At 41.8% G+C, this 72,089-nt stretch overlaps 1 protein-coding gene across 1 annotated transcript; it reads left to right on the top strand.

Annotated features, from left to right (window-relative positions):
* Window positions 1–43,498: 43,498 nt before the first annotated feature.
* Window positions 43,499–61,691, top strand: LOC118402021 (histamine H3 receptor-like). Its single transcript, XM_035799835.2, has 3 exons — window positions 43,499–44,154; window positions 44,822–44,988; window positions 59,707–61,691. Exons 1-3 carry the CDS (start codon window positions 43,908–43,910, stop codon window positions 60,493–60,495), a joined length of 1,203 nt encoding a protein of 400 aa, XP_035655728.1. The 5' UTR covers window positions 43,499–43,907; the 3' UTR covers window positions 60,496–61,691.
* Window positions 61,692–72,089: the final 10,398 nt, after the last annotated feature.

The raw sequence follows: 72,089 nt of genomic DNA, 5'->3' as shown, positions 1-72,089 counted from the left end.
TTATTGTGGTTTTGCCTACACCTAGTGACCTGCTTTTTAAATTCTATGTACAAAAAATATCCAATTTAATTTGGAATAGCAAGCGAGACAAATTTAAAAGGGCCTATTTATATAACGAAGATGAATTAGGAGGGCAGAAATGATAAAATATTAAAACATTAGACCTCTCACTAAAGGCATCAGTCATACAAAAGTTATACCTAAATCTGAAACAGTTCTCTAGTAAATTAGTAAAAATGTCTCACCCTATGTTCAAGAATGGTCTTTTTCTCTTTATTCAGATTACAACTGCTCACTTTCGGTTATTTGAAAATGTAAAAATCTCCACGGTATTGTTATTTTTTATCAAACCTTAGAAAGTTGGTTGCAATTTCAGTTTAATCCATCTGAAAAGACAGAACAAACAATACAACAATTATTGTGGTTAAACTTAAATATACTTATTTTTCGATAAATGTATATGAAAAAGGTATAATCTTTGTAAATGACATCATAAATAGGGCTGATGGAGTTATGTTACACATGCACCTAACACAGACACATGGAAATGTCTGCTCTGACCCAAAATTACAACCAACTAATTGCAGCATTACCACAAAAGTTGAAAGGGGAAAAAGTCAGGAACTGCATTAAAGACCAAAAATGGTTAAAGAAAATTGTGATAAATAAAAATATATAACTGTTTCATTTAAGGACAAAAAATGACAGCTGTGCCTTATAAATTGAAAAATAGTTTGGAGGAGATTTTCAATGTACCAATTCCATGGGACACGCAATGAAACTGGCAGATTAATTAAATAGTACCCACAAAACACCAGTCGCACCGTCAACAGTGAAGAAGCGACCCTGGGATGCTGGCCTTTTAGGCAGAGTTGCAAAGAAAAAGCCAGACTGGCCCAAAAATATATAAGATTAAGATGGGCAAAAGAACACAGACACTGGACAAAGGAACTCTGCCTAGAAGGCCAGCATCCCGGAGTCGCCTCTTTACTGTTGACGTTGAGACTGGTGTTTTGTGGGTACTATTTAATGAAGCTGCCAGTTGAGGACTTGTGAGGCGTCTGTTTCTCAAACTAGACACTCTAATGTACTTGTCCTCTTGCTCAGTTGTGCACCGAGGCCCCCCACTCCTCTTTCTATTCTGGTTAGAGCCAGTTTGCGCTGTTCTGTCTAGGGAGTAGCACACAGTGTTGTATGAGATCTTCAGTTTCTTGGCAATTTCTAACATGGAATAGCCTTCATTTTCTCAGAACAAGAACAGACTGACGAGTTTCAGAAGAAAGCTTTGTTTCTGGCCATTTTGAGCCTCAACTCAACTCAACTAGTCTAAAGATGGCCAGTTTTATTGCTTCTTCAATCAGGACAACAGTTTTCAGCTGTGATAACATAATTTCAAAAGGGTTTTCTAGCGATCAATTAGTCTTTTAAAATTATAAACTTGGATTAGCTAACACAACCTGCCATTGGAACACAGGAGTGATGGTTGCTGATAATGGGCCACTGTACGCCTATGTAGATATTCCATTAAAAAATCTGCCGTTTCCAGCTACAATTGTCATTTACAACATTAAGTTAACAATGTCTACACTGTATTACTGATCAATTTTTTTGTTATTTTATCACTGGACAAAAAAATAGTTTTTCTTTCAAAAACAAGGACATTTCTGAATGAGCCCAAACTTTTGAACGGTAGTGTATATGTATACATATATATTACCCCAAAAATATATGAGGGATTGGAAATGATGCAGACAATTACATTGATGGAAGCAACAATCTATCCGCAATATTAAAGCTGATCCACTCACTGAAATGTCTTTTCATTAATGGAAAAGTTTGCTGACAACACAAGGGCGGTATGTCTGATTACCAACAGTGAAGTGACATGCTATAGGGTGGAGGTCAGACGACTGACATTGTGGTGCCAGGACAACAACCTCTCCCTCAATGTCAGCAAAACCAAATGTCCATCAACATCGACGGGGCCACAGTGGAGTAGGTCAAGAGCTTCAAGTTCAGTGATGTCCACATCACTGAGGACTTAAAATGGTCCTCTCTCACCTGAAAAGTTGTGAAGAAGGCACGACAATGCCTCTTCTCCCTCAGGTGACTGAAACATTTTGGCATGGCCCGTCAGATCCTCACAAACTTTTACAGATGCACCATTGAGAGCATCCTGACTGGTTGTATCACCATCTGGTATGGCAACTGCATTGCCAGCAACAGGAAGGCCCTACAGACAGTGGTGCGGACTGCCCAGCGCATCAATGGGGCGAGTTCCCAGCCATCCAGGATGTACATGCCAGGCGGTATCTGAGAAAGTGCTGAAAAAATGGCAAAGACTTCAACAACCCAAGTCATGGACTAGTCGCCATGCTCCTGTCCGGCAGGCAGTACCGGTGCATCAAGGCTCACTAAACAGACTCCTGCATTATTATCTATTATGATCTACAGTACCAGTCAAAAGTTTGGACACACCTACTCATTCAAGGGTTTTTCTACATTGTTCATTCAAGACTATTTTCTACATTGTTGAATTCAAGACTATTTTCTACATTGTTGAATATTAGTGAAGACATAAAAAATATGAAATAACACATGTGGAATCATGTAGTAACCAAAAAAGTATTCAAAAAAATCTAAATATATTTTCTATTTGAGATTGTTCAAAGTAGCCACCCTTTGCCTTGATGACGGCTTTGCACACTCTTGACATGTCCTCAACCAGCTTCATAAGGAATGCTTTTACAACAGTCTTGAATGAGTCTTGCGTATGCTGGGCACTTGCTGGCAGCTTTTCCTTCACTCTGCGGTCCAACTCATCCCAAACCATCTCAATTAGGTTGAGGTCGGGTGATTGTGGAGGCCGGGTCATCTGATGCAGCACTCCATCACTCTCCTTCTTGTCAAATAGCCTCTACACAGCCTGGAGGTGTGTTGGGTCATTGTCCTGTTGAAAAAACAAATGATAGTCGAAACTAAGAGCAAACCAGATGCGATGGCATATCGCTGCAGAATGCTGTGGTAGCTGTGCTTGTTAAGTGTGCCTTGAATTATAAATAAATCAGAGACAGTGTCACCAGCAAAGCACACCCACACCATCACAACTCTTCCTCCATGTTTCATGGTGGGAACCACAGATGCAGAGATCATCCATTCACCTACTCTGCATCTCACAAAGACACGGCGGTTGGAACCAAAAATCTAAAATTTGGACACATCAGACCACCGGCCTAATGTCCATTAGTGCTTGATGTTTTTTACGACTGCACTTGAAGAAACATTCGAAAGTCCTGATTGATTGACCTGCATGTCTTAAAGTAATGATGGTCTGCCATTTCTGTTTGCTTATTTGAGCTGTTCTTGCCATAATATGGACTTGGTCTTTTACCAAATAGGGATATGTTCTGTATACCACCACTACCTTGTCAAAACACCACTGATTGGCTCAAACACATTAAGAAGGAAAGACATTCCACCAATTAACTTTTAACAAGGCACGCCTGTTAATTGAAATGCATTCCAGGTGACTACCTCATGAATCTGGTTGAGAGAATGCCAAGAGTGTGCAAAGCTGCCTAAAGGCAAAGGGTCGCTACTTTGAAGAATCTCAAATATATTTCGATTTGTTGTAATAGAGGCGAGAAGGATCGGAGGACCAATATGCGGCACACATTAACTGAACACTCCATACAAAACAATAAACGCAACAAACCAAAAACAGTACCGTGTGGTGTAAAACACAGACACGGAAACAATCACCCACAAACAGGCTACCTAAGTATGATTCTCAATCAGAGACAACTAATGACACCTGCCTCTGATTGAGAATCATACTAGGCCGAACACAGAAAACCAACCTAGAAACACAAAACATAGAATGCCCACCCAACTCATGTCCTGACCAATTCAAACAAACAAATATCACAAATACTAGGGTCAAAACGTGACAGTACCCCCGTCCCAAGGTGCGGACTCCGGCCGCAAAACCTGAATCTATAGGGGAGGGTCTGGGTGGGCATCTGTCCGTGGTGGCGGCTCTGGCGCTGGACGTGGACCCCACTCCACCATAGTCTTAGTCCGCCTCTGTGGTCTCCTAGGAACGGCGACCCTGACATGGGAACCCTAAACAACAGGCCCACCGGACTGAGGGACACCTCTGGATTTAAGGGGTAGCTCAAGACTGATAGGTAGCTCAGGACTAAGGGGTAGCTCAGGACTGAGGGGTAGCTCAGGACTGAGGGGTAGCTCAGGACTGAGGGGTAACTCAGGACTGAAAGGCAGCTCAGGCTGGTTGACGGCTCTGACAGCTCCTGGCTGGCTGATGGCTCTGGCAGCTCCTGGCTGGCTGACGGCGCTGGCAGCTCCTGACTGGCGGGCGGCTCTGGCAGCTCCTGACTGACGGGCGGCTCAGTAGGCGCTGGGCATACGGGCGGCTCAGATGACGCTGGGCAGACGGGCGGCTCAGGCTGCGCTGGGCAGACGGGCAGCTCAGGCGGCGCTGGGCAGACTGGAGACTCTGGCAGCGCTGGAGAGGAGGAAGGCTCTGGCAGCGCTGGACTGAGGAGCTCTGGCGCCTCTGGACTGAGGGGCTCTGGCGGCTCTGGACAGGTGAGAGACCGTGACAGCGCTGGAGAGGAGGAAGGCTCTGGCAGCGCTGGACAGAGGGGCTCTGGCGCCTCTGGACTGAGGGGCGGAAACTCTGGTAGCGCCGGACAGGTGGGAGCACCTGCATTGATGGGACAGAGAGACAGCCTGGTGCGGGGTGCCGGCACTGGTGGTACCGGGCTGGGGACACGCACCTCAGGGCGAATGCCTTGCATACTATGCCAAATCAACAGCTCTCCCTCTTCACTCTCCTCCAATTCTATTAACAACTCCTCGAGTGTCTCCTCATCTCCCATCCGTTCACTCTCCTCCATTCTGTCCAATAACTCCTCGACCCTCTCAGACTCAGCCCTCAGGTTCGCTGACAGCTCTGATTCCATCCATGGCTCCTTACGGTAAACAGGGGGAGTTGGCTCAGGTCTGACTCCTGACTCTACCACACTCTCCCTGTTCCCCCCCCCCCGAAGACATTTTTGAGGCTGTCTCTCGGGTTTCCTACTGCGCCGCCGTGCTCGTTTTGCCAACCTCATTCTCCTGTAGCCCTCCTCACACTGCTTCAGCAAATCCCAGGCGGGCTCCGGCACTCTCCCTGGGTCGACCGCCCACCTGTCTATCTCTTCCCAAGTTGTATAGTCCAGATAATGCTGCCTCTCCTGCTGCTGCTGCTGCTTTTGCTGCTGCTGCCGCTTCCTCTGCTGCTACTGCTGCTTCTCCTTCTGCTGCTGCTGTTTCTCCTGCTGCTGCTGCCGCTGTCTGTTACCACGCCGCTTGGTCCTTGGTTGGTGGGTGATTCTGTAATGGTTTTCCACCTTCTTCGTCTGTAGAGGAGAGGCGAGAAGGATCGGAGGACCAATATGCGGCGTGGTAAGTGTCCATGGTTGTTTATTTAAACACATAAACAGAACACTCCATACAAAACAATAAACGTAACGTGACTAACCGAAACCGAAAACAGTACCGTGTGGTGTAAAACACAGACACGGAAACAATCACCCACAAACAAACAGTGAAACCCAGGCTACCTAAGTATGATTCTCAATCAGAAACAACTAACGACACCTGCCTCTGATTGAGAACCATACTAGGCGGAACACAGAAAACCAACGTAGAAACACAAAACATAGAATGCCCACCCAACTCACGTCCTGACCAATTCAAACAAACAAATAACACAAATACTAGGGTCAGAACGTGACATTTGTTTAACACTTTTTTGGTTACTACATGATTCTATATGTGTTATTTCATAGTTTTGATGTCTTCACTATTATTCTCCAATGTAGAAAATAGTAAAAATAAAGAAAAATCCTTGAATGAGTAGGTGTGTCCAAACTTTTGACTTGTACTGTATGTTAGTATCTATATTATTATTATCATTGCATTGTTGGGAAAGAGCTCTCAAGGGGGACAATTTCACTGTACTGTTTTACACCTGTTGTATCCTGTACACATGGTAAATAAACTTGAAACTTGTCCCGAACCCTTTACAGTGTTTTAGGTGCCAAACTTATGGTCATGTTGCAGCAGTGTGTAGGAGGGAGATTCCTAGATGTGAGATGTGTGCAGGAGGGCATGATGCAAAGGAATGTGTAGTATTGGTGGAAAATGTTGTGAGTGTGAACTGTACGGTTACCCATGTTGCTGGAGATCAGAAGTGTCCGGTGAGATGAAGGTAGGTCGAAGTTGCCAGGTTCAGAGTTGTACAGGTGTCCTATGCTGAGGCAGTGAAAAGAGTAGTGGTCCTCTAGTCCTCTAGATGGGTCCAGGGCAAGGGATTCGAAAAGGTTCCCTGTGAGAAGGCCGAGGCCAATAGAGTAATAGGAATAACATGTTATTCAGTAAGGTTGGCTTCTTAGCCATGATTATCAACTGTAAAGCAGAAATGGAAGCCAGATAGGGCCAAAGTAGTGGAATAGTGGTGAGGTTTTAATGGGTGTAGGGTTAGTTGGTACAGTAGGGCATTTTTTCTTCTCTTTTCCCCATACTTTTCCCCCACCCCTTTTTGTGTCACAAAGTGTAATTAAGTCACACTCCAGAACAGTAGGTGAACACACAACGCACACAGTACTGTAGGTTTGAGCCATAGTACCATAGAAGAAGATTGAAAAAGAAGGCTGCGAATTTGACCTGCTTTTTAAATAAATATCTATAATTCTTGAAAAACGATATCCTTTAAAAGCACTGAAGCACACAGAGTAAGGCCAGCTCTGTCACAGTACCCCCAAAAACACACCACCACCGCATGCATTAGTCAAACCATGTTCATCAAACCAGGCCTGGTCAGGGAGCAGAGTGATGCTGAGCTCGTTCCCACTAATTAGCCTGGCAATTATTGTAAGCTGTCACAGTTATTTAGCATCAGTCTGGACCGTGTGTGCTACGGAACATAATCCTCCTCAAATTACAAGATAATGGAGCCAGAAAGAGGCCACCGCTTCTAAGGGAACCTGGAGAATCCTCTAGTCTACAGGGACCTTTTAGGGAGAGAGGAAGGAAGAGGGGGCTATTATGCTGAAATCTGCTAAATGTGTTTTCACAGTAATGTTAATTCTACTTATTTTTTCTTTACATTTTAGTCATTTAGCACTTATCCAGAGTGACTTACAGGAGCATTTAGGGTTCAGTACCTTGCTCAATGGAACATTGACAGATTTTTTTATTTAGTCAGCTCTGGGATTCGAACCAGCGATGTTTTGGTTACTGTCTTAACGCCCTTTAATGTTAGTAATAGGTAAATCCATTTGAATTCAATCACTTTTTGACAGCATCCCTTTTGATTTGAACCAAACCTTCCATGTCCATGGCAGAAGTGGTCAGAAAGTGACGTTTTGAAAGTGAATGCCAAAACATTCGGGAGATAGAGGTGCTTGAAAATTCGTAAACTCCACAATACCATGAGACATCCATGTCTTCATCACTGGAAAAGATAAACAGTTCAGTTTGAAATGATTTCAAAGCTTACAAATAGGGTTGTCAAACTATAAAAAAATGTTTACTGTGTAGGATTGATGGTCAAATTTAAAACAACATATTTTCTCATTCAAGTCAATATTCTCTGATGACCATTTGAAAGTGAAAATATGTTTATCAGCCAAAACATGACACCCACCCTGTATTCAAGAGCATGTTGTGTCTCAACCAATGGTGTGCACACAATTTTATTTATTTATTTCACCTTCATTTAACCAGGTAGGCAATTTGAGAACAGGTTCTCATTTACAAGTGCGACCTGGCCAAGATAAAGCACAGCAGATTGACACATACAACCACACAGAGTTACACATGGAATAAACAAACATGCAGTCAATAATACAGTAGAGAGAGAAAAAAAGGTCTATATACAGTGTGTGCAAATGAGGTAAGATAAGGGAGGTAAGGCAATAAATAGGCCATGGTGGCGAAGTAATTACAATATAGCAATTAACCACTGGAATGGTAGATGTGCAGAAGAAGACTGACCAAGTAGAGATACTGGGGTGCAAAGGAGCAAGATAAATAAATAAATACAGTATGAGATGAGATGAGGTAGTTTGATGGGCTATGTACAGGTGCAGTGATCTGTGAGCTTCTCTGACAGCTGGTGCTTAAAGCTAGTGGGGGAGATATGAGTCTCTAACTTCAGTGATTTTTGCAGTTCGTTCCAGTCATTGGCCCACATTTTGTTGTGTTACATAGTCTGGATTCAAAATGTATTAAATAGATTTTTTCTCACCCATCAACACACAATACCTTATAATGACAAAGGGAAAACATGTTTTTAGAAATGTTTGCACATTTATTGAAAATGAAATACACATACATAATACATATATATAATTTACATAACGATTCACACCCCTGAGTCAATACATGTTAAATCACCTTTGGCAGCAATTACATTTTTTTGTATTTCTGGGTAAGTCTCGAAGAGCTTTGCACACTTGAATTGTACAATATTTGCCCTTGATTCTTTTCAAAATTCTTTAAGCTCTGTCAAATTACTTGTTGACCATTTTTAAGACTTGCCATGGATTTTCAAGCAGACAAGTAAAAACTCTGCCTCTCAGGAACATTCATTGTCTTCTTAGTAAGCAACTCCAATGTATATTTGGCCTTGTGTTTTTGGTTGTTGTCCTGCTGAAAGGTGGATTCATCTCCCAGTGTCTGGTTGAAAGCATACTAAACATCGATTTTCTTTAGGATTTTGCCTGTGCTTAGCTCCGTTCCATTTATTTTTTATCCTGAAAAACTCCCCAGTCCTTAACGATTGCAAGTACACCCATAACATGATGCAGCCACCACTATGTTTGAAAATATGGAGAGTGGTACTCAGAGATATGTTGTATTGGATTTGCCCCAAACATAACACTTTGTATTCAGGACAAAAGTTAATTGCTTTGCCACAATTTTGCAGTATTACTTTAGTGCTGAGGAGTATTTATTTCTGTAATGAAGCTCTTTTGTGGGGAAAAACTCATTCTGATTGGCTAGGCCTGGCACCCCAGCGGCTGGGTCTGGCTGCCATGTGCGTGGGCCTATTCATGGCTCCACTCATGCCCAGTCATGTGAAATCCATAGATTAGGACCTAATACATTTATTTAAATTTACTGATTTTTTTAATATGAACTGTAACTCTCAGTAAAATCTTTGAAATTGTTGCATGTTGCGTTTATATTTACTATGTTCAGTATATTTAGGCTTGCAATAACAAAGGGTTTGAATACTTATTGACTCAAGACATATTAGCTTTTAGTTTTAATGAATCTGTAAAACTTTCGAAAAACATTATTCCACTTTGACATTATTCTCTTGAATGTTTTGGCATTCTTGTCCAAAAAGTCACTTTCTGAGCACTTCTACATTGGGCAAATATGTATGGAAGGTTTCGTTCAAATCAAAAGGGTAGCTGTCAAGAAGTGAATGAATAATAATGGATTTAAATATTCCAACACTTACCTTTTATTATGAAGAGATATATAATGTATTGCATTGATTGAAAACCAACACAATATACGAGTGAATGATTTATGATATGTCAAGTTAAATAATATTTTATTTTTGAATCGTCAATTTAAAGTGTTTTTAGAAGATGCAAATTGAGGTGTTTCCAAGGCAACTATTTCAAAGCCAATGTGAGTGCCTGATCTGTACTAATGAGCAGGACACTCAAAACATCTAAGGAAAGAAACAGCCATGGGCAAGATGTGCATACAACTATACAATTTTGCCAAACCACTGCTACTGCTATACTATTAAATAGTAGAAAATAACTTCTACACAGTTGCTAAATGTATTTTGATGATAACAAATCTTCACCCAACAGCAAAAAACACTTTCCTCTTGTTTACTTCCTCTTGCTTACTTCCTGATCTGAGGCAGGAGACCTGTGAAACCTTATATAGCAGACAGACAAGATACACAGATACAGAGTTTGACAGACAAACAGATACAGAGAGAGAGAGAGATGAAGTCATTAGAGATCAATAATCCCTCTGCATGTCTCCTGATCATGTCACTGATACCTACCTTGATCACAGCAAACTGCTTAGCCACATGTTGTTCCTTTCTGCTGGATGTGCAAAACAAAGGATCAGGTCTGAATTGGAATCATACAGTGAAGATTTTACTGTTTGGTACCAGATTTCCTGAATGTCACATGGTTGTCTGGTGGACAATGGCTTGTTTGCAGGAACCTAAGAAGCATAGAAATAGAATGACTATTAAAGCTTGGAACTTTTAATCCTGGAAATTTGACTGGTAAACACATGGGATATTTTAATAATAAGTAGGCTATTATTACTAACGCATAATTCCAGGTGAACAAAAAAAGTGTGCTGCATCAGATGACCTGGCCTCCACAATCATCCGAGCTCAACCTAATTGAGATGTTTTGGGATGAGCTGGACCGCAGAGTGAAGGAAAAGCAGCCAACAATTGCTCAGCACATATGGGAACTCCTCAAAGACTGTTGGAAAAGCATTCCAGGTGAAGCTGGTTGAGAGAATGCCAAGAATGTGCAAAGTTGTCATCACGGCAAAGGATGGCTACTTTGAAGAATCTCAAATATAAAATACATTTAGATTTGTTTAACACTTTTTTTGGTTACTTCATGATTCCATATGTGTTATTTCATATTTTTGATGTCTTCACTATTATTCTACAATGTAGAAAATAGTAAACATAAAGAAAAACCTTTGAATGTGTCCTGTAGGTGTCCAAACTTTTGACTGGTACTGTATGTTGCTATATCTTTCTGTCCTTTCTGTCCTCATAGTTTTGCTCACTAGGGACGTGACGTTGAATTTAATTTCATTCTACTTAAAAGAGCATTTGGATCAGGAAGTTCAGTCTATCACCTGAAGCATGCCAAGAATCATGTAAACACTTGCCCTCGCTCGGCAAGTATGTGTGTGGCATGCATGTATTTTCATGTTGTGCACATGCTTCAGGTGATAGAAATCTGAACGCACTACCAGCACTTTGAAAAGTTTATTTTAATACTGTGGATATATTGTCTCACATTCCTACATGCAAAAAGACCAACCGCATGGACAACCGATAAAGTAAGTTAATTAAAATATAATTTCATTCAACATTCTGGCTTGTAGAGCATACGAGAGGACATTTTCCCAAACAAATGAGGTACCACAGTCTATTTGTCACGAACTGGAGAATATTTTTAAACGTGACTGCCTTATCCAGAGTAGCCTACTCTCTCTGTTCTGTGACAGCTGGAGCTGGTAATCCTTTCACCCTCTTCCATGCCATTGCTGTTAGCTAGCTATCTACTTAGCTACAAATTAAATGTTAGTTTGTGTTTTTAATTTACACTGATAAATACATCAAGATAGCTAACGAGCTAATATGAAGTTAGCTATTTAATTCACTTAGCTATCTATATAGTAAGTAGCTAAAGTTAGCCAGCTAATAATCCATTGTTTTTACTTTTATTTTTTACTTACTTGAATAGGTTCTCCCACTGCCTCCGTTTTCTGGGTCCTTATTAAGATTAAATAAAGTACAATATTTTCTATGGTAGCAAAACGCAGCCAGCCATGTGAACAATTGGAGGACACAAGACAACAAAGTTCCACCAGACTGGTCTTCCATCATGCCACCTGGTGTGGTTGTTCGGTGATTTGTGATGCAACTGCAACCCCTCTACTGTGTTGTAATAATGTCCATGGTAATATGGTGGGCTCTTCATTTTGGGAAACATTTCTGCTATAAATAATAGTTCAAATAACAATGACCTATTTCAGGATTTTGAGGAGGAAATCAATAAACTGTTAGATACATTTGTGAATGGCAAACTGATTCTTGGAGAGGATTGGAATTTGATTGGGGATCCTTAATGGGAATGCTTGCCTCCACAAGCTACAAAAATGAATAATCTTTCCCTCTGGGATTTGTTGATTTTGAATATGGCGCTTTAGAAACCCTATCAAAAGAGCCATTTACGTGCTGTTGTAAAGATATGTCCAAGCATTCAAGATTCAATTTTTGGTTAATATCCAGAGTGTTGAAGAAACAAGTTGTAAATGTCTCTATTGAAACTTCTGTTTTCACAGAGTATGAAGCCATTATCCTTACAATCAACCTCATAGCATCTACAGATGGTCGAAAAAATTTAAGTTACTGGAAGTTTAACAGAACACTTCTGGCTGATAAACAGTTCAAGAGTGCAGCTAAATCCATGCTGGAATAAGGCAAATTTACTGAAGTCATATGATATATACTGGGAATTCATGAAGTACAAGATCAGAAGGTTGGCTATTAAATGAGGAAAGTAGGTTGCTTAGATCAAAAGACTTAAGGAGAATATAATCAAAGACATTGTTACCATCTTTGGACAATAGAACTCGAGTCATCAAGACAAGAACAAATTATTAAAACTGGAATTGGAGTTGGATAGTATATATGAGGTCAAAGCAAAAGGAGCCTTCGTGAGATCAAGAAGAAAGTGGATGGAAGAATGAGAGAACCCCAAATATTTTTTTTTACTTGGAAAGCTTAACCCTTCAGCTGTTTTAAGAGTCAAAAAATGACCCGCCACTATGTTTAACAGCAGAGAAAACCTCCTAAGTTATATTTTTTTACTTAAAATTTGATGACCTTTCCTAGAATGACCCCAACATTAGAAAAAGTGAAACATTGCCTTTGTTCATATTTCCATGAAAGCTGTACACCACCAGGGAACAAATATTGTCTTAGGGTCATTTTTGACCCGGCAGTTATAAATTCATTTACACACCCCAAAAACCACAAAGACACACACACACAATGAGAAATTGAGATTGTGTGCTACTGATTGAACTTCGACAAAACTAAAACTTTATTGTGCATGTGCAGCATCTCCCCTCCACGACCTCACACATGACTCAAGTTTACAGACAAAATGTTTAAAATCTGACAAAATACTCAAGTTTCAGACAGACAAAAGTGATTTAGAAAAGGTATCTGACAAAATAAACATGAGCTGAAAGAGGGACATTTTTGTCAAAGAACAGCAAAAACATGTTAGGGTTGAACATTTTGAAAGCATTGTTAACTACTGGGGAATGCTGTCATAGGCTATAAAGGTGCTGCAGATGACAGTCCCCGCAGTTCTCTCTTTGCTGAAGCCATGAGTGGTCTGGACTCCACCGTAGTCGCACCTACGGAAACTCCAATACACCTGCCTGAACACTCCTCTGACCACCCTCGAAGAGCCCCCTGTTTCTATGAAATCACAAGGTTGTGATGAGCTAGCCACGGAATTCCCAGCACCACTGGAAACGCAGGTGAATCAGTAAGGAATAGACTAATCTGTTCCTTATGACCCCCCTGCGTCACCATGTCCAGTGGCACCGTGGCCTCCCTGACCATCCCCACCTCTCATCGCTACGGCAATCATTTCACAGGGCGTGTTTCTTCACAAAACTGGACCTGAAGAGTGCGTATAACCTGGTGCATATCTGGGGAGGAGATGAGTGGAAAACCGCATTTAGTACTACATCTGGCCATTATGAGTACCTCGTCATGCCATATGGGTTGAAGAATGCTCCAGCCGTCTAGACTAAATTCCCGAGAGCTGCTCGGACAGGGAGTGGTAGTGTACATCGATGAAATCCTGATCTATTCTTCCACACACGCCACGCACGTGTCTCTGGTGCGTATAAGGTACTTGGGCGACTGCTGGAGCATGAACTGTATGTCAAGGCTGAGAAATGTGTGTTCTCCAAACAAGCCATTTCCTTCCTGGGTTATCGCATTTCCACCTCCGGGGTGGTGATGGAGTGTGACTGCGTTACAGCCGTGCGTAATTGGCCGACTCCGACCACGGTAAAAGAGGTGCAGCGTTTTTTAGGGTTTGCCAATTACTACCGGAGGTTTATCCGGGGTTTTGGTCAGGTGGCTGCTCCCATTACCTCACTGCTGAAGGGAGGACCGGCGCGCTTGCGTTGGTCAGCAGAGGCGGGCAGAGCTTTCAGTCGCCTGAGGGAGCTGTTCACCAATGTGTCAGTGTTGGCGCATCCGGACCCCTCTTTAGCATTCATAGTGGAGGTGGACACGCTGAGTAGAGTAGGGGCCGTGCTGTCCCAGCGCTCAGGCTCGCCACCAAAGCGTCGCACTTGTGCTTTTTTTTAGAAGAAGCTCGGTATGACGTGGGGGACAGGGAGTTGTTAGCTATGGTCAAGGCTCTGAAGGTGTGGAGATATTGGCTTGAGGGGGCTAAGCACCCTTTTCTCATCTGTACTGAGTATATCCGGGCATCGAGGAGAATGAATCCGCGTCAGGCAAGATGGGCCATGTACTTTGCCCGGTTCCGCTTCACCATCTCGTACCGGCCAGGCTCCCAGAACACTAAAGCCGACGCGCTGTCCCGCCTATATGATACCGAGGAGCTGTCCATTGAGCCGACCCCCATCATTCTACCTTCATGTCTCATGGCACTGGTAGTATGGGAGGTGGACGCAGAGATAGAGAGGGGGCTCAATACGTGCTGCGGGGTGTCCGTGACAGGCTGATTCGTTGGGCTCATACTCTACCCTCCTCGGGTCATCCTGGCATCGGGAGGACAGTGCGGAGTCTTAGGGGAGATACTGGTGGCCCACGTGAGGTTTTATGTCTCCTCCTGCTCGGTGTGCGCTCAGAGCAAGGCTCCTCGACACCTGCCTAGAGGGAAGTTACAGCCCCTCCCTGCTCCACAGCGGCCGTGGTCACACTTGTCGGTGGACTTCCTCACCGACCTTCCCCTGGCCCAGGGAGGTACCACGATCCTGGTCGTTGTGGATCGGTTTTCTAAGTCCTGACGTCTCATCCTGTTGCCCGGTCTCCCTACGGCCCTGCAGACTGCAGAGGCTCTGTTTACCCATGTCTTCAGGCACTACGGGGTGCCTGAGGACATCGTTTCTGATCGGGGTCCCCAGTTCACGTCCAGAGTTTGGAGGGCGTTTATGGAGAGGCTGAGGGTCTCGGGCCGCTTGACCTCGGGTTTCCACCCCGAGAGTAATGGGCAGGTGAAGCGAGTAAACCATGGTGTGGGCAGGTTTCTGCGGTCGTATTGCCGGGACCGGCCAGGGGAGTGGGGGTATGTTCCTTGGGCTGAGCTCGCTCAGAACTCCCTTCACCACTCCTCGACTAACATGTCTCCCTTCCAGTGTGTGTTGGGCTACCAGCCGGTCCTGGCCCCATGGGATCAGAGCCAGACCGAAGCTCCTGCGGTGGAGGAATGGGTGCAGCGCTCAAAGGACACCTGGAAAGCCATTCAGGAATCGTTGAGATTAGCTGGGGAACGGCAGAAGAAGAGCGCTGACCAGCACCGCAGTGAGGCCCCCGTGATCACACCGGGGGACCGGGTCTGGCTCTCGACCCGAAACCTGTCCCTCTGCCTGCCCTGCCAGAAGCTGGGGCCGCAGTGTGTGGGGCCATTTAAAGTCCTGAGGAGGATAAACAAGGTGTGTTATAGGTTACAACTGCCTACTTATTATCGTATTAACCCCTCGTTTCACGTGTCTCTCCTCAGGCCGGTGGTGGCTGGTCCCCTATAAGAAGGTGAGGTGCCTGAGGTCCCTCCGCTCCCTCTGGACATTGGGGGGTCCCCGGCGTACACAGTACGTACCATTCTGGACTCGAGATGCCAGGTGAGGGGCCTACAGTACCTCTTGGACTGGGAGGGGTACGGTCTGGAGGAGAGGTGCTGGGTAACGGTGGGGGACATTTTGGACCCTTCACTTCTGAGAGACTTCCACTGCCTCCACCCGGATCACCCAGCGCCTCGACCTCCGGGCCGCGTCAGGGGGGGGTACTGTCACGACTCCCACTGAAGTTGGCTCCCCCGCTTGTTCGGGTGGTGCTCAGCGGTCTTCCTCACCGGCCTATTTTGTGTGTCCTTGATTTGCTTCCCTATTTAGTTTGTGGAACCCGCCCCTTTGTTGTGCCGGATTATTTTGATGTTCACGTTTGTGTCGTTTGTGTTTGTGCTCTGGACCGTATTACCTGTTGTTTTGGGTTGGTAAGTGTTTTGCGCCCTGCGTGTTTTTGACATTTACTTTTGGTACCGCATTTAAGTGCATCTTTCCCCTGGACCTCTCTGCTCTCTGCGCTTGATTCCTCTCTACACACCTTGTCAGCAGTGACAATAACAAAGACATAAAAATACCTATATTTTGCCACAGATGGTTCAAGAAAGGTATTTTGTTAGTGACACAATCATTTAACGAAAATGGACAACTATGTAATTATGTTGAGTTTTTGATTAAATATGGTATTCCAGTGACTTGAAGGAATATACCATAGTTGTTGGTGGAATACCTATAGGTCTTATATGATTTGTACAGGAAAATTATGTTTATGAGAGGAATAAAGAATTCAAATTTAGTATCCTATTAGATCATGTGTGTGTATCAAGGATAAAAAGTGAACTAATATTAGGAAGATATGTACTGAGCTTGGTTTTCCTCCTGCAAAAGTATACTGGAACTCTAAATGTAATAACATTAATTGGAAAGTGGTATGGAATTTAAATAGAAAGTATTGTGTCATTAACAAAGTCTGTGAAGTGTCTTTTTAAATTATTCACTTAATTTATGCAGTTTACCAGGTGCTGTCAACATTTTAAATTGATATTGATGAAAAGTGTGTGTCTCGTCAAATTGTAAATTAAACTATAAGTCATTTTTTATCATTCTAATTTTCAAAAAAATGTTGGACAGTTTCAGCTTGACGGTAAGGAAGTTGTACTTTTATTTAATAATCCGGATTTGGTGAAGAACAAAGTATACATCGTAAATTCCCTCTGACTATCTACTCCAATTTCAGAGCACTCTCGTCTGAGTGTGCTCGAGCGCCCGATAACTGATGAATTTACAAACGCTCAACACCCATTATATTGCCGGTGCCGGTAAATGTCGGCAATTTTTTTTATTTTATTGTTGTCAGCTGCACAGATACAGTCATCAACGCTGTGGATAACATGAAAACAGCCTAACCAGCTCTGCTAGGGTGAGAAAAACTTTCAAAGTGAGGTGTTCTCTCATTTATGTCTAGAAGTAGCTAGCAAGCTAGCTAACTTTAGCCAGTTAGCTTGGGTGCTTGACTGCCGTTGTGAGGTCAGAACACTTGGATCAACGCTACTCCTCAGCCAGTGTGCGCTCTGAACACTCCGAGAGCGCAAAGCTCAACAACAACAAAAAATGCCCATGGTAATGTAGATGTGGCTGATTGATGTGGCTCATGCAATGGACTGTATTTTTTACATTTACATTTTTTTTGTCATTTAGCAGGCACTCTGATCCCGAGTGACTTACAGGAAGAATTATGGTTACGTGTCTTGCTCAAGGGCACATCGCCAGGTTTCTCACTTTCTCCCAGATTTCTCCCTCCCTGACTCAGGGATTCCAACCAGTGACCTTTCAGTTACTTGCTTAATGCTCTTAACCACTAGGCTACTTGCTGTAATGTCAGTTGAGTTGATTCAACAAATCACAGCACATTGATTGGTACACTTCCTTCTTTTACTCAAGGTCGAATTTACAGTATGGTTTTAAACAGATATTCCCATTCAAGTCAACATTCTCTGATGTGTGGATATGCATCTTTTTGGTACCATTTGAAAGTCAAAATTTCAATATTATTCCCATTGTAGTACATGACACCCACCCTATATTCAAGAGCATGTTCTGTCTCAACCGATGGCGGACACAATACATAAACCTTAGATGATGTAAAATAGGGTCTATTCAACATCTGCAAACATAAAAAATAATTTGAGTTTATTAATTTGTATATAATTGACGTTTAAGGTAAAAAATACATAATTAACGTTTTGTTGAAATTATAAAATAGTTTGACAACCCTGTTTGTGAGCTTTTAAATTATATCAATCTCAACCATTTATCTTTTCCAGTGTGAAGACATGTATGTCTTAGAAGAAGACATGGTATGATGGAGTATGCAAAATAGGTAAACTTTGAGCACTTTTATCTCTTGAATGTGGTGCAAAACGTCCCCTACTGAGCACTTCTATAATGGGCAAATATGTATGGAAGGATTTTTTTTTTTTATCAAAAGGGCTGCTGTCAATGGTTTTAGCCTAAGTTAAATATTCCAACATCTTTTATTATGGAGAGATACACATGTATTGCATTGATTGAAAACCGATATAATATATGAGTGAATGCTGTATGATATGTAAAGTTAAATTATATTTTATTTACGAATAGTACATTTTAAGAGAATGGAGAATGTAAATTGACAGGTTTCCAAGGCAACTAATTCAAAGCCAAGGTGAGAGCCTGGTCTGGTAGATACAGCCATGGACAAGATCCGCATACGACTATGACATTTTGCCAAACAACTGCTACTCCTATAATGTTAAACCCCCCTTTTCAATTTCCACCTGAAGACATACCCAAATCTAACTGCCTGTTGCTCAGGCCCAGAACCAAGGATATGCATATTCATGGTACCATTTGAAAGAAAACACTCTGACGTTTGTGTAAATGTGAATTGAATGTAGGAGAATATAACACAATAGATCTGGTTTAGATAATACAATGAAGAAACCATACGTTTTTTCTTTTTATTGTTGTATCATCATCTTTAAAATTAACAAGACAAAAGAAACATTCAGATAGGATGATGGGGACAATTTCAGTGAAAAACACAAGAGGGCAACAGTACTTGTGCAAGGTTTCAGAATGATAACTTCCAAAATGAGTGTGCTACATGACATTTATCATGAAGTCACCCAGGTGTCCCACACAAGTTGCCCAAATGTGCCCAAAGTGGCCAAATTGGTGAAGTTATACATTTTAAAACAAATGACTATATACAAAATACCAAAATGGTATTCTAACACACCCCCCCCCAAAAAATGAAAAAAAACATGAGAAAAAATATATACATTTACAAAATAACAAGGGTAACTGTTTACACGCTTTCAATATTTGGACGACCCTCAGTCCTCTACACAATATTGTGCTGCTGATGCCAGGTGCCATAGCAGTCTCTTTCTGCTATAAAGCAGAGGGTCACCAAGCATGTGGTGCAGGTGATGGGGGACTTCATTTTGCAAAGAACACAGCGACGCATCCATGCTGTGCCCTTTTGGCCCTGAGGCACATCCATGCCTGCATAAATACATTTGGGCAGATGAACACCACTTGTGGCAGGAGCAGAAGGGACAGAGGTAGAGGGGCCAGAATGTGGTGCAGTGGTGCTGTAGCCAGCAAGCTCCTTGATGAGCAGCTCATCTGAAGGCTAGCTGTGAGATGGGGGGCTTTCCACAGCTCTTAGCCATTTCCTTGTGTAGGATGAATGCATTCACCACAGCAATGTCGATGAAACGATAGAAGAAGGTCTTGTACCATTTCATTGTCTTATGGAGAACATTGTAATAGCCTATCAATGCATATGTTGTGCACATCACCACCTCTCTGGTGTCCAACCACTTTACAATCAGCAGGCCATCTTCACTGATCCATTGCATGGTCCCCCGCTCAGCCCACTTAGGCATGTCGTTCACCTTCATCTTCGGAAAGCCCACCCTGTTGGTACGAATGGTGCCACAAGGCCACACATCCAACTTCCTAAGGTCTGCAAACAGGGTAGGGCTTATGTAGAAGTTATCCACAAACAGTTTGTAGCCCTTCCCTAGTAGTTGAAAATCCAATAGCTGCATTACAGAGTCCTAGCTAAGTCCCTTACCAGTAGCAAAACTGTTCTTCCCTCATAGACAAAAAAAAGTTGCATGTGTAGGCACACACAGAATCAGCCAACACAAACAGATTGTAACCCCACTTGGTTGGTTTGTTTCTCATGTATTGTTTGAGGCCAATTCTGGCCTTTGAGGCTACCATCCTCTCATCTATTGACACGTTCTGGGCTGGCTGAAAATAGGTCTTGCAGGCCTCAACAATGCTAGGGTAGAGAGGTTTGATTTTGCACAGTCTATCAAACGTTGCTGGGCCTCTCTTCTTGTCATTCGCTTCATCATCCTTTGGGTCACTGATATGAAGCGCCTGGGAGATAACCAGAAACCTTTTGCAAGACATAACAGTCATGGGGAAAGGCAGAGAAATGGTAGAGAAATAGAGAAATGACGTTTTCCAGTAGTCCCTCAGGGTTTTCAGCTTCACCAGCCCCATGTTGACGACCAGTGAAAGGTAGCAGAAAAAGTCTGACATGGATATGGGCTTCCATGCTACTTTTATGTCTGCTTGCTTATTCTACCCATACTTATTTGTGTTTGACACGAGTGAATCAACAACGGATTGGGTGAAAAACAGCTGAAAAAGCTGAAGGGGGATGTACATAGCAGTCATGTTCAGCTGAGGTCCTGGCTTCCTTTTCGGCCTAAATGTTGGTTGAGGTGGCTCCACATCATCTTCTAGGACAGTGTGCCAATGCCCTTATGTCCCTTTGTTAGCAGTCGGCACACTTCCCCTCCTCCGCTTCTTTGTCAGTGCCTTCACACCTCTAGATGGCCCGGGAGGTGTGGAGCCGGAGACAACAGGTGTCCGGCTGGATGAACCAGCGTCAGTGGGGGATGGACACCTTGGCACTGGGGGCTCCCATTCGGACTCAGTGTCACTGTGAAAGAAAATGTTCAGTTAGAATAGTTTCACATATGAGCCCTATATCAACAGGTATAATAAACAGATATATATAGAGTACAGGGAACATAAGGGTGAAGTGCTGTTCCATTTCACTTTGTCCATTGTTGTGGGCCTGCCCTACCCTAAACAGCCTCAAATAGGCTATTTCATGTGGGGGTGGGGTGGAGCGGCAGACACACGCATCTCGGCCATGCTCCCTCGAATCCACAATATGTTGACTGAGTGGAAGAAGCATGGTCGCTGTGTTGAGATGTGTGGGTTTGCTGTTACATTCTACTCCATTCCATTTTTATATATATACGTATATACACACACAAACATAGGCTATGGGTCATACACATACATACAAACATACCCCCACCCACAATGTATAGCCAATGCGTACTTTACACATTTCATTACATTTTTATATATTGCTACTAAAATGTAAAAAAAATCACAAATAATATTTTCTATTATTAATTTCAAACAACGGCATTAGCATGAGAAGAACTTACCAGTCCAAAACGATGTCCTCCGTTCAAAAAAGATTCTTTCATTTGGGAGTCAAAGCTATGCTCGCTAACTGAATCGTCCTCCAATAGCCTATCAATTTCTTGTAAAATTGTGTGTACATCTGTATATCTAGACTTAGATTTAGCTTTCCTGACTTAGTCACCATGCTGTTTGATATATAAACAGCTGAAGATGCGCTTTACCAAAATAGTGCTGTGCGTAACACGCGTGGCTCCTTCCAGTATGATTGTTCAATGGCGAATGACCCTCTTTATGCCGGAGTTTACTACATGGGTTGGTCTTCCAACACCTAACCATTACATATTGCCGTTTAACTCAGCTCATTGGCTATCGACCAAGATAGATTTCAAGACGATCAGTGGTCATTGGGTTAAAATACAGTCAATCAACGAAACAGCAGTCATATAATTGGTGCACAATGAGGTCATTACTTGTTGTCTTCAAATCGGTTTCTTTCAGTCAATACTTCCCGCGAAATGACCCATCGTTTTGGTTGTGTTACAAACAACCAGTTGATTGCAATGAAACCAAACATGACTGGATAAAGTCACGTTTAGTGTGTGTATTTACATCGAATGTTTCGTCGAAAATTGAATGAGACGGAATTCAGAACACAAGCGGTTCACAAAATGTTTTGTGTTAGGCTATAAAAATTGATTTTATCAAACAAAAGACCATTCATTGTGTAACAATGAGCCTTGGGATTGCAAACAGAGGAAGATCATCAAAGGTAAACTATTTTATCGCAATTTGTGATTTTGTTACGCCTGTGCTGGTTGAAATAGTACTTTGGTATGGGGCTCTGTCCTCAGATAATTGCATCGTATTCTTTCGCAGTAAATCCTTTTTTAAATCTGACAACGCAGTTGGATTAGCAAGATTCTAGGCCTTTGAACCATGTGAGACACTTGTATTTTCAGGACTGTTTAATATGACTATTTAATCCGCTAATGGGATCTGTGCGCAGTGAGGTTAAACAGATGCTTAATAACCCTTTTATCCTTAAGAGTCTATTGACACACCTGTGTGTCAATCTAATTAACATAATTCAAAAATCCCCATCAAAATCTGTCAATTTAAGCTAGAGATATCTGTTTTTTACAAGGGCTGCATTCTACCACTTCCTCCTATGTCGACCGACATTAAAGGGTTAAGGTTAGAGTTAGAGGAAGGATTAGCTAACATGCTAAGTAGTTGCAAAGTAGCTCAAAAGTAGTAAGTAGATGGAAAGTAGCTAATCAGCAAAAATGCAAAAGTTATCCATGATGAGATTGGAAACACACAACCTTTGGGTTGCTAGTCATTTGTGTTATACTCTTACACATAGAAGGCTTAGACTTTGAGGTTAACCGAGTGGTTGAGCTAATGTTGACAACCAATTTTAAATGATGAATTATGTTTGGCATATTTTATAATCTCAACCAATGCCATTTAGAATGATCATGTGGTTTTCATTATCGGATTCACATATTTTTTCAAAACTGGTTGAAAATCAGGAAATTAATATGAGCAAAACCAAACCTCTCAAAGGACCTGATCGTGGACTTCAGGAAAAGGCGGGCTAAACAGGCCCCCATTAACATCGACGGGGCTGTAGTGGAGTGGGTTGAGAGTTTCAAGTTCCTTGTCCACATCACCGACAAACTATCATGGTACAAACACACCAAGACTATCGTGAAGAGGGCATGACAACATCTATTCCCCCTCAGGAGACTGAAAAGATTTGTCATGGGTCGCCAGATCCTCAAAAAGTTCTACAGCTGCACCATTTGAGACTGGTTGCATCACCACTTGGTATGGCAACTGCTCTTCATCTGACCGTAAGGCGCTACAGAGGGTAGTGCGTATTGCTGGGACCAAGCTTCCTGCCATCCAGGACCTATCCACTAGGTGGTGTGAGAGGAAGGCCCCAAAAATTGTCAGACTCCAGTCTCCGGAGTCATAGACTGTTCTCTCAGATTGTTCTCTCTGCTACCGCACGCCAAGTCTAGGACTAAAAGGCTCCTTCACAGCTTCTACCCACAAGCCATTAGACTGCTGAACACTTAATCAAATGGCCACCTGGACTATTTACATTGACACTTACCCCCCCATCCATCCATCCATCTTTCTTAAACTGCATCGTTGGTTAAGGGCTTTTAAGTAAGCATTTCACGGTGTGGTCTACACCTGTTGCTTTCGCTGTTTGTGACAATTAAAATTTGATTTGATTTACCACATTTCTGGTACTAATTGTGTATAAAATGGTAATTACAAGGTTGTAAAATGTTGTTGACCTCTAAAACGTAATATAAGAATAATTAAATTACTAATACGTTGTTGTTTTACAATTTTAAGAACACTTGAAAAATGTGCTGTACCAGGTGGTTGAGTTGCCCATTAAAGGAACGTTATTAAGTCAAAGCTAGTAATAATATGGAAATATTGTAATGAGATGTTTTTGTCTGTGCAAATACAAAAATCCTTTCAAATCTATGTAATTATTTACTGTCTGCCTGTTATCTTCAATATGTTTTACAATATAATTCAGTACATGCACTTTAACTTGTATTATAAGAATATAAACTGTAAACACATTCATGTACATGCATTTGAATATTCACATCGATGGAACAGTAGTGGAGAGGGTAGTAAGTTTTAAGTTCCTCAGCGTACACATCACAGACAAACTGAATTGGTCCACCCACACAGACAGCATCGTGAAGAACCTCAGGAGGCTGAAGAAATTCGGCTTGTCACCAAAAGCACTCACAAACTTCTACAGATGCACAATCGAGAGCATCCTGTCGGGCTGTATCACTGCCTGGTACGGCAACTGCTCCGCCCACAACCGTAAGGCTCTCCAGAGGGTAGTGAGGTCTGCACAACGCATCACCGGGGGCAAACTACCTGCCCTCCAGGACACCTACACCACCCGATGTCATAGGAAGGCCATAAAGATCATCAAGGACAACAACCACCCGAGCCACTGCCTGTTCACCCCGCTATCATCCAGAAGGCGAGGTCAGTACAGGTGCATCAAAGCTGGGACCGAGAGACTGAAAAACAGCTTCTATCTCAAGGCCATCAGACTGTTAAACAGCCACCACTAACATTGAGTGGCTGCTGCCAACACACTGACTCAACTCCAGCCACTTTAATGATGGGAAATGATGGGAAATATATCACTAGCCACTTTAAACAATGCTACCTAATATAATGTTTACATACCCTACATTATTCATCTCATATGTATACGTATATACTGTACTCTATATCATCTACTGCATCCTTATGTAATACATGTATCACTAGCCACTTCACATCTCATATGTATATACTGCACTCAATACCATCTACTGTATCTTGCCTATGCCGCTCTGTACCATCACTCATTCATATATCTTTATGTACATATTCTTTATCCCCTTACACTTGTGTCTATAAGGTAGAAGTTTTGGAATTGTTAGCTAGATTACTTGTTGGTTATTACTGCATTGTCGGACCTAGAAGCACAAGCATTTCGCTACACTCGCATTAACATCTGCTAACCATGTGTATGTGACAAATAAAATTTGATTTGATTTGATATTTTGACACACAAATGTGTCATATTTTATTAAGATTTTATATCAGTCCTCATTTAACTAGGCCTATCTTCCATTGTAAGTAAATGAAGTAGACATAGTATAAAATATTGTATAATGTTTTTGATGATTTAAAAAGTCTATGCAAATTCCAAAACAATGTTTACTCTAATTGGGCAACTCGATACGCTGGTTGAGATGTTTGCGATGCATTATCTATCAACGTTTTAGTCATACAAACAAAAATGGTTCACTATGGTTTTTACTGAGGGTAAATACAAATTTTTCTTATATTTTTTTCTTGTTGTGTCAGTTAAAGGGTTAATGTATTTTTATGATAACAAATCTCTTCCCCCAACAGCTAAATGCACCTTCCTCTTGTTTACTTCCTGATGAGAAGCATGAGACCTGTTAAACCTCATAGCAGACAGATAGAGGCAGGGTGACAGTCAGATAAAGAGCGACAGACACACACAGAGAGGGAGAGAGAGTGACAGACACAGACACAGAGAGGGAGAGAGGGAGAGAGAGTGACAGACACACACACACACAAAAAGAGAGAGAGAGAGAGAGAGAGAGATCAATAACTCCTTTGCATAGCTCCCTTTCTTCTGACTCACTGATACCTAAATTGATCACAGCGTGGTAAACTCATGGGTACACTTGCAATGGTTGCCTAGTTTTGTGATGTAATTTTTTAAAATGTTGAATATTCATTCAAATGATGCTAACTGATGTGGCTCATGCAATGGAATGTACTGTTTGTAACTGGTGAATTGAAATGTACATGGGGGAGGGGCATGCTTTTTACATTTTAGTCAAGGGGAGGGTTTCGTATTTAAAAAAAAAATCTAGTCCAGGGAGGGTCATGTAATTTGTAATATTTCTCAGTGTTTTAGAATGAGTTGCTTACTGGCAATATCAATGTGTGCCCAATGCTGCACTTCATCTCCGATTCTCCTTTGGGCGTGCAATATATCAAGTGCATCTATAGGCTATTTAGTGTAGTCTCAATCAAATTATACATAGCCTATTAACTACGAATTGCATGCTCAGCAAAGTTAGATTTCCAAGATTGCTGCTGGGATGATGTAAATCAAACTAGGCTGCATTACACACTGCAATGGATATTCTAACCCTGAGCCTCGGCATGCTCTGCTCTTGCTGATTAAAAACGTTTTTGTGTGCTGCCTAACCAATGGCTGTGCTATGTCGGCCTATGGTGGCAGTTCAGGAGGAGCGGCAAAGGCTTCTTCTGATTTTTTTAGTTGTTGATTAGGCCTCTAGTCCACAAAATGTGTGCAGACTATGTACAAAAAAATGTATGAATACATTTATTTTATATGTGAGTATGTATATCTACGTATATACTGTATGTGTGTATGTGCATATGTATGTATGCATGCATGTATGTTTATGTAGAACATACATGTCAGAACAATAGTTGAGAGAATGATTATTTAAGCTTTTATTTCTTTCATCACATTCCCAGTGGGTCAGAATGTCACGGTTGTCAAAGAGGAGACCAAGGCGCAGCGTGGTAAGCGAACATAACTCTAAAAGAGAGAACACTGAACAGAACTAAACAAAACAACAAAACGTGAAGCAATATGGCTCGTGCAGAACAGGCAACTAAACATAGAATAACAACCCACAAACTAACCAAGGAATATGGCTTGAATTGCTTAAAACAATAACACTTTAGTTACATGTTTCAACTGTTTAAAAAAAGATATCTTTCTGTACAGTTACATCTTTGGGGTCGTGACGGTGGTGACGGGTATTTTGGGTGTTTCGTTGGGCAGCACCATCTCCAGGAAACTGAGGGACAACGATAAACAGCTGCCTCTGAATGAGAACCAATCTAGGCAACCATAGACATATAAACACCTAGACTAGAAAAACCCCTACACAATACGAAAGTAAACAAAACCACCCTTGTCGAACTCTGGAGAGACCTGATAATAACTGTGCAGCGACGATCCTATCTAGCTGACAGAACTTCAGAGAAGAATGGGAAAAACTCCTCAAATACAGGTGTGCCAAGCTTGTAGAGTCATACCCAAGATGACTCAAGGCTGTAATCGCTGCCAAACGTGCTTCAACAAAGTTTTGAGTAAAGGGTCTGAATACTTTATTTTTTATTTTTACTTAGGGGGTAGATCAGCTTTAAAATTACAGATAGATTGTAACTTCCATCAATGTATTTGTCTGCATCATTTTCAATCCCCCATAAAGTATATTGTTGTGCAAATACAGTTGAAGTTGGAAGTTTACATACACTTAGGGTGTAGTCATTAACTCATTTTTCAACCACCCCACAAATTTCTTGTTAACAAACTATAGTTTTGGCAAGTTGGTTATGACATCTACTTTGTGCATGACACAAGTCATTTATAAACAATTGTTTACAGACAGATTATTTCACTTAATCACAATTCCAGTTGGTCAGAAGTTTACATACACTAAATTGACTGTGCCTTTAAATAGCTTGGAAAATTCCAGAAAATGATGTCATGGTGTTAGAAGCTTCTGATAGGCTAATTGACATCATTTGAGTCAATTGGAGGTGTACCTGTGGATGTAAGGCCTACCTTCAAACTCAGTGCCTCTTTGCTTGACATCATGGGAAAATCATTAGAAAAATCAGGCAAGACCTCAGAAAAGAAATGGTAAACCGCCACAAGTCTGGTTCATCCTTGGGGGCAATTTCCAAATGCCTGAAGGTACCACGTTCATCTGTACAAACAATAGTACGCAAGTATAAACACCATGGGACCCCTCAGCCGTCATACCGCTCAGGAAGGAGACGCACTCTGTCTCCTAGAGATGAACGGACTTTGGTGTGAAAAGTGCAAATCAATCTCAGAACAACAGCAAATGACCTTGTGAAGATGCTGGAGGAAACAGGTAAAAAAGTATCTATATCCACAGTAAAACAAGTCCTATATCGACATAACCTGAAAGGCGGCTCAGCAAGTAAGAAGCCACTGCTCCAACCTGCCATAAAGAAAAGCCAGACTACGTTTTGCAAATGCGCAATGGGCCAAAATTCGCCCAGCTTATTTTGGGAAGCTTGTGGAATGCTACCCGAAAAGTTTGACCCAAATTAAACAATTTAAAGGAAACGCTACCAAATACTAATTGAGTGCATGTAAACTTCTGACCCACTGGGAATGTGATGAAAGAAATAAAAGTTGAAATAATCATTCTCTCAACTATTGTTCTGACATTTCACATTCTTAAAATAAAGTGGTGATCCTAACTGACCAAAAACAGGGAATTTTTACTGGGATTAAATGTCAGGAATTGTTAACTGAGTTTAAATGTATTTGGCTAAGGTGTACAGTGCCTTGCGAAATATCCAATAAATGTCGTTCCACTTCATGATTGTGTCCCACTTGTTGATTCTTCACAAAAAATACCGTTTTATATCTTTATGTTTGAAGCCTGAAATGTGGCAAAAGGTCGCAAAGTTCAAGGGGGCCGAATACTTTCACAAGGCACTGTATGTGGACTTCCGACGTCAACTGTATGTGTTTTGTTTGTAGGCAGCTTTATGTGGAAAGGCATACCAACATCAATTGTAAGCCTAAGCAGTAAGGTGAGGATGAGCTGTCTGAAAGAGAAGAAAACCAACACCTTTATACATACGTGGAGTGTTGCCATAGAAAATGCCAATGCATGCTAGTCACTGGTGTTTTTTTGCTTGCACCAGTGTTGTCAGCCCATGATATATCATATAAGCTATAAAATAAAGAGTCGCACACTCTACAAATAAACTCCCAGTAATTTATTATTATAAATAGTTTATTATTTATAGTTTTCTCGCCATTAGTCAGCACCTCTACATAAAATAATTTTCTTTGGGTGTGCACCAGCTCATGTTTTTTATAAGCCCATGATAAAACAACATGAGAACATTTTGAACAGATAAATACTTATTTAGGGTGGTAGTAGTAGTAGTAGATTGGTTCCTCACATTCATAGACTGAATTGTACACAAATGTACAATCAAAGATTATTATCAAATAGTAAAATCATAAGATCCTAAAATATATGCAAAAAGGTAACATAGGCTTGAGAAATCATACCCTCAACTAACACAGTTCGTCTTGATCAGTTACTTTCAGTTCGTGATTGTTTTGTTTCATCCAGTGTTGTTTCAGTCTATAGGCGTGTCGTGGTACACTGCTATGGGATTAGCCAGCAGGCGACAACGGCATTCAGCCCTAACTAAATAAAACATTTAGCTGCTCAAAGTGTAGTCATGACGTGGCATGCCCTTTGGCATCTAAATTAGCTTTAACCTACCTGCAGGGAAATGCCAACACTGTAGCCTCAGTAGGCGGTCCTGGATCCTGGGTTGGCAGCAGGCTGGAGGGTTGTGGTGATGGCAGCAACACACTATGTAGGTTATTTACATTGTATATCAATTGATGGAAATTTATATTTTTTAGTATTAATGTGAGATGGGATGACCATGCCTGTTGCAGGTAAAGTCTATTTTATTAATATGCTGTAGCGTATACCTAATGGATTTATCAAGGCTTTATGCACAAAGGAGACAAATGCTGTATATTCAGTGAACATGGACTGATGAATTCAAGGTGATTCGGGTTCATGGTCCTCATCAGAAATACATTGCCTGCATGTGTGAATTGGCATGATTCATCACGAGTGCTGTATAAGAGAGGCTTACACTACAGAAATAAGGTGCACCTTCATTATCTCTCTGCTCTAAATCGGACAATTACAGATGTGTGGAAGACTGTCCCCATTTATTTATCCATGCCTGAGCAAAAAGGGTCCAAATCGTGAATGGCTGGAAATGATTTATTGATTTTGTGTTTTGTGATTGTGGAAGTGACAGATAGTGACAGAGGTACTACTCTCCAGCAGTCAATCTACACCACCTGGTGTGTGTTGTGTTCCAGACTGGTCCCAAAGACTAGACCTAACATAGTAAATGCAAATACGGGACACTCACATTAGTATGATATGTTGTAATTGGTATGCTTACACAAAATAGAAGGTAACACAAGGCAAAAACGAAGGAAAGGTGGTTGGTTGGGCGTATAACATGAATGTATAGCAATGTTAGCATTTTAGCTAATTAGCAACTTTGCAACTACTTAGTATGTTAACCCTAACCCTAATCCTTGTCTTAATGTTTTTAGCTAACCCTTCCCCTAACCCTAAACTTATCCCTTTTAGCTAACCCTGACCATCACCTAACTCATAACCTTAACGCTAACTTTAACCCCTAACCAATGCAATCGTACAAACTGCAATTCGTAGCATATCATACTAAATGGATGATGGACATCCACAAATGAACAAATACCATACAAAACATAACATATCATACTAAATGAAGTGTTTACGTACAGAATAATATGAAATGCTCTGAGACCATATTGTGTCTTCAGACAACATCACAGAATGGATATGTGTTGAGCATTACTGAGCTGCAGAATGAACCCAATCTGAAATAAATGCTCAAGGCAAGGGAAGTAGTCCTGTAGCCTGTAGTAGTCCTGTAGTAGTCCTGTAGCTCAGTTGGTAGAGCATGGCGCTTGTAACGCCAGGGTAGTGGGTTCGATTCCCGGGACCACCCATACGTAGAATGTATGAATGTAAGTCGCTTTGGATAAAAGTGTCCGCTAAATGGCATATATTATATTATATATTATATTATATATTATATTATATATTATTATATATTATTATATATTATATTATATATTATATTATTATTATTATATTATTATATTATTATTATTATTATTATTATATATTATTATATTATTATATTAAGACAACAAGTATTCAACAATGCCATGGTATCCATATGTGGGACTGTGGGACAGAATATCCTATTATGCTTTGAATCAAAATGCTGAATATGTTTTGTATTCTGTACATTTACAGAATGAACAAAAAACATACTTCAAGTCAGACCTTGGAAGTTGATGACATAGTTATTACACCACATAAATAGGTTGGCATTGTTCTCTGTTGGCACACCTACTTTATTATTATACAACAGTAAATAAGGGGGTCAGCAGGGGCATAGAACAGTCTATTTTCAATAGTTATTTTGTGTCTGACATCTATAAATGACTTTGCATTTCCATGGTAACAAACACTCACTGGCAATTGTTGAATTGCTTGTGCATTATGGAAGCAGACTTTAAAAGTATGTTTGGAGGGCTACTTTGTTTTTCATCTTATCTGTCTACTATTTTGTGAGATGGGTATATCCAGCAGACATTTTCACTGGGGTCCTACTAATTATCACAAACTATCGAAAACAAAGTATCACAAAAGGCCCCCAGATGTCACAACATAAAAAACAAGACTACTGAAAACTACCACAATGCACTGCAAAGTAGAACAAAATCCACAAAAAGAGATAAAAACTTCAAACACGTCTGTTCATTTCCACGACTCAAAAGGTTACATTTTATTACAATGCAGTGACTTAAACAACTCTCTTTACACAAGCCACAGTTTGCTGGGAGAAAACTAGTGTTCAGTATCCGTGAGACAACTATATTTACAGTTTTATGAGTGTGATGCAGTAACATGATGTGTGGAATCATTGACATCCTCCGCAGCCTCCATCTACTAACACTTGAGGACAGACAGAAGAGATGGATGGGATGCATAAGCCAAGTACTGTATAATCCCCAGGCCTAGAGCATTCACCTGGCTGCTGTGTATAATCAGTGTAATGTACAGTGTTCTGCTCTGCTCTCCATATTCAAACTAAGCTTTGAACTTGCATTTGTTAATCCATTGACTCGTTCTCTTGAATAACAAATACCTGTGGCAGGGCCCAGGCCACTTAGGTAAATGTTCCAAACACTCTTACTATAATTAAAGTACCTCTACATTTAGGATTATATTAGCTTTATGACAATATGTAATGACTCGCCCTTATATGTTTCAATTTCAATTTCAATCATTTTATTGGCATGACAAAAATGATTGTGTTACCAAGGCAACAGTAACCAAATTTCCATCCAACCATTTAATACGGATTAATTACCTGACACATGAAAAAATAAATACAGTCTTTTCACGCCACTTCGATACAGCTTCGACCGGAAATTATTTTCACTAAACCTAACCCTAAGCCTTTTCCTAATCTTAACCTAACATGCTATGTTAATTCTCCTGACCTGCTACAAAAAATCACTTCTGGTTGGCTCAGGTCTCCTACCTGACGCCAATCTCCTCGTGTGCCCCCCCACCAAAAATGTATTGTGGCTGCCTCTCGGGCTTCCGTGCTAGCCGTGTACCCTCATATCGTCACTGTTCCCATGTCCAGGATCCTTTTCCGTAAAACAAATCTCTTCCCAAGTCCATAATGTCTGCTCCTCCATTTCAAGCTGCTCGGTCCTGTTATGGTGGGTTATTCTGTCACGTTCGTCATAACGAGGAGACCAAGTCGCAGCGTGATAAGAATACATTCTTCTTTTATTACATGAAGAACACTAAACCAACTAACAAAACAACAAAACGAACATGAAGCTATAAGACACGAGTGCTAGCAACTACACATAGACAATAACCCACAAAACCAAAATGGGAAATGACAACCTAAATAGGATCCCCAATCAGAGACAACGATAAACAGCCGTCTCTGATTGGGAACCAATTCAGGCCACCATGGACCTACATTTACCTAGACAATACCAAAACCCCATAGATATACAAAAAAACCTAGACAAAAACACACATACCACCCTTGTCAGACCCTGACCTAACCAAAATAATAAAGAAAACAAAGATAACTAAGGTCTGGGCGTGACAATAGGACGGATAAGAACGTTGACTGAATAATCTGCTTTCTACTATTTAGCTAGAGGCAGGACCTATTTCTATAGAAGCCCATTTTTATTCTCAGCTTAACTAACTCAGAAATATGCTTTTTAAAATACAGCTTTTCATTTATCCAGATGCCCAGATATTTGTAAACAGGGACACGATCAATGTGATCGTGATGCCTGGCAAGACACGTCAACCAATCATGCATTGCTTAGGCAGAGCTCCAAAGGTGCTCACCAGGTTAGTGCCATAGGAGCAACAGTGAGTAAGGACAAAACAATACCAACAAACAAGCATTGGGGACAAAACATTTTTGAACGTTTGCATTTTGAACGTTTGCAGGATGCAGGTTTAGACAGCATTTTTCTGTTATTTTGAGATGAGCCAAAGCTGCAGCAGAGGGGAGAAATGGTCAACAATTGTTAGTTTTCCATCCAATTGGCGACAGATTTTCATGCAAAAATTCAAAAATCCACATAAATAAAATATGCTAGAACCATGTACCGAATAACAAAAATAGAAGTTAAATTGGTTTCCATCACATTCACTCTACTGATGGTTTTGTCACAAAAAATGCACGTATATTCTAGCCAACAGCTTGCAGAGCTACAGTGTGAGTATAGCCTACATGATACGATTATTATGAACAAGAGCAAGATTATTTTAACTTGCCAAATGGCAGCCAAGCATCGATCATCATGTCACCAGAACAAGACCCCTCAATATTTATTGGAAAGCTCATCACCTTGCACTTTCTCCACCCTGTGAAGTTCATCATCATTTATTTCATATATAACCTAATAAACTGCACTACGAGTCGTAGTGGGAGAACCACACAACATGTTATCATGTAACTCCAAGTTTACTTCGCTATGATGGTTATTATATTCCACCGCCATTTCTCATATAATTAATTTTACAGACAGAAAAAGGTTTCACACATGGTTTCCATGTGTTTGATGCCATTCCGATCGCTCCATTCCATCCATTATTATTAACCGTCCTCCCCTCAGCAGCCTTCTGTGCTACCTAGGTATAACTAAACAGCAAGTTAAATTTCTCTCACAATTATACAGCCAACAACATATTTATAAAAACAGCATATTATTGACCTTAAAGGTTAGCTGTGTTAGCCCAGTCGCTAGCTTATTCAGGGTCAGTGATACATAGAGCAACCATGTACTGTCTATCTCTATCTCTACAAAGTTGTGGGGCGGGGGTGGGTAAATCATCTCTGATATTGCAGATAGATTACAGCTTCCATCAATGTAATTGTCTGCATCATTTACAATCCCACATATATATTTTTTGTAAATATAAATAAATATATAAATATACAGTATATATAAAATATATACACTACCTGTCAAAATTTTTATAACACCTACTCACTTGCAAATAGGTAAACTGGGATATGACTACAGAGTTAATCAAGGTGATTTTTCCACAAATAGACAAGTACTTTCCTTTCCTCTGTAGCATGATCTTAGTTATTTCTGCTAACTTTCTATTAAAATGTATTGTAATGAGATACAGAATATGACCACTTCACCATCAGACCATTTTATTGGTAAACTACACGGTAATGTTTAAAAAATATATATTTTACATTTATTTGACTAGGCAAGTCAGTTAAGATCAAATTATATTTTTCAATGACAGCCTAGGAACAGTGAGTTAATTGCCTTGTTATGGGAAAGAACGACAGATTTTTACCTTGTCAGCTTGGGGATTCAATCTTGCAACCTTTCAGTTACTAGTCCAACGCTCTAACCACTAGGCTACCTGCCGCTACCTAATGTAAAAGTATTTCAACTGGCAGCTTCATTAAATAGTACCAGCAAAACACCAGTCTTAACATCAACAGTGAAGAGGCAACTCCGGGATGCTGGCCTTCTAGGCAGAGTTGCAAAGAAAAAGCCATATCTCAGACTGGTCAATAAAAAAAAGATTAAGATGGGCAAAAGAACACAGACACTGAACAGAGAAACTCTGCCAAGAATGCCAGCATCCCAGAGTCGACTCTTCACTGTTGAGGTGTTTTGTGGGTACTATTTAATGTAGCTGCCAGTTGAGGACTTGTGAGGCGTCTGTTTCTCAAACTAGACACTCTAATGTACTTGTCCTCTTGCTCAGTTGTGCACCGAGGCCTACCACTCCTCTTTCTATTCTGGTTAGAGCCAGTTTGCGCTATTCTGTGAAGGGAGTAGTACACAGCGTTGTAGAGATCTTCAGTTTCTTGGCAATTTCTCGCATGGAATAGCCTTCATTTCTCAGAACAAGAATATATTGACGAGTTTCAGAAGAAAGTTATTTGTTTTGGGCCATTTTGAGTCTGTAATCAAATCCACAAATGCTCCAGATACTCAACTAGTCTAAAGAAGGCCAGTTTCATTGCTTCTTTAAACAGAACAACGGTTTTCAGCTGTGCTAACATAATTGTTGATCAATTAGCCTTTTAAAATGATGAACTTGGATTAGCTAACACAACATGCCATTGGAAAACAGAGTGATGGTTGCTGATAATGGGCCTCTGTACGCCTAAGTAGCTATCCCATTAAAAATCTGCCGTTTCCAGCTACAATAGTCATTTACAACATTAACAATGTCTACATTGTATTTCTGATCAATTTTATGTTATTTTAATGGACAAAAAATGTGCTTTTCTTTCATAAACAAGGACATTTCTAAGTGACCCCAAACGTTTGAACGGTAGTGTGTACTGTAACTCAACATATAAACAATGTGTGAGTTTAGCTATTCTCGGCTTAAGATGAGAAGTGCCCATAAACCTTCTCTTAGTACGTCCTACACTACATATGGAAAAGTATGTGGACACCCCTTCAAATTAGTGGATTTGGCTATTTCAGCCACACCCGCCTTACTGAAGAGCTCATTGACTTTCAACGTGGCACCGTCATAGGATGCCACCTTTCCAACAAGTCAGTTCGTCAAATTTCTGTCCTGCTGGAGCTGACCCGGTCAACTGTAAGTGCTGTTATTGTAAAGTGGAAATGTCTAGGAGCAACAACGGCTCATCCCCGAGGTGGTAGGCCACGCAAGCTCACAAAATGGGACTGCAACACTCATTACCGAGTTCCAAACTGCCTCTGGAAACAATGTCAGCACAATAACTGTTCACCAGAATTACACAAACTATACTATGATCTGAAAAAAAATGATGGAAAAACAAACAAAAGTTGGTTTACATACAATCACATTGTCTGACTATCGGAGAGAGGAAATGATTCCCCGAAATTAAGACGTTTCCATCATTTGGACATGATAACCCAGATTTTAAAGATAAATTGGAAGCAATTCTCAAGTGTTCAACTGATTTAATATTGTTACTGATTGAGGAATCTAAACGTCAAAAAGATTCCCTAAGCAAAGATATTGAGGGGATCAAAGGAGAAATTTCTCATATTGATTCTGAGGAACAAAAACTCCCTTTAGAGAACAAATTGAAAGAGGACGTTGACAAATTGCATCGTTTTTTGAGACGTAAGATATTGGAGAAGTTTGATAGAGACAAGGATGATTACAAAAATGGCTCGTCTGTCTACTCTTGGATGCACAACAAGACTGCACGCGGGTCTTATAGGCCCACACAGACGAGTCCCGGTCCTGCTCTGTTTTTTGTTTGTTTGCCAAGCAGCTATGATGGTGATTTTTCTGACTCTCAGGCAAATGGCACGTGATTTTTTTAGACATACAAAACTACGCAATGAGAGGTGGAAGACGCGCAGGAGGAGGAAGAGGGGGACACTTAAGGTGCCACCAACCTCCTGTGTGTCAGAAGTAGCCTACTCACACTGTATCTGCAAACAGTTTGTTAGAGTGCACATGCCAAAACCAGAGTGGGCACATTTGCTATTTAAAAAAACATCAGTAGAGTTGGAAATGCGATGGAAACCCATTTACCTTGTATTTTATATTTAACAGCAAAAGTAATTTTTATGTGCACCACTTCATCAGGTACAGCCTTTTATCTACAACAAATCAGTTTGATGGAAACATCTCAGGTGGGAAATGTGCATATGAAAGTCTGTCACAAATTGGATGGAAACCTAGCTAATGTTGAAATGTTTTTCTCTTTCATCACATAACATTTAGAACCACTGCTATAAAATACTGACTTTCTACTGTCTGACCATTACTTTATGCAGGAATCCCACATCATGGGAGCTACAGTACACTAGGTAAGTATAGGGTTTTCAACAAGAAGTAATTGCTTCACATTATTTCCCGAAAGATTACCCCATTATCTTGGTCAGCAGTTACAAAGTGGGAAACGTAATCAGGAAAGTGGGACACGTAATCTTCACATAATGTCTTTCTCCACCATGAATGTAAAGATCCAGAGATTGGATAACTATTGCCATGTACATTCAGATCCAGCATGACACCTGTCAATTAGGCATCTGATGTAGGGTAGACATTCAGTCCCAAGTATGGCTATATTGGCTACTTTTACATGATCTGAGACCCATATTTATTGGACATGTAATCTCTTTAGAGTGTGTTCCATCTGTGTAAGAACAGCAATTCCCCTCTCCTCCTCCCTCACCTCGAAGGCTATAAAGGCTATTTCTCCTCTCCTGTGGACCACAGTTGTGTGACTGGGTGAAAACTGGGCGAGGTAAATGCTTCACAAGACCCAATCTGTATGCAAATGACTATGTTACTCTCCTGACCCAGCTGGGAGAATAAAACCTGACAACCAGGAAGCATAGCTGGTGGGAAGTAGTTTGGGGGTGGGGTTGCTAAAGCTGACGGGAGAGGTGGGGGTGCTGCACTGACGGGGGTGGGCGATGCAGGACAACAAAACAATGCCCCGGCTGAAGACATCCATATCGTCCGCTAATACAGGCCTAGTGAACTACTTTTGTGAAAATAATGTTTACCAGCATTTGTAACTAGAGTCTGATAATTATTTGTACAAAACAGTTAATCTGATAATACTTGTGGAATATAAAAATACTTGCTTGACATGTTTCCTAGTTTCTTGAAATACTTTGCAAATGCAACTTCTTTCTATGTGGAATTCATTCCTTATATTCTGATTTATTGTAGATAAAAGGCTGTACCTGATGAAGTAGTGCACATACAAATTACTTATATTCAAATGAATTCCTTTTACATTTACAGTGGTCCTTCTGTAGCTCAGTTGGTAGAGCATGGTGCTTGTAACGCCAGGGTAGTGGGTTCGATTCCCGGGACCACCCATACGTAGAATGTATGCACACATGACTGTAAGTCGCTTTGGATAAAAGCGTCTGCTAAATGGCATATATTATTATATTATCATTATAAAGAACTGGAGAAAGATGAGAGGGGCAGAGTTCACAGGATGTAACAGCAGAAGCTGTGTGTGTGTGTGTGTGTGTGTGTGTGTGTGTGTGTGTGTGGCTCCATTTTAACTAGTTAGGAAAGGAGAGAAATGAGAGGGACAGAGGATGCAGTACAGTGGGGCAAAAAAGTATTTAGTCAGCCACCAATTGTGCAAGTTCTCCCACTTAAAAAGATGAGAGAGGCCTGTAATTTATATCATAGGTACACTTCAACTAAAAAATAAAACTAAAAAATATCCAGAAAATCACATTGTAAGATTTTTAATTACTTTATTTGCAAATTATGGTGGAAATAAGTATTTGGTCAATAACAAAAAGTTTATCTCAATACTTTGGTATATACCCTTTGTTGGCAATGACAGAGGTCAAACGTTTTCTGTAAGTCTTCACGAGGTTTTCACACACTGTTGCTGGTATTTTGGCCCATTTCTCCATGCAGATCTCCTCTAGAGCAGTGATGTTTTGGGGCTGTTGCTGGGCAACACAGACTTTCAACTCCCTCCAAAGATTTTCTATGGGGTTGAGATCTGGAGACTGGCTAGGCCACTCCAGGACCTTGAAATGCTTCTTACGAAGCCACTCCTTCGTTACCCGGGCGGTGTGTTTGGGAACATTGTCATGCTGAAAGACCCAGCAACGTTTCATCTTCAATGCCCTTGCTGATGGAAGGAGGTTTTCACTCAAAATCACATGATACATAGCCCCATTCATTCTTTCCTTTACGTGGATCAGTCGTCCTGGTCCCTTTGCAGAAAAACAGCCCCAAAGTATGATGTTTCCAACCCCATACTTCACAGTAGGTATGGTGTTCTTTGGATGCAACTCAGCATTCTTTGTCCTCAAAACACGACGAGTTGAGTTTTTACCAAAAAGTTATATTTTGGTTTCATCTGACCATATGACATTCTCCCAATCTTCTTCTGGATCATCCAAATGCTCTCTAGCAAACTTCAGACGGGCCTGGACATGTACTGGCTTAAGCAGGGGGACACGTCTGGCACTGCAGGATTTGAGTCCCTGGCGGCGTAGTGTGTTACTGATGGTAGGCTTTGTTACTTTGGTCCCAGCTCTCTGCAGGTCATTCACTAGGTCCCCCCGTGTGGTTCTGGGATTTTTGCTCACCGTTCTTGTGATCATTTTGACCCCACGGGGTGAGATCTTGCGTGGAGCCCCAGATCGAGGGAGATTATCAGTGGTCTTGTATTTCTTCCATTTCCTAATAATTGCTCCCACAGTTGATTTCTTCAAACCAAGCTGCTTACCTATTGCAGATTCAGTCTTCCCAGCCTGGTGCAGGTCTACAATTTTGTTTCTGGTGTCCTTTGACAGCTCTTTGGTCTTGGCCATAGTGGAGTTTTGAGTGTGACTGTTTGAGGTTGTGGACAGGTGCCTTTTATACTGATAACAAGTTCAAACAGGTGCCATTAATACAGGTAACGAGTGGAGGACAGAGGAGCCTCTTAAAGAAGAAGTTACAGGTCTGTGAGAGCCAGAAATCTTGCTTGTTTGTAGGTGAACAAATACGTATTTTCCACCATAATAATTTGCAAATAAATTCATTAAAAATCCTACAATGTGATTTTCTGGATTTTCTTTCCTTGTTTTGTCTTTCATAGTTGAAATGTACCTATGATGAAAATTACAGGCCTCTCTCATCGTTTTAAGTGGGAGAACATGCACAATTGGTGGCTGACTAAATACGTTTTTGCCCCACTGTATATAACAGCTGAAACTGTGTGTTGTGTTACCTTTGCCTGCATGGCTGTCCAGTGCTGCCTTCTGTGGTAGTCAGTCTCACTGTTGTTCATAAGCTCGGTCTTAACTGGGTAGGAGAAGAAAGAGGAGAGTGGCAGAGTTCACAGGATGTAACAGCAGAAACTCTGTGTGTGTTATATGAGGAACAGTGAAAAAGGAAATAACAAGTAACAGTTAGGTCATACTTCCCAGAATAGTACTTACTATCATCAATCCAACTAAATGAAAGGGGTCATACTTGGAAGAGAACAAAAATGTAATTGTTGTTAAACATCGTTATTAAGCCCATATTTGCGGTATTACTAATAGGCTGTCAACTCAGTCACATGGGTAATGATTATCCTACTGTATGTAATGATGAACTCCCGAGTTGCGCAGCGGCAGAGGCGTAACTACAGACCCTGGTTTGATCCCGGGCTGTATCACAACCGGGGGTGATCGGAAGTCCCATATGGCGGCGCACAATTGGCCCAGCGTCGAGGGTTATCCAGAGCAACTTACAGTAGTGAGTGCATACATTTTCATATTATGGTACACCAACAACATCTGTGAGTATGCATGCATGTCAGGCTCCGTTTTAAGTAAGTAATGCCATCATTGTAAATAAGAATTTGTTCTTTAACTGACTTGCCTAGTTAAATAAAGGTTAAATAAAAATATGCTATTAAACGTTACAAAAAAACACTGAAGACATAACTTCCTTTTTCTTTTAATTAAATATTGATTCAATTTTATCTCTATGTTGAAATAAAAAAAGCGTATCTCATTGGTCCGAACAATGCAAATGGCCTCATTGAAGTGACAGCACTACAAAGCTCAGGTGTTGTGGAGCCTTCCACACAAGGCTCTGTTCCAGATGAAAAGTAAAAAAGCTGACCCCCTGGGAAGAGTAAGAAGCGAAGCAAAGGAGGGGTTATACTATAACTGAATAAAAGGGGCCATTTTGGGTTAAGGGAAATGTTGGCCAATTAAGCGTTTTTTGTTGTTGTCTGAAAACAGAAGAAATGTGTATATTAACACTCAAAACACCTATACATTGACAAGAAAGTATGTAAACCTATACCTGATGTGATGTTTATGCTCATTGTTCATCTGCTCGGATGAATTTGGGGAGTATATCTGGAAACTTGTTTTGCACATTTTCTACAAATCCAAATTGGGTCAAGGTAAAACATATGAGTTAATAAATGTGTTTTGCCACTGGAAATAGTGCTGCATCAGGATCTTTCCTTTGCTGGAGTTCCTTTATTGGCATTTCCAATTTTTCCAGATTATCCATAGGGGAGCAATCACTTCCTTCCCAAACACAGACTCAGCCTGGTCTTTAACCATGGAGCGTGGCACTACTTATGCCCAAAGGGGTAATCCCCTCTGCCGATGGTCCTGGATGTATAAATGTCAACATAATCATAACATCATAGCACTGTCCAACATTAGATGACAAATACACTTTTTGAATGGCTAATTAAGCACTTAACTTTGGGGCTGGTGGTTAGGCCCGAGAGGCTGGATTGTGGGGCACAGCTTCAAGTTTTAGAAGCAAGGCTATTCATGAGATTGAAAACCATATACACATAACCTTTTATCAATTAAATCATTTGAAAAGAGTGCGACACAGAAGAGAGAGACTTTTATTCTTTCCGTTTTTTAATAATGAATTAAATGGTGCTCCATGGGACATTCAAAGTTTTGGATATTTTTATATATCCCATCTGTGATCTGTACTTCTCCACAAACTTGTCCCTGACCTGCTTGGCGAGCTTCTTGGTAAGCTGCTTGCTTAGTGATGTTGTAGACTCTGGGGCTTTTTAGAACAGGTGTATATATAGTGAGATCATGTGACAGATCCTTTGACACAGGTGGACTTTATTTAACTAATTATGTGACTTCTGAAGGTAATTTATTGCACCAAATCGTATTTAGGGGCTTAATAGCAAAGGGGTGAGTACATATGCATGCACCACTTTTATGTTTTACATTGTTTTGACATTTTTGAAACAAGTTTTCTTTTTCATTTCACCAATTTAGGCTATTTTGTGTATGTCCATTACATGAAATCCAAATAAAAATCAATTTAAATTACAGGTTGTAATGCAACAAAATAGCAAAAATGCCAAGGTAGGATGAATACTTTTGCAAGGCACTGTATATGATATTGACAGCATCTTTAGGTCATTATATGCATAGGCTGAGCTGGTTGGCAAAGTGACAAGCAAAGCACATATTGAAGTTGCATTTAGAATTTTGGATGCAGATGCCCATGGATTTCAGCTGTTGCATTGCCTATTTCCAACTCCTTGGAATATCTGTCAACGATTTAACAATATTTTAAAGCTGATAAAGAAGATCATGGGGGGAGATCAACTCGATGTTAATGCGAGCTGGAATTACATGCACAACGACTCAACCAAAATGTGGAGCGACAACGCATTCACGGCACCTGTCATGGTCATTCTTTTGATGATGATGATGGCAACTTTGATGGTTGTGATAGTCTTGGGAAACGCTTTGGTCATTTTCTCCTTTAAAGTAGACGAGTCTGAGGAGGCAAAGAAAAACAAAATGGGGCCTACATAAAGCTGTCCCAACAGCAGAGCTTTCTTTTCAACAAAATGGAGTGAATCCTTACCACTGCTACACCTGGCTTTTAGCAGAGCCTTGTCTGGCAGTGAAAAAGTTAATTCAGCCTCATTTACTGCTTTAAAAAAATATAGCTGAAATGGGGACTTATTTAAACAAATGTGGTTTCTACTGACAATTGAGATGTACAAACTATGGCATAAGGGGAGGACGAGCGGATAAGAAGCCATCTGTAATTTTGATTGAGACATTAATGAGCGAGCTAGGATGGAAGTAGTCAATATAACTATTTGTTCAGAAACGTTGAGATGCACAGCAACAGAATTCAGAACATGGGCTGTTCTTACAGTATTCTTCCTGTACACCAAGTCAGAACCGTAGGATACATAAAGGGGGCGTATGAGCAGACAATGAAAGCTCTTACAATATTCAATGATGACATTTCTCTAAAACAGGAGTAGGCTAAGGGAGGAAAGGGACCAAATTATTAGGGTGAGTCACATGGGCTACTACCAGCTTACTACACAACATACACTTAGTTTTATTTACAGTATACATATCTCCCTGTCACATTGCATTATTTATGCAGCAGCATACAAGTTGGAGGCCACTGTGTTCTTGGGGACCTTGAACGCTGCATACATTTTTTGGTTACCCTTCCCCAGATCTGTGACTTGATACAATCCTGCCTTTCGATATCCTGTCCAATCAATCAATTGAATTTACAACAGTTGGACTCCAATCAAGTTGTTGAAACATCTCGAGGAGGATTAATGGAAACAAGATGCACCTGAGCTCAATGTCGAGTCTCATCGCAAAGGGTCTGAACACTTATGTAAGTAAGGCATCTGTTTTTAATACATTTGCTAAATATTTTAAAAACCTGTTTTCCCTTTGACTTAGTGTCCCCATGAGTGACAGAACAATGAGCCAATCACGGCACAACTAGAGAGCATTACCAACTCTCCTTATTTTCTGCTGGCTGCTCCACCACCATCACAGAAAGCACTGAGCTAGGCTGAAACACCTACATTTTGGAGCAGCCTTAATCAAGAAAGAAAAAAAAGAGACACTGTTTGTATGCTGCTTTATTAACTAAATTCTAAAATTGTTTTACATTGTTTGCAAACTGATATGTGACAAGTATTAATGTCCCACCTTCCCTGAATGACCCGTCGCCATTGGTATACCAGAGCACATAGAGGTGTATGGCTGTAGGCTGGTGGAGGTGTTTGCTTACTTGTGGAAACTTTTAGCGGAAGTTTCAATTCATTGTAGATACCACAGACGACGTATATAGTGATGTAGATGCCAAAGCGTTTCCCACGTAACAAAAGTTCTGATGCTGCCTAGACCTGCGCGCACTTCATTAGGCTATGAATGAGCGTTGTTGAGCAAGACCATATATGATATTGACAGCATCTTTAGGTCATTATATGCATATTCGAATAGGCTGCGCCGGTCGGCGAGGTGACAAGCAAAGGACATACTGAAGTTACATTTTGGATGCAGATGCGCGTGGATTGCAGGTGTTGTATTGCCTATTTCCAACTCCTTGGAATATCCGTCAATGATTTAACACAATTTAAAGCTGATAAATAAGATCATGGGGGGAGATCAACTCGATGCCAACGTAAGCTGGAATTACATGCACAACGACTCAACCAAAATGTGGAGCGACAACGCATTCACAGCGCCTGTCATGGTCATTCTTTTGACGATGATGGTAATTTTGGTGGTTGTGATAGTTTTGGGAAACGCTTTGGTCATTTTCGCCTTTAAAGTAGACAAGAGTCTGAGGAGGCAAAGCAACTATTACTTCCTGAATCTCGCCATATCGGATTTTCTTGTTGGTGAGAGCATTTTATGATTATTAAATTAAGTACATTGTTATTGCATGTTGATGTCATTTGCATAACTTTTCTTATTTAAAGTAATTTATTGGTCTGTCTGTTTGAGTGAGAATGATAAACAGTACAATATGAGCAATGTTATTTGTGGAACGCAACTCAGCCTGATGTTAGTGGTACAGGCTCCCATTAAAACATTGTTATAGACAGCAGACTGCCAGGAAGTCCAGATGAACAAATGTGGGCTCCGCTCCTCCTGGCAGAGTAGAATAAAAACATTTATTCAAGCGTAAGACTAACATGTATCCTAGCGGCTAGAGAAACCAGATCACAACTGGACCGTTGCCAGTTCGAATGCTGGGTCGACGGGAAGAAAATAAAATCTGTCGGGAATTGAGCTTGCAACTGGAGGGTTGCTGGTATTAAACCTAGATTCCATTGCCTGCTGTTGTGCCCTTGAGCAATGCACTTACCCCCCCCCACAACATCAGCTCTCATGTGGCAGCTCCATGCACCTCTAGAAAAAAAAGAAGGAAAAAAACGTGTGATGTGTGTCTTTCAGAGGGGTTGGGTTAAAAGTGGAAGTCACATTTTGGTTGACCCAATATTGACCAATAAAGTAATCTTAACAAGTGCAATGCCTCTCCTCTCTCCCCATCTGGTTTTCCAGGGGCATTCTGCATTCCAGTGTACATCCCATACATCCTGACAGGGAGATGGATGTTGGGCAGAGGACTGTGCAAACTGTGGCTGGTCATGGACTACTTGCTCTGTACTGCCTCTGTCTTCAATATTGTCCTGATCAGCTATGACCGCTTCCTCTCTGTCACCAGAGCGGTGAGTAGGAGGAACCTTATGGCCTTGAATTAGTTTGTGGGAATGCCTTGAGGGGGATACCATACACACAATTGTCAGTTCTTAATTAAAGCCCCCTTGTAGTCTTTTTCATTTTATTTATGCATCATCACTGTATGTCTACTAAATCACTGTTTATTTCATGAAAATAAATCCAAATATGTTTTGTATAATTTATTTCCCTGAGCCTCCTTTTTAGCCGATACAGTTGCATACGTAGGATTTGTAGTACACAGAGTGACTATGACAAACGAACCGACCATCTGGATGAGCGTTTCAGACAGCGGGGTTACCCAGAGGAATGGCTGCATGACGCAAGGGAACGTTATAAAAATATCACCCAGGATGACAGCCTTATGCCCAAACCTCGCCGCCCTCCTGACCAACGCGTCCGATGCTTCCTTCAGTACTCCTCACTTGGTAAACAGTTCGACCACATCATTAAAAAACACTGGTACATGTTGAGCACTGATCCACAACAGGAAAAGACGTTTAAAGAACCCCAGCGGGCCGTCTTCAGACGCCCCCCAACATCAGTCACATGGTGGTGAGGTCTGATCTTCCACCAGTGCCACGCAGTACATTTCTAGACAATGTGTCAGACGGTAACTATAGATGTGGCGGGTGCACCCAGTGTAACTTCACGAACGAATGCACAATGTCCAATCACCCTATTACGGGCAAGCCAATTTAGATTAAGGGCATCATTACATGTTCCACAAAAATGGTGATATACCTGATCAAATGTATTTGTCTTCTATGTAAGAAAAACAAAACAAGTTCTGAAAACAAGGATAGCAGGACACAGGAGTAATATCAGGGCCCTTGACCAGAGAAACCCTGAGGCTGCGCATGTCATGGATGCTCGTCACAACATTAGCTCTTTAGCATCGATCATGTCAATACACCCAGGATGGGCGGAGATACTGATAATCTATTATTGAGAAGAGAGTTGATTTCAGACCCTTTCTTACCTGAATATGTCACCCTACTTTAATTTGTCTTGCCTTCCAGGTTACCCACTTGCTCATTTTGTAAATATATGTTATGTTCTGGAACCATTCCATGCACCCATCTCATTGTTATTTAATTATTAGAGACATGCAAAAAAAATTTGCACCCAACATGCATCATGTCCGCAATGGTCATGTGAGGTGAAATGTGTAGATTTTGGGATGTGAGCAGTCAGTGTTTTTGACCTGACGAAGATCCGTTTCGGATGGAAACATTGTCAAGAAAGCGAATTGGGAGCTTTAACAGTGTGCTGGCCTTCTTGTTCTATACTAGTATTCTTTATTAGCCCAGCACCTATGTTTTTTAAGGATGTGCGTGTGACCACAAACTTTTCTGAGCCTCCTTTTGCCATTGAAATGCTCATTTTGATCTTGTGGGCATGTTGATACAAATGTACATATACAACCCTGATTCAAAGTAGCCACCCTTTGCCTTGATGACAACTTTGCACACTCTTGTCATTCTCTCAACCAGCTTCACCTGGAATGATGTTCCAACAGTCTTGAAAGAGTTCCCACATATGCTGAGCACTTGTTGGCTGCTATTCCTTCACTCAGTGGTCCAACTAATCCCAAACCATCTCAATTGGGTTGAGGTTGGGTGATTGTGGAGGCCAGGTCATCTGATGCAGCACTCCATCACTCTCCTTCTTGGTCAAATAGCCCTTACACAGCCTGGAGGTGTGTTGTGTGCTGCAATTTCTGAGGCTGGTAACTCTAATGAACTTATCCTCTGCAGCAGAGGTACCTCTGGATCTTCATTTCCTGTGGTGGTCCTTATGAGAGCCAGTGTCATCATAGCTCTTGATGGTTTTTGAGACTGCACTTTTTCCGAATTGACTGACCTTCATGTCTTAAAGTAATGATGGACTGTCGTTTCTCTTTGCTTATTTGAGCTGTTCTTGCCATAATATGGACTTGGTCTTTTACCAAATAGGGCTATCTTCTGTATACCACCTCTGCCTTGTCACAACACAACTGATTGGCTCAAACGCATTAAGAAGGAAAGAAAGTCCACAGATTAACTTTTAACAAGGCACACCTGTTCATTGAAATGCATTCCAGGTGACTACCTCATGAAGCTAGTTGAGAGAATACCAAGAGTGTGGAAAGCTGTCATCATGGCAAAATAAAATATATTTTTATTTGTTTAACCCTTTTTTGGTTACAAGCTGATTCCAAATGTGTTATTTCATAGTTTTGATGTCTTCACTATTATTCTATAACGTAGAGAATAGTAAAAAATAAACATCTTTAAATGAGTAGGTGTCCAAACCTTTGACTGGTACTGTATATATAAACTATGCAAAAAAAGAAGTCCTCTCACTGTCAACTGTGTTTATTTTCATCAAACTTCATGTGTAAATATTTGTATGAACATAAGATTCAACAACTGAGACATCAACGGAACAAGTTCCACAGACATGTGACAAACAGAAATGGAATAATGTGTCCCTGAACAAAGGAAGGAGGGAGGAGGGGGGGGGCAAAATCAAGAGTAACAGTCAGTATGTGGTGTGACCACCAGCTGCATTAAGTACTGCAGTTCATCATCTCCTCATGGACTGTACCAGATTTGCCAGTTCTTGCTGAGATATATTACCCCACTCTTCCACCAAGGCACCTGCAAGTTCCCGGACATTTCTGGTGGGGAATGGCCCTAGCCCTCACCCTCCAATCCAACAGGTCCCAAGAAGTGCTCAATGGGATTGAGATCTGTGCTCTTCGCTGGCCATAGCAGAACACTGACATTCCTGTCTTGCAGGAAATCACGAACAGAACGAGCAGTATGGCTGGTGGCATTGTCATGCTGGATCGTCATGTCAGGACGGTCCCTCCACCTCGAAATCGATCCCGCTCCAGAGTACAGGCCTAGGTGTAACGCTCATCCCTTCGACAATAAATGCGAATCCAACCATCACCCCTGATGAGACAAAACCGTGACTTGTCATTGAAGAGCACTTTTTCCCAGTCCTGTCTGGTCCAGCGACGGTGGGTTTGTGCCCATAGGCGACGGTGTTGCTGTGATGTTTGGTTCAGGACCTGCCTCACAACAGGCCTACAAGCTCTCAGTCCAGCCTCTCTCAGCCTATTGCGGACAGTCTGAGCACTGATCGAGGAATTGTGCGTTCCTGGTGTAACTCAGGCAGTTGTTGTTGCCATCCTGTACTGTCCCTCAGCTGTGATGTTCGGATGTACCGATCCTGTGCAGGTGTTATAACACGTGGTCTGCCACTGCGAGGACGATCATCTGTCCATCCTGTCACTCTGTAGCTCTGTTTAGGCGTCTCGCAGTACGGACATTGAAATGTATTGCACTGGCCACATCTGCAGTCCTCATGCCTCCTTGCCGCATGCCTAAGGACACTGGGTATCTTTCTCTTGGTGTTTTTCAGAGTCAGTAGAAAGGCCTCTAGTGTCCTAAGTCTTCATAACTGTGAGCTTAATTGCCTACCTGTCTGTAAGCTGTTAGTGTCTTAATGACCATTCCACAGGTGCATGTTCATTCATTGTTTATGGTTCATTGAACAAGCATGGGAAACAGTGTTTAAACACTTTACAATGAAGATCTGTGAAGTTATTTGGATTTTACGAATTATCTTTGAAAGAAAAGCGAATTTTTTTTTGTTTTTTTGCTGAGTTTATATTATTGTCAAAAAATAACATTGTGATATGCAACTGCATCGAGTTTTCCCCCATCACATATTTAAAGTCAATAGTGGCGAACTACGCATCACCATGGGCAAATTACGTGCCCTCCAGGACACCTACTGCACCCAATGTCACAGGAAGGCTAAAAATATCTCATCAAGGACAACATCCACATGAGCCACTGTCTGTTCACCCTGCTACCATCCAGAAGGCGAGGTCAGTACAGGTGCATCAAAGCTGGGACCGAGAGACTGAAAAACAGCTTCTATCTCAAGGCCATCAGACTGTTAAACAGTCTTCACCAACACAGAGGCTGCTGCCAACATACAGACTTGAAATCATTGGCCACTTTAATAAATATATCACTAGTAACTTTAGAAATGCCACTTTAATAATGTTTACATATTTTGCATTACTCATCTCATATGTGTATATACTGTGATTTACACCTCTATTGCATCTTGCCTATGCCGCTCTATCTTCATCCATATATTTATATGTATATATTATTATTATTACATTCCTTTACTTATTTGTGTGTATTAGGTAGTTGTTGTGGAATTGTTCGATTACATGTTAGATATTGCTGCACTGTCAGAACTAGAAGCACAAACATTGTGCTACACACACAATAACATCTGCTAACCATGTGTATGTGACCAATAACATTTGATTTGACTAGTTGTGGAATAATGTCAATGTGGCTTTGATTTGATTGTTTTTTAAAATTGTATTTTTTATTTCACCTTTAATTAACCAGGTAGGCTAATTGAGAACAAGTTCTCATTTACAACTGCGACCTGGCCAAGATAAAGCATAGAAGTGTGAACAGACAACAACACAGAGTTACACATGGAGTAAACAATAGACAAGTCAATAACACAGTAGAAAAAAAAGAGTCTTTATACATTGTGTGCAAAAGGCATGAGGAGGTAGGCGAATAAACATTTTTTTGCAGATTAACACTGGAGTGATAAATGATCAGATGGTCATGTGCAGGTAGAGATACTGGTGTGCAAAAGAGCAGAAAAGTAAGTAAATATAAACAGTATGGGGATGAGGTAGGTAAATTGGGTGGGCTATTTACCGATAGACTATGTACAGCTGCAGCGATCGGTTAGCTGCTCAGATAGCAGATGTTTGAAGTTGGTGAGGGAGATAAAAGTCGCCAACTTCAGCTATTTTTATTTTTTGCAATTCGTTCCAGTCACAAGCAGCAGAGAATTGTAGCCGGGAGCTTTATATTTATGACAGTTTGCGATGTAAAAAATTAAAATGTATGTACTTACAGAATTGCTTGGCAAGCTACTCATAGGTCGACTGCGAGCTACTGGTAGCTCCTGATCTACTGGTTGTAGACCCCTGCTCTACAGCATACCCCGCTTACCCCTTCAATTTGGGAGGATACATTTAGGAGGATACACAAGCTGAAATTCCAGGCATTTTCTTTCAAACAGCTCTTACACAGAAATGGCATTATCATCATTTTCATAATTTCAGAGTATAATTTCGACCTCAGAATGGAAATATCATTAAAAAAGCATGGACATCATGTTTTTGGCGCTGTGTCTTATTAGTGGATACTCACACTGCTCTCAGGGCAGGTCTGCCAGTTTTGACTAGCAGTTACATTTCGTAGCAGGTTCAAACTTATACAGCAGGTTAGGAGAGTTAACGTGGCAGGTTAGGATAATTAGGTTAAGGCTAAGAAAAGGCTTAGGGTTAGCTAAAATGCTGAAATTGTCCAAGACATGACTCGAACATGTCAAGTTACAACCAGGCCTGCCCTGAGAACAGTCTTGGTTTCCACTAATATGAAGCTGTTTTTTTTTAATGCACTGCACTTTAACTCTTGATGTTGGTAGCCATTGTTTTCATTTTGCTTGACAACTTGCAGAGAAAATGTTGCCTGAGACAGAAAGAGGTGAGAGTTTGGTAAACCATTCCACGCATTCTCTTGAACATTTAGGCACTTAAACCTTAGTGCTGTTTTTCTAAGAACCAAACAAATGTAAGTGCTCAATTACTATTGAAAGGGTCAAGACTCCCGTCAGGTGTGTTGCTGGTACTATTTAATGAAGCTGCCAGTTGAGTACTTGTGAGGCGTCTATTTCTCAAACTAGACACTCTAATGTACTTGTCCTCTTGCTCAGTTGTGCACCGGGGCCTCCCCCTCTTCCTATTCTGGTTAGCGCAAATGTTTGCGCTGTTCTGTGAAGGGAGTAGTACACAGTGTTGTATGAGATCTTCAGTTTCTTGGCAATTTCTTGCATGGATTAGCCTTCAATTCTCAGAACAAGAATAGACTGACGAGTTTCAGAAGAAAGTTAATTGTTTATGCCATTTTGAGCCTGTAATCGAACCCATAAATGCTGATGCTCCAGATACTCAACTAGTCTAAAGAAGGCCAGTTATATAGCTTCTTTAATCAGCACAAACATGTTCAGCTGTCCTAACATAATTGCACAAGGGTTGATCAATTAGCCTTTTAAAATGATACACTTGGATTAGCAAACACAACGGCCTCTGTACGCCTATGTATTCCATTTTTTTTAAATCAGCCGTTTCCAGCTACAATAGTCATTTACAACATTAACAATGTCTACACTGTATTTCTAATCAATTTGATGTTACTTTAATGGACCAACATTTTTTGCTTTTCTTTCAAAAACAAGGACATTTCTAAGTGACCCCAAACTTTTGAACAGTAGTGTTTTTGCATCAGTCTCGTCTTTTGTGGGCATTTTGAAGTTTATAGCATAATGCATCAGCGATTTAAGCATTGTTATAGAACACTTTATATCATCTGGATAATTATTTGAAAATGTAAAGCAATAGCTATAATTTTTTTTCTTTTGTTGACATAATCTTAAAATGTTTTGCTCGTCAGCCATCAAGTTTTTAAGATGTGTAACATTCAAAATACAGAAATTGAATTTGATGGAGCATTGGTGGAGCGTCATAGCGCTGTCTCTTTAACAGCAACATGTAAAGGCTCGCTGGGCATGGACAGGCTAAATATTTTGCACCCCTGCTTAAGCATCAGCCCTCATGCCACTGAGTGAGAAGTTATTGTTTTTGGGCAAAGTAATGTGAGGTGTTGTTGGAGATGCATCTTGGTCAGTTTAGCTCGGAAAATGCCGCCCTAGTCAAACTGCTGCTCTTGGCGGCTGCCTAATAATGCCTAATGGGCAGGTGTGGGCTTCTCCTCTTCAGCCAGAGGAATGAGGTTTCAAATCTGAAAAGCTTGGCCACCATCGCTTAAATATAATATTAAAATAAATGATAGGGAATGCACCTTATTAGGGCCACTGACTGAACTGTCACAATCAGTTTAACCATAACAATTACAGTGCAAAATGTCTGTCGTAAGTAATCTGTGATGTGCAGAACTTTTAGCAACAGAATGTGGCAGAGAGCGTATACATATTTATATGAACTTATTTAAACTGACTGTCTTTCGTACCAAACAACACCATCTCTGAAGTTAGACTTTCAGAAATGGGCACAGACACTGTCACCTGCTTTCATTGTGCCAATTTAAATAATTTGTAGCATTAGTGACTGGATGTGCATATGCCAGTTGACTGATCGTGCCTTCTCTAGTGTCTTACTTGCCCATTGGGCACAGACGTCAGTTACATGTCTAGTTTTGATTTACATTTGGTTGAGTTGTCAACCACATGACAAATTAGACGAGGTACGATCACGAATATCCTACCAACTGGACATCAAAACCTGTAATTTCCTGTGTTTCACAGAATCGTGGCTGAATGACGACATGGATATACGCTGCACTGGCAAGATAGAACAGCACACGATGAGGGGGGTGGTCTGTGCATATTTGTAAATAACAGCTGGTGCACAAAATCTAAGGATGTCTCTAGATTTTGCTCGCCTGAAGAAGAGTATATTGTGATAAATTGCAGGGCACACTACTTGCCTAGAGAGTTTTCAGCTATACCTTCGTGGCTGTTTATTTATCACCACAAACAGATGCTGGCACTAAGACCACACTCGGTCAGCTGTGTAAGGAAATAAGCAAACAGGAAACTACTCACCCAGAGGCAGCACTCCTAGTGAAATTGAGAATACTACAACTATAATTGAGAATTTCAATAAGCATTTTTCTACAGCTGGCCATGCTTTCCACATGGCTACCCCTACCCCGGTCAACAGCAATGCACCCCCCACAACAACTCGCTCAAGGCTTCCCCATTTCTCCTTCTCCCAAATCCAGTCAGCTGATGTTCTGAAAGAGCTGCACAATCTGGACCCCTACAAATCAGCCGGGCTAGACAATCTGGACCCTTTCTTTTTAAAAATGATCTGCTGAAATTGTTGCCATCCCTATTACTAGCCTGTTCAACCTCTGTTTCGTGTCGTCGGAGATTCCCAAAGATTGGAAAGCAGCTGCGGTCATCCCCCTCTTCAAAGGGGGGGGACACTCTTGACCCAAACTGCTACAGACTTATATCTATCCTACCCTGCCTTTCTAAGGTCTTCGAAAGCCAAATCAACAAACAGATTTCCGACCATTTCGAATCTCACCATACCTTCTCTGCTATGCAATCTGGTTTCAGAGCTGGTCATGGGTGCACCTCAGCCACGCTCAAGGTGGCCATCGATAAGAAACATTACTGTGCAGCCGTATTCATTGATCTGGCCAAGGCTTTCGACTGTCAATCACCACATCCTCATCGGCAGACTCGACAGCCTTGGTTTCTCAAATGATTGCCTCGCCTGGTTCACCAACTACTTCTCTGATAGAATTCAGTGTGTCAAATCTGAGGGTCTGCTGTCCGGACCTCTTGCAGTCTCTGTGGGGCTGCCACAGGGTTCAATTCTTGGACCGACTCTCTTTTCTGTATACATCAATGATGTCGCTCTTGCTGCTGGTGAGTCTCTGATCCACCTCTACGCAGACGACACCATTCTGTATACTTCTGGCCCCTCTGGATACTGTGTTAACAACCCTCCAGGCAAGCTTCAATGCCATACAACTCTCCTTCCGTGGCCTCCAATTGCTCTTAAATACAAGTAAAACTAAATGCATGCTCTTCAACCGATCCCTGCCTGCACCTGCCCGCCTGTCCAACATCACTACTCTGGACGGCTCTGACTTAGAATATGTGGACAACCACAGATACCTAGGTGTCTGGTTGACTGTAAATTCTCCTTCCAGACCCACATAAAACATCTCCAATCCAAAGTAAAATCTAGAATTGGCTTCCTATTTCACAACAAAGCATCCTTCACTCATGCTGCCAAACATACCCTTGTAAAACTGACCATCCTACCAATCCTCCACTTTAGCGATGTCATTTACAAAATAGCCTCCAATACCCTACTCAACAAATTGGATGCAGTCTATCACAGTGCCATCCGTTTTGTCACCAAAGCCCCATATACTACCCACCATTGCGACCTGTACGCTCTCGTTGGCTGGTCCTCGCTTCATACTCGTCGCCAAACCCACTGGCTCCATGTCATCTACAAGACCCTGCTAGGTAAAGTCCCCCCTTATCTCAGCTCGCTGGTCACATAGCATCACCCACCTGTAGCACGCGCTCCAGCAGGTATATCTCTCACCCCCAAAACCAATTCTTCCTTTGGCCGCCTCTCCTTTCAGTTCTCTGCTGCCAATGACTGGAACGAACTACAAAAATCTCTGAAACTGGAAGCACTTATCTCCTTCACTAACTTTAATAAGCACCAGCTGTCAGACTAGCTCACAGATTACTGCACCTGTACATAGCCCACCTATAATTTAGCCCAAACAACTACCTCTTTCTCTACTGAATTTATTTTATTTATTTATTTTGCTCCTTTGCACCCCATTATTTTTATTTCTACTTTGCACATTCTTCCACTGCAAATCTACCATTCCAGTGTTTTACTTGCTATATTGTATTTACTTTGCCACCATGGCCTTTTTTTTTTGCCTTTACCTCTCTTATCTCACCTCATTTGCTCACATCGTATATAGACTTGTTTCTACTGTATTATTGACTGTATGTTTGTTTTACTCCATGTGTAACTCTGTGTCGTTGTATGTGTCGAACTGCTTTGCTTTATCTTGGCCAGGTCGCAATTGTAAATTAGAACTTGTTCTCAACTTGCCTACCTGGTTAAATAAAGGTGGAATTTAAAAAAAAAAATAGTGGCCGGAGACATTAATACAGGGAAACTTAAATCAGTTCTACCAAATTTCTATCAACATGTTAAAAATGCAACCAGAGGGAAAACAATTCTAGATCACCTTTACTCCACACAGAGATGTGTACAAAGCTCTCCCTTGCCCTCCATTTTGTAAATTTGACCACAACTCTATCCTCCTGATTGCTGCTTACAAGCAAAAATGAAAGCAGGAAGCACCAGTGACTCGGTCCATAAAAAGTGGTCAGATGAAGCAGATGCTAAACTACAGAACTGTTTTGCTATCACAGGCTGGAACATGTTCCTGGATTCTTCCGATGGCATTGAGGAGTACACCACATCAGTCACTGGCTTTATCAATAAGTGCATTGGGGACGTCGTCCCCACAGTGACTGTATGTACATAACCCAACCAGAAGCCATGGATTACAGGAAACATTTGCACTGAGCTGACACTTTCAAGGTGCAGGATTTTAACCCGGAAGCTTACAAGAAATCCTGCTATGCCCTGCAACGGACCATCAAACAGGCAAAGCGTCAATACAGGGCTAAGATTGAATCATACTACACCGGCGCACTGACGCTCGTCTTATGTTGCAGGGCTTGCACACTATTACAGACTACAAAGGGAAGCACATCCACGAGCTGCCCAGTGACACAAGCCTACTAGATGAGCTAAATCACTTCTATGCTTGCTTTGAGGCAAGCAACACTGAGGCATGCATGAGAGCATCAGCTGTTCCAGACGACTGTGTGATCACGCTCTCCGTAGCCGACGCGAGTAAGACCTTTAAACAGGTCAACATACACAGGCCACAGGACCAGACGGTTTACCAGGACGTGTGCTCCGGGCATGTGCTGACCAACTGGCAGGCGTCTTCACTGTTATGTTCAACATGTCCCTGATTGTGTCTGTAATTCCAGCATATTTCAAGCAGACCACCATAGTCCCTGTGCCCAAGAACACAAAGGCAACCTGCCTAAATGACTACAGACCCATAGCACTCACGTCCGTAGCCATGAAGTGCTTGGAAAGGCTGGTAATGGCTCACATCAACACCATTATCCCAGAAACCCTAGACCCACTCCAATTTGCATAACGCCCAAACAGATCCACAGATGATGCAATCTCTATTGCACTCCACACTGCCCTTTCCCACCTGGACAAAAGGAACACTTATGAGGGCCTCCCAGGTGGCGCAGTGGTCAAGGGCGCTGTACTGCAGCGCCAGCGGGCCGGGCTCAGTGCGCGCTAACCAAGGCTGCCAGGTGCACGGTGTTTCCTCCGACACATAGGTGCGGCTGGCTTCCGGGTTGGATGTGCGCTGTGTTAAGAAGCAGTGCGGCTTGGTTGGGTTGTGTATCGGAGAACGCATGACTTTCAACCTTCGTCTCTCCCGAGCCCGTACGGGAGTTGTAGCGATGAGACAAGATAGTAGCTACTAAACAATTGGATACCACGAAATTGGGGAGAAAAAGGGTTAAAAAAATAAATTAATTAAATGTGAGAATGCTATTCATTGACTACAGCTCAGCGTTCAACACCATAGTACCCTCAAAGCTCATCACTAAGCTAAGTCTCCTGGGACTGAACACCTCCCTCTGCAACTGGATCCTGGACTTTCTGATGGGCATCCCCCAGGGTAGGTAGCAACACATCTACAACGTTGATGACTTGCAAAATCCAATTAGTTTTTCCACATTGTCAACACAGATTTTTGTTGGGTTGAAATGATGTGGAAACAATGTTGACTCAACCAGTTGTCAGATCCTTTGAATGAGTTAAGGCAGATAAAGGAGAGAGGGATGTTGTGTATAATGTTCTGTATTGTTTCACCAAAAGACAGGGTGAAGTAAACTCTTCACAGCACCCAATCTGAATTCAAATGACCAGATTCCTATTCTGACCCAGCTGGGAGAATAAACCTGAATAGTCGAAGTCATTCCCCTCTTTTTACTGGCTGACGCGAAACCTATGGTCATGTTTGTGCAGAGCCATATGACTGTGCAGAGCCATATGACTGCAGAACCATACTTTTATAGAGTCCTTGGTATACAAGAGCGCAAAGAGGTCTATGGCTGTAGGCTAATTGATGTGTACTAGGGGAAACTTTTAGCGCTGATCAACCGTGCTGATTCTGCCAAGACCCGTGCTTACTTCATAGGCTATCGATGAGTGTTGGTGAGCAAGAAGATTGAGTATATTGACATCTTCTTTAGTTCTGTGTGAGTGTGTCATATCGACCATTTTTGAGTAGGTTGCTTCTGTCGGCGAAGTGTCCAGCAAAGGACATACTAAAGATACATACTGAATTAAAATAAACTATAGGGAACGAATGTATCAGATACCTTATTAGACCACTGACTGAACTGTCACAATCAGTTTAACCATAACAATTACTGCACAAAATGTCTTGGTAGTAAGTGATCTGTGGTGTAAAAAAAACTCCTATTTTAGCAACACAATGTGGCAGAGAGCGTAGAAATATTTGTATATATTTATTTAAACCGACTCTCGTACCAAACAACATCATCTCTGAATTCAGAAATGGGCACAGACATTGTCACCCACTTTCATTATGCCAATTTAAATCATTTGTGCCATCAGTGACTGTATGTGCATATGCCAGGTGACTGATCATTCCTTCTCTAGTGTCTTTGTATGAGGTAAAGCATACAAAGCACAGTAGACAAAGGAGAGTAATACTGTGTATAATGTTCTGTTTTGTTTCACCAGCACAACACTTAACATCAGAGGCATGAATACAAATGAAACTAGAGAGGCTGAGGCTCTCCTTTAAGCCACGCGACATTACGCTTTGATCATAGACATCCTCCAGTTTCTATGATCCTCCAGTTTCCCTCCAATCAATCAGTAGAGAGAAAGAGATGGTCGGCGGCCAAGGAGCGGCATTTTGCCTTAAAGCACTTTCCTCCCAACTTGAAATAGAAGTGGCAGGCCGTCACATATTGTAGAGCATCTGAAGTGAAAAGGAAAGATTGGGATCAAGATGGAGATGTAGGGTCAGTACAGGTGGTACAAGTTGAGCTTTTTCCGATAGAAATTGGATCAAATCTAAGAGAGGATGTTGAAGAACCTCATTGAAGCTCATGAAGCAGACTAGGCTGGGGGGAATGTACCAAGACATCTCCTTAGAAAGCCCTACAAGACTAGGGCTTGTTACTGACCTGACCAGGAAAGACTCTGCCACCTAGAACTCCAACCCCTATACACTACCTGGTCACATGGTCCTGGTCACTTCCTAGTGCAAGTTGAAGGGTGGACTGCGTACATATATTACACACTGTAAGTTTACATATATTGTGTACATATATTACACACTGTTTCATCCTCACAACCAGGTTTCCATCCAACCTTTTTATGCAGGTAATATACATGTCGGATGACGAATCTCATCCCTGATGGAAACAGCACATTTGTCTGTAAACTTTCCAGATGTCACCAAAACCAAAATATGCTAGACAAGGTGGGGTCTTTTTTTTTTTTCAACCAGTGAGCACCGAGACGTTCATGGACGTTGAAAAGTAGTTGAAATTTGGTCCAACCTGGCTATGATTTCAACGTTCACAGATGTCCACAGTTGTTTTTTGGTCATGTCCGGACCAGCCTTGATTTTAACGTCCTAACATAGACGTCCATGATTGGTTAAGATTTGGTCCAAATGTGAACCAATCATAGTTGCCACAAGTTTGGACAGCTCAGTACGTAACAGTACAGTAGAGCACAGTATAGTACACTAAAGAAAATGTAGAGTGTAGTTCAATACATTACAATAGAGTACAGAAAATAATTAGAGTAGAGCAGAGTAGAGTAGAGTATAGTACATTACGGTACAGTTCGCTACTGTGCTGTACTTTGATGTCCAAACCTGTGAAACATAGACGTCTAGGATTGGTTCAGATTCGGTCCTGTTCAGACCAACTAAATGCGGTCTTGTTTGGTGGTGGAGCTCAATAAAATAATAGCCAGTGTGTAGAATAACACCCAAATATGTAAAGGGAGATGTTGCATATTTATACCTTTGTGTACACATTTAGGATACATAACCATGAAGAGAATGATATTCATATCAATAATTATACATTTCTGTGTATTATAGATCAGGGACCCATGATGAAATTCTGTTATCGGATGTATATTATTAATATTATTATGCATTTCAATAACCAAAATAGGTGTCATAGCTGACGCCCCATTTTCTTTCTGCAGATATCTTGAATGTTAATTTGGAGCAGATATTTAAGGGTTTTTGAAAACGTGGACGTTTTCAAACGTTACTAAACTTTGCATCTGCGCAATTCTTCCAGTAGATGTGTTTTTGTCAAATGTACTGTGTAATTTGTTAAGAGTAGTCATTGTGCATAAAGTTGTTGTCACTTGTGCTCCCTCTTTGGCCTCTAGGTCACCAGGCTGCTCGTTATGGTGCACACCTGTCACCGTGGTTACGCGCATTATGACACTCACCTGGACTCCATCACCTTCTTGATTACCTTCCCTATATATGTCTCTCCCTTTGGTTCCTTCCCCAGGCATCATTGTTTCTGTTTCAGTTTCCTGTCTGCGTTGTTTGTGTCTCTTGTTTTGTATTGTGTTCCATTTATTTATTAAAACACACACACTCCCTGAACTTGCTTCCCGACTCTCAGCGCACATCGTTACAGTTGTATGGTTTATTGAACATTGAAATCAATGGTTTTTGTTTGGCATACATTATAAGAAAAAAACCTGAGTCTGTGCAATTCAGTTATCGTAGAATTGCCCTTTACAAACCAGCATCCAGACAGAATGAGTCATAACACAACAAAGCCCAAAATCATTAATCATGTCCATCATCTTTGTCTCTTGTTTCCGCCAGGTGAGCTACCGTGCCAGACAGGGCATGACCCACCAAGCCATCATGAAGATGATAGCAGTCTGGGTCCTGGCCTTTGTCCTCTATGGCCCTGCCATCATCTTCTGGGAGCTGGTGGTGGGGAAGAGCCGTGTCCCGGAGGATGAGTGCTACGCTGAGTTCTACTACACCTGGTACTTCCTCCTCAGTGCCTCCATGTTGGAGTTCTTCTCCCCCTTAATCTCCGTAACCTTCTTCAACCTCAGCATCTACCTCAACATACGTCGGAGGAGGCTCCGGAACAGAGATGAGACGAGTGGACAGGCCCACGCGCCTGATGGACAGCCCCCTCCCCTGGGGAGAGGGGAATGCCTCCGCCTCACTTCCCTCTTTTCCCGGAACTCGGTAGTGGTTAAGAAGCTGTCTAGCACTGTGTCGGTCCAGGAGAGGGGATCAGGTTCGGGGTCCTTCCACTCCCAGATCTTACATCCCCCCTTGGAGCGGCAGGACACCTCCACTAGGGGCACACAGCGCAGCTGCCTGTCAAGGGACAAGAAGATTGCCAAGTCGCTGGCTGTCATCGTGTGTGTGTTTGCTGTGTGCTGGGCGCCCTACACCCTCCTGATGATCATCAGAGCCGCCTGTAAGGGACGCTGCGTCCAGCACCACTGGTATGAGGTCACCTTCTGGCTGCTGTGGCTCAACTCGGCCATTAACCCTTTCCTCTACCCGCTCTGTCACAGCAGCTTCCGCAGGGCCTTCGGCAGGATCCTGTGTCCCAGACGAAGGGCAACTCAGCTGGCCACCAACTGACCTGCAGAATGGCCAATCACTTAAGGGCCTCTACTGTATCATGTGATGGATAGGCCAGTAGCCAGAGAGGTGGTGACACACACATGAATCACTTTACTGTACATAGACCCAAAGGAGATAATAAAGACTAAAACTGATACTTTAGCAATGAACATTTTTTAATGGAACAAAACAGATTGTCTTACATGTGATAGGCCAGTGGCCAGAGAAGTGGGGTGAATCTCGAAAGCCGAAATGACTCAAAGGTGATACTACCCACTGGCACAAAATGGTTGAATCAACGTTGTTTCAACGTAATTTGTCAACGTCTTGTGACGTGAAATCTAGGTGGAAAATACAAAAAGTCATCAACTGTTGTTTTGCGGGTGAAATTTCTACCACAGGATTATGTCGTCATGGTAACCAAATTTCAACATAGACAAACCTTGTATAAAATATATACCTTTAAAACATCTTTAAAAGATCTTCAATGTCATATCCACTACCAAAATAAGAAAAAAAACAATAGACTGGGCACCACCTCCTACTGGAGAATGTATTTCTGTACAGATTCCCTTTAGTCTTCTACCCAAGTTTTTAACCAAGCCTAGCCCTGCTTAGCTATGATATTTGTCACTGACTTACCAGTGCGATATCATGAGAATGATTTTTGCGAGTTCTCCACTTAATAACGATATAGATTCGCTGTTGCTTTCAAAGTCATTCCAAAAGGGTAGGTTTAACGTAGCAAATGAAAAGAGACCATACTTTATCATTCATGTACTGTATCATCAATGATGCTATTTAGGCCTATATACAGTAGACTCTGTAAAGTCATCAACAGGTATTGTTTCAGTTCATCAGGCCTAGGCTTTCAAACTCTGGTTGATTTGAAATGGAATGATATGTAGTGATATTGAATTGTTTGGTTGTCAACGCAACCAGAGATCAACATTTGAAGGAGTTGTATCTTCTTTATGACTATGTTCCGTCTGTGCCACTGACTTAATTAATCATTTCTATGTTTGATTCACGTCTCAAACTCAACCAAAAATCAAAGTTAAGGAATAGGATGGAGATGGAGACGTGAATCTAACATCATTTGTAGAATAACTGGAATTGAAGCCAGACTTAAGTCAGTCGTACAGTTGGAACTTTGTATTTTGTATTTATTAAGGATCACCATTAGCTGCCTCCATCCAGGGCAGCAGCTACTCTTCCTGGGGTCCAGCAACATTAAGGCAATTATATACAATTAAAAATATTACATGAGATTTCATTTCATACCACTTTTCACAACACATTAAGTGTGTTCCCTCAGGCCACTACTCTACTACTCAGAACTAGAAGCACAAGCATTTCGCTACACTTGCATTAAAATCTGCTAACCATGTGTATGTGACAAATAAAATTTGATTTGATTTACTATGACATATTTACAATACAACATCCATGTGTACGTTTGTGTAGAGTGTGTGTCATCTCTTCACAGTCCCCTGTTCCATGAGGTATATGTTTTAAATCGTTTTTTAAAAATCTGATTGTCCTGCTTGCATCAGTTACCTGATGTGGAATAGAGTTCCATGTAGCCATGGCTCTATGTAGTACTGTGCGCCTCCCATAGTCTGTTCTTGACTTGGGATTGTGAAAAGATCTTTTGGTGGCATGTCTTGTGGGGTATGCATGTCTGAGCTGTGTGATAGTATTTTAAACAGACAGCTCGATATATTCAGCTTGTCAACACCTCTTACAAAAACAAGTAGTGATGAAGTCAATCTCTACTCCACTTTAAGCCTTTACATGCATATTATTGATGTTATCTCTCCGAAAGCAGAAGATTAATCAGAAGATTTGTTGATATTTGGTTGTGTTGACTGCATTGATCACTTGCACCATGTACTTTTAATGTAATCTCAACCGCAATCCAGGTAATTTGTTTCTGCTATTAGATGAAGCACAGTGATAACACGTTAATCTGTCGTATACCTAAGCAAAATCTCAGACATTGTTTTCTCATTTGAACTTTGCTGTGTTTTTTTTTTTAAGCATTGATAGGTTATTAAACAAAACATCTGACATTGCTTTTCCATTGGAATTTGGTTGTTCTTTTAGATGGTTCAAAGCATAATGACAACATGATGAAAATTCAACTAACTTTGGGCTGTCTTTTGGAGTGGGTGGATAGGACTATAGGTTGTAATCTTATTGATCAACGTCTTAAACAAATATTACAGTACACAAGTATGCACGTTGAAATTACGTGGTGTTCCCAGGGGTAATGACCAAATCTGATATTTTACCAATGAAAATATTGGATATAACAAAACCGATTGTCATATTGACTGCTGTTTACAAAAGTAGATTTGAAGAGTAGATTTGAATGTATTATGAGCATGTGTATGGCAATGTTCGTTCTCTGTGAAGTCTGAATTTTGTGCAAATGTACAGTACTCATCAAATTATATGGCACCAAGGTACTATGTGGCCCATGTGAATTCATGCTTGTCATCATTATCGTAAGACCAATATTTGGTGTATGAATAAAAAACATTCATGTTTAACTTTGAGATCAAACCTCGAAACGTTTTTCATGTAGTACCTTTTGTATTATACTGGAACAAAGCAGGTTCATTCTGGCCCACCTCTCTCTACCTTTCACAGAAATAAAATAATAGAAAAAGCAACAGAAGTGTCATGTTTCTTTTTATTTTCAGAAACAGGCCACTACCTTCCTCTGCTGTCAGAATTATGCCACTACTGACCTCTATAGAAAATATTTCTTTGTCATCAAACATTGGCCAACATGAACTGATATGTTAACATTTATTAGGCTGAATTACCATATTGGCCAGATTAAATTGCTTTATACAAGAAGGCATTTTATTGTATGACAAACAGGTGGTAAATCAAAGTATTTGTTTCTTTTGTACCGTATTGGATAATGAACTTGGTGTACATGAGTAAATCCGCCACTAGATGTCACTGTGCATCTTCTAGCTTTTGTTTGTATCAACACCCTCTGTGTACCCATAGTTTATTTTATTTTTTTACTTCATTTCACCTTCATTTAACCAGGTAGGCCAGTTGAGAACAAGTTCTCATTTACAACTACGACCTGGCCAAGACAAAGCAAAGCAGGACGGCAAAACAACACAGAGTTACACATAAACAAACGTGCAATCAATAACACAATAGAAACATCTATGTACAGTGTGTGCAAATGTAGAAGAGTAGGGAGGTAAGGCAATAAATAGGCCATGGGGGTGAAATAATTACAATTTAGCATTAACACTGGAATGACAGATGTGCAGATGATGTGCAAGTAGAGAATAGAGATACTGGGGTGAAAAAGAGCAAGAGGGTAAGTAACAATATGGGGGATGACGTAGTTGGGTGTGCTGCTCTGACAGCTGATGCTTAATACTTAGTTACTGACTGCATCAATACCCTCGATTGATTGAGACTAAAAATAAGCACAGATCAAATTATTCATTTGAGGCCTTTGTTTTCTTAGGCTACGCTTAGGCTAGGTTACGCTTTCTGCACTCAAGCAATCCATGTGTGAAATGTTTAACCCTGTCATTGTGATAATTTTATGCAGTGCTCTGTCATTGATTCAAAAAAAGCTGTCATCAACATTGGTCTGTTAGAAAGGATAAGGCACAGCCTTGTTTTGAGTACGTTGCTTGGCTTCAATGGGACACAGTGCTTGACAAGATTGACAAGTTATCTGTTGTTTTTAGTGAACTTTCCAGACCAAAACTTGCAGGTAAGTTCCACAAATTGGGCCACTGCTATGGAAAACGCTTCTGGGTCATCTACAGTAACTAAGTACTAAATCTTCCACAGACCACACTTGTTTAGAATGATGCTCCAAAATAAATTGTGGAGAGTCACTCCTGTGTTATGTTATAGATTAGTGTGGTTCTCTCAGGGTGATGGTGAGTTATTAGATGTATAATTGCAACGTGATGCTAGATAGTGAGAAGGGCCTTTGGTTTGCAGGTGCCTCGGGTCCCAGAGGGGACTGCATTGCTCAAAGTGTTGCCATTGTCTGTGTGCACATCTGGGCCAGCTGGCCTTGCATGGTCAGGTGTTGGCTGCCTGCCTGGGAATAAGGCCACAGCTGCAGGGTGCAAAGCTCCTCTCCCACCCCCCTGTATGGTGGTGAGGGATAACAGACAGACCTGGGTTAAAATAGTACTCAAAATCTTTCAAATGCTATAGCTGCGCTTTACTGAGCTTGCCTGGCACCGAATAATGAATCAAATGCAAACCCCTACTATACGTCACTCCAGGTAGGTTCAAACAAATGTTCAAAGTATTTGAACGATTGCAGATACTATTTGAACCCAGGTCTGGGAGACAGAGACACACTTGTGCCTAGAGGCATGGGATGCAGCAGTAGCAGTAGGAAGAGCATTTCCCTATGGTAGGGATGGATTACTGCACTCATCATCAAAACACGAAACCTCACTTCTTCCTGCATGTTTCTAAATGCTAAAACAAACTCCACTAACGGGCATCTATTTTGCACTAGGTCAGTGAGGTTAGGATAGATAGTGTGATTGATAGATTAAAATGTCATGGGGTTTGTGGAAATATGTTTTTAAATGTGGCCAATCAGTGTAGATGAAGCGGAGCATACAGGTTAAAGAAGGATTTTTAAGCCTTGAGACAATTGAGACATGGATTGTGTATGTGTGCCATTCAGAGGGTGAATGGGCAAGACAAAATATTGAAGTGCCTTTGAACAGCTTATGGTAGTAGGTGCCACGCTGCTGGGTTTTTCACGCTTAACAGTTTCCCGTGTGTATCAAGAATGGTCCACCACACAAAGGACATCCAGCCAACTTGACACAACTGTGGGAAGCTTTTGAGTCAACGTGTGTGTGTGTGTGTGTGTGTGTGTGTGTGTGTGTGTGTGTGTGTGTGTGTGTGTGTGTGTGTGTGTGTGTGTGTGTGTGTGTGTGTGTGTGTGTGTGTGTGTGTGTGTGTGTGTGTGTGTGTGTGTGTGTGTGTGTGTGTGTGTGTGTGTGTGTGTGTTTGTGTAGGAAGACAAAACATCTGTGACTAAATTCTGCGACCTTAAATGGAGTGCACCTGTGCCCTTTAAGTTTATAGAGCCCATTGTCGGATAAACAAAGTGGTTTTCAGATGGAGAAGGGGGCCTATATAACCCCATTCATGAGAGCCTTTCAGGAGTCCTTCATGTATAGGGCCAGATACAATGACTTCATGCTGAAAACCTCTGTTTAGGTTCTCTACGTCTAATGACTAACTAACCTTCAGTCTTGACCCTGAAAAAGACTTGGACCTGAAAATGGTGTATAGGTGCTGTGCTTTACCTTAACATGATGAAGGACAGTGAAACCCCTCACAGACATTTCAGTACACAGACCTTGTCACAAAGTCATTGTCACAGGGTATTTCAGTAAAAATAAAGGCTACAGCACCTTGAGAATAGATCCATAGGTCCACGGGGGAAAGGGGAAATCAAACACAGGAGGGAGGTGAGGCCATCCTCCTTCACCCCACACAGGGCTTGAGTGTAACCTGACCTCCTTTGAGATGGTGATTGACCAGGGTCGTTGCTGTTCAATGTGGCCCCAGGCTGTTCACTTATCACCCAACTGAAAGGTAAACCACACTCAATATTTCATAGAAAGAATATTTTAAAAAGCTATTTTTTTGTGTACAATTTTTCCCTCTTTCCGTTTTCCCTCCTTCCTTCCGCTTTTCCGGGACACAGCGTTTCCTGACTGGAGCTTAAATAATTCCATTGGAATCCTCTTAGGATGGGTTCCCAGCACTTGGCAATTAAACAATTACATTTAATCAGCATGGGGCGACGCTTCCAGTCACCCTCATTTCAGACGTTGATTAAAAGCAATTCTGCAGTGGTTATTGCAGACAACTTTAGAATTCTGCAGTTCACATAGGTCTACTGCATGGTGATGTGGCAGGGTGATGTGAGGGGTCAGATTGGATGGCATTATGGCAGGTTCACTGGTGTGGCGAGAGGGACGAGAAGAGGGTTTTCTGGTCCTGATAACCAGAGGAGAAATTACAGCTTCACAGTCAGTAGACCTGCATGACCTGACCTGTCCTGTCCCTAATCAGACATTGTTAAATTACACAGAGACACTTTGACTCCATGGCACAGTAGATTCAAATGAACAATAGTTAGTGGCAATAATTGCGTGTGTGTTTCCATTATAATATAGGCATGTTTGTGTGTCTGTGTTTGGATTGATGCACCTTGACAAGCTGTTCCATCATACCATGCAATCACGTCTCTCTGTATCTATGGAAAAGAAGGAAAGAGCTTTGATTTGTGAATCATATTTGACATGACATCATGCCTGAGTGAATGTGTGTGGCATAGAGCAGTCTGCTCTGTATATCCTGTCTCTACTGTCTCCTTGGCTACATCTCAAAAGTCTATTCCTTGATAGGGAAGTAGCAGATGGAAGCATTGGAGGAGAAGGAACCTCAGCTCTTCAAAAAAGAGGTGAGGACAGGAACAGGAACAGGGAGGAGAGGAGAGGACAACATTAATTTAGGAAAGTCTCCCATCTACTGTTTCCTATCTCCCCTCTTCTCTGTCTCCCCTCTCTCCTGTATCCCCTCTCTACTGTTTCCTATCTCCCCTCTCCTCCGACTCCGCTCTCCCCTGTCTCCCCTCTCTACCGTCTCCCTTCTCTACTGTTTCCTATCTCCCCTCTCCTCCGACTCCGACGCTCTCCCCTGTCTCCCCTCTCTACCGTCTCCCCCTCTACTGTTTCCTATCTCCCCTCTCCTCCGACTCCGCTCTCCCCTGTCTCCCCTCTCTACCGTCTCCCCTCTCTACTGTTTCCTATCTCCCCTCTCCCCTGTCTCTCCTCTCTACCGTCTCCCCTCTCTACTGTGTCCTACCTCCCCTCTTCCCTGTCTTCCTTCTCTACTGTCTCCTATCTCCCCTCTCCTCCGACTCCGCTCTCCCCTGTCTCCCCTCTCTACCGTCTCCCCTCTCTACTATGTCCTACCTCCCCTCTTCCCTGTCTTCCTTCTCTACTGTCTCCTATCTCCCCTCCCCTTCTGTCTCCCCTCTCCCCAGTCTCCCCTATCCCCTCTCTCCCCTGCCTCTCCTCTTTACTGTCTCCTATCTCCCCTCTCCTCCGACTCCTCTCTTCCGTCTCCCCTCACTTCCGTCTCCCCTCTCTACTGTGTCCACTCTCTACTGGCTCCCATCTCCCCTCCCTCTCCCCTGTCTCCCCTCTCTACTGTCTCCTCTCTCCCCTCTCCTCTCCCCTGCCTCCCCTCTCTAATGTCCCCTATCTCCCCTCTCCACTGTCTCCCCTCTTGCCCCTCTCCCCTGTTTCCCCTCCTCCCTGTCTCCCCTCTACCCTGTCTCCCCTCTTGCCTCTCTCCCTTCTAACCTGTCTCCCCTCTCCCCTCTCTCCTGTCTCCCCTCTTGCCCCTCTCCCCTGTTTCCCCTCCTCCCTGTCTCCCCTCTACCCTGTCTCCCCTCTTGCCTCTCTCCCCTCTAACCTGTCTCCCCTCTCCCCTCTCCCCTGTCTCCCCTCTTGCCCCTCTCCCCTGTTTCCCCCCTCCCTGTCTCCCCTCTACCCTGTCTCCCCTCTTGCCTCTCTCCCCTCTAACCTGTCTCCCCTCTCCCCTCTCTCCTGTCTCCCCTCTTGCCCCTCTCCCCCTCCCCTGTTTCCCCTCCCCCTGTCTCCCCAGTCTCCCCTCTCCCTTGTCACCTGTCCACAGCACCATTGTTGTGGGTTGTGATAGAGGTCCAGGCCCAGCCTCCTCTACTCTAGTTCAACCCTGGTGCCTGTAGTGTTTCATAAGACGCCCCTGCTGGCTCTCCAGCCCTCTTAATTAGCAGCTTCCGTCAGCTGGCAGTGGCTTCTCCAAGTTTTGTTGGAGAAGCGAGTTCACACTGCACTAGATCCCTATTTTTTATGATGGGTGAGGTGAAGGGTCCACTGTTTTTATTTGATCAGTTGATCAGTCCTTTGTAGGACATTTATCCATTGCTTTCAGATGGAGGAATAATTGAGTGAATTGAATACAAGGTCTGTTGTTGTAAATGTACAGATGATTGAATTAAGCTGTAGTCCCGTACCAGACAGAGAGACAGAGATATGAGTCAGATTCAAAAGCATACAGTGCCTTGCGAAAGTATTCGGGCCCCCTTGAACTTTGCGACCTTTTGACACATTTCAAGCTTCAAACATAAAGATATAAAACTGTATTTTTTTTGTGAAGAATCAACAACAAGTGGGACACAATCATGAAGTGGAACGACATTTATTGGATATTTCAAACTTTTTTAACAAATCAAAAACTGAAAAATTGGGCGTGCAAAATTATTCAGCCCCTTTACTTTCAGTGCAGCAAACTCTCTCCAGAAGTTCAGTGAGGATCTCTGAATGATCCAATGTTGACCTAAATGATTAATGATGATAAATACAATCCACCTGTGTGTAATCAAGTCTCCGTATAAATGCACCTGCACTGTGATAGTCTCAGAGGTCCGTTAAAAGCGCAGAGAGCATCATGAAGAACAAGGAACACACCAGGCAGGTCCGAGATACTGTTGTGAAGAAGTTTAAAGCCGGATTTGGATACAAACATATTTCCCAAGCTTTAAACATCCCAAGGAGCACTGTGCAAGCGATAATATTGAAATGGAAGGAGTATCAGACCACTGAAAATCTACCAAGACCTGGCCGTCCCTCTAAACTTTCAGCTCATACAAGGAGAAGACTGATCAGAGATGCAGCCAAGTGGCCCATGATCACTCTGGATGAACTGGATGAACTGGATGAACTGCAGAGATCTACACCTGGTGGGAGACTCTGTCCATAGGACAACGATCAGTCGTATATTGCACAAATCTGGCCTTTATGGAAGAGTGGCAAGAAGAAAGCCATTTCTTAAAGATATCCATAAAAAGTGTCGTTTAAAGTTTGCCACAAGCCATCTGGGAGACACACCAAACATGTGGAAGAAGGTTCTCTGGTCAGATGAAACCAAAATGGAACTTTTTGGCAACAATGCAAAACGTTATGTTTGGCGTAAAAGCAACACAGCTCATCACCCTGAACACACCATCCCCACTGTCAAACATGGTGGTGGCAGCATAATGGTTTGGGCCTGCTTTTCTTCAGCAGGGACAGGGAAGATGGTTAAAATTGATGGGAAGATGGATGGAGCCAAATACAGGACCATTCTGGAAGAAATGGATGGAGTCTGCAAAAGACCTGAGACTGGGACGGAGATTTGTCTTCCAACAAGACAATGATCCAAAACATAAAGCAAAATCTACAATGGAATGGTTAAAAAATAAACATATCCAGGTGTTAGAATGGCCAAGTCAAAGTCCAGACCTGAATCCAATCGAGAATCTGTGGAAAGAACTGAAAACTGCTGTTCACAAATGCTCTCCATCCAACCTCACTGAGCTCGAGCTGTTTTGCAAGGAGGAATGGGAAAGAATTTCAGTCTCTCGATGTGCAAAACTGATAGAGACATACCCCAAGCGACTCGACAGCTGTAATCGCAGCAAAAGGTGACGCTACAAAGTATTAACTTAAGGGGGCTGAATAATTTTGCACGCCCAATTTTGCAGTTTTTGATTTGTTAAAAAAGTTTGAAATATCCAATAAATGTCATTCCACTTTATGATTGTGTCCCACTTGTTGTTGATTCTTCACAAAAAATACAGTTTTATATCTTTATGTTTGAAGCCTGAAATGTGGCAAAAGGTCGCAAAGTTCAAGGGGGCCGAATACTTTCGCAAGGCACTGTATATGAATACATACAATTATGATTTATGGATGATACATCTCAAATATAGATTTTTTTTAAAAACTTCCTCAGTGAGTCTGGGAATGTAGCATACAGCATACTCCACAGCAGTATCATACTGTCTCTGTAACAATAGTCTCTTCTAATGACATTCCCCCAGTAACTCCTTGCCTCTACACGTCTCGGGGGACAGGCGCTACAAAAAGTGATAATTACATGAAATATACATAGCGAATAAAGAGAGCATGTTTACATAACCAGGCCCATAAATATCTGACTGAGAAGACATTGTGCTCCGACTCCTTTTAAGCTGATCTCCCAGGGATGCCATTTTAATGACATGATGGTTTAAAGAGATGCTGCTCCGTCTCGTTCCATATTTAATTAACTTTTTCTTTTCTGACGCGGCGGAGAGAAGAGAGAGAGAGAGAGAGAGAGAGAGGAATAAAGAAAAGTGTGATAGAGACAAACACACGATAGCGGAGGAGACAATAACAAACAGCTGGGAGAAGGGAGAGTAAAGAGGGGGGAACACGAGGAGACCTTGTCACACTTTTGTGAGCTGTTTACAATACAAGATATGCTAGAGAGGAGGGGGATGGTGGGAGAGAGAGGGGAGGGAAAGGGGGAGAGAGAGGTGAGGGAAAAGGGGGGAGAGACAGAAGAGTTGAGGAGAGCAGGTAAAGGTAGCAGTAAATTAAACAAGGGTGAGAGAAAGTAGGTAATAAAGGGATAGCGAGAGAAAATGAAAGACAGTAGCAGGGGGAATGAGGCCTTTATCTCCCGCGAGGCACCATTATAGAGCATTTCCTAGTTCACCAATAAGCACATGTAGGAAAACAAAATGACAAACTAACTGGCATTATGAGGCAATACAATTAGTTCCCCTTCCTCCCAGTCTCCATAAGGCAAAAGAAACAGACAAAAATAAGACTTCACAAAAACACACCTCCATTGCAATGTGTTAGGCCTCCTCTGCCAGTAAAGCATTCAATCAAATATATCATATAAAACCATGGAATGACTGACAAGTCTAATTAGCCCAGATACAACTACATCAACTAAATTCAGTATGGCTGTGTTTCTCTGTCTTTCATTCTCTATCTATCCCTGCCCATCTCCGAGAAGTAGCTATTTTCTTACTCTGCCCTCTTCTACACCCCCACACACTCAGACTTAGAGCAGAGGCCATGTGAGCTCGGCTCTTCCTCTGTCCATCCCCCACTCCCTCCTCCCTCCTGCGGCCCTGATGGCTAATGATCCCCCCTGCGTCCTGAACTAGGAGAGGCTGAAGGTGAGTCTCTCCCTCTAGCCATCATCTTCCATCCCACCCCACTGCCCTAGCAGACCCAACAAGACAGCATAACACTTAAAACAGGGGGATTATTTTTGTATTCTCTAAAATGAATTAAACACCAAGTAATGAAATATAGACTATGTGTGGTCAAACCCACAGGAAGACTCTTGGCTCCTGCATGCCAGTGTGATGGGAAGGGAAGGTTGAAAATCTGACAGAGAGAGAGAGAGAGAGAGAGAGAGAGAGAGAGAGAGAGAGAGAGAGAGAGAGAGAGAGAGAGAGAGAGAGAGAGAGAGAGAGAGAGAGAGGGAGATAGAGAGAGAGAGATATTACTGTGTATATAAATAATGCAGTGTACACACAGCTACTGCAGCTAACTGTGAAGTACACAGCTCAAGAGTAAGTTAAGATCTAGATCACATAGGCAAAGCTCCAATGGTATCTTCAATACATTCAGTTAATTTGACATTATGACACATCGTTGTATTACAGACAGTTGAGGTCATGTTTGTTC

Source organism: Oncorhynchus keta, chromosome 23 (genome assembly GCF_023373465.1).
Source record: "Oncorhynchus keta strain PuntledgeMale-10-30-2019 chromosome 23, Oket_V2, whole genome shotgun sequence".
NCBI lineage: Eukaryota > Metazoa > Chordata > Actinopteri > Salmoniformes > Salmonidae > Oncorhynchus > Oncorhynchus keta.
This window is presented reverse-complemented; position numbering and strand designations above follow the sequence as displayed.

Coding starts and splice junctions, on each gene's coding strand:
- LOC118402021 (XM_035799835.2), top strand. CDS start 43,908: ATGGGGGGAGATCAACTCGATGCCAACGTAAGCTGGAATTACATGCAC. Junction 44,155..44,821: donor CATATCGGATTTTCTTGTTG/GTGAGAGCATTT, acceptor CTGGTTTTCCAG/GGGCATTCTGCATTCCAGTG. Junction 44,989..59,706: donor TCCTCTCTGTCACCAGAGCG/GTGAGTAGGAGG, acceptor TGTTTCCGCCAG/GTGAGCTACCGTGCCAGACA.